We start from the raw sequence: 72,089 nt of genomic DNA, 5'->3' as shown, positions 1-72,089 counted from the left end.
TTTTGTTACTTATAAAAAATAGTTCCTCTCACATAAAAGTCACAATGAAATACAGGAAAAAGGATCTCAGTAATAATCACTCTATATCTGAAAAAAATTTGTGTTATATGCATAAGTATTGCCACACTGGGACAGACCGAAGGTCCATCAAGCCCAGCATCCTATTTCCAACAGCGGTCAATCCAGGTCACCAATACCTGGCAAGATCCCCAAAAAGTACTGAACATTTTATGCTGCTTATCCCAGAAATAAGCAGTGGATTTTCTCCAAGTCCATTTTAATAATGGTCTATGGACTTTTCCTTTAGGAGGCCGTCCAGACCCTTTTTAAAGCCCGCTAAGCTAACCACCTTTATCACATTCGCTGGCAATGAATTCCAGAGTTTAATTACACATTGAGTGAATCAATAGAAATCAAACAAAATAAAACATGGAAAAGAAAATAAGATGATACCTTTTTTTATTGGACATAACTTAATACATTTCTTGATTAGCTTTCGAAGGTTGCCCTTCTTCCTCAGATCGGAAATAAGCAAATGTGCTAGCTGACAGTGTATATAAGTGAAAACATTCAAGCATTACTATGACAGTCTGACAGGGTGGGAGGAGGGGGGTGGGTAGGAAGTATGCATGGGGACAGGTTACTTCCTGTTCCGGGGCAGAGGGAGGGAGCTGCAGCGAACGAGAGAATTTAGCGAGCGTAGCGAACTGGGAGCAGACAGGCCCCGCTGCAGCCCCCCCCCCAGCGGTGTGCAGCCGGGAGGGGGGTGTCATTTCGCGGGGGGGGGGGGCGCATCGGCGATCCGCCCCGGGTGCCGTCGAGGCTAGGAACGCCACTGCCACTAGCCCTCTGCTACTGTGCTGTTTTAACAAGGGGTATTCTGCCCTTGTTCCCACAGACCACCATAGCACGTTAGGCCCCTCTCTCTTTTGTCACACCATTTAGGAGAGTGCACATAATGAACCATCCAGGGACCTACTCTAATTCATGGAGCTCCCCTGGGTTAAACTGGACTCCTCCTCCCTGTTAGGCCGTGAACCCTCCTGTCCCAAATACTGGACTGGTTTCTAGCCTCAGGGAATCCTGCTTCCTAGTCCCAGTCACTGAGGGGCAGATGCTCAAAATTCCAGTGCTGTACTAAACAGGGTCAGAAAAATATCACCACAACAGCGCGGTGAAGGAACCGCCTGATGGTCAATGCTAATGACGTGCAAATTTAGGTGCGTTCTTAGCATTGAGCATTAGGGAGGAAAGCAGGAGGATTGTGCCTGGTGCATCAAGCATAGCTCTTGAGCACATGCCCAGTCAAACAGGGAGAAGGAGCCAGTGTGGAGGTGTGGTGGATGGCAGGGAGGAGAGCGTTCCATATTGTTGAAGTGGTAGAAAAAACGTTAGCTGCTGTAAGGAACTGCTTTCTCTTATAGAGTGCCTAATTCCGTGTTGCCCCTGCAGTTGCTGCTAGCACTGCCTGAACGGATTTCTGCCCTAACCCCTTTTCTCATTTTTCTTGCTATTTGCTCGTCTCTCTTCCTTCAGCTGAAACATTTTCTTTTATTCTGTGGGTAGCTGGAAGGCAAGGTACATTCTCCATCAAGTCATCGGCCCAGACACCCTAATGCCAGTTCTGAGCTTGCATATTGCAACAGGAGGAACACCCTTCTTTGGCGCACTGCCCGCTGAACATTGGGAAAGAATAGTGAATGAGCTCATTGAGCTATTCCGTCCATGCTTGTTTGTTCCCGCACTCCAGGCCTCTGAACTTCCTGTGCTATTAAACGCGGATGCTAGTCTGGCACTAATGGCCTTTAGTGCCCGCATGTACTCTTGAGCATCGGGGCTTGAACGTTCCATTCAGTAACCTACTGGAGCACTGCCCGCTCCTTGCCTATCTCAAAGCTATGGCGCCTTGCCTCAGAGAACTCTCTACCCCTTACTGTTGAGAACCTTTCTTCCCCAACTCCAGGCATGGCCAGGAGCTGACAGTTAAGCCTTGCCCTACTCTCTAACCTTAAAGAGCTCGGTAGGAGTAGCCTAGTGGTTAGTGCAGTGGACTTTGATCCTGGAGAACTGAGTTCAGTTCCCATTACAATTCATTGTGACTCTGAGCAAGTCACTTAACCCTCCATTGCCCCTGGTACAAAATAAGTACCTGAATATATGTAAACCACTTTGAATGTAGGTGCAAAAACCTCAGCAAGGCAGTATGTCAAGTCCCATTTCCCTTAAAATTTCTCTGTAATTTCCCTTTTGTGTATGTAACTTCTTCTCCACAAAACTAAATTCCTCTCTCTCTCATTCCAGGAATGCTAATTAGCCCAGCTGGAAGCCTAATGAGTCATCAGCTTCTCCACTCTCCTGAGCACAGCCCTCCTGGTTTCAGAGCAGATAGCCTTCTGGGAATTGTAGTCAAACCCCATTTTAAAGGGACAAGGCTTAAATGTGCCTGAACTTTGCTATCCTATCAAAATTGTTCAACCCCCACTATCCTCCTTTTTATGTCCTGTCTTCCCTCCCTTTTCTTTTCATTATAATTTTAGACTGTAAACTGCCTAGATGATTTTATGCCATGGGTGGGATAGCAAATCCCCACTAAACCTGTTTATCTTTTTCACTTTACTGGCTGCTTGCCATAATGAGTATTGAAAAAGCTTTGTGTAGAAACCTTATCTTAAAGTACATTAGTCAACTTGTTCTTTTGGTGTACTGATAGCAAGAATGTTAAAGCAATACCGATAATGGCGCAGTATCCTCCCCCTCCCGGTGCATCACCTCCAAGCCCCCCCCCCCCCCCCAGTGCATTCTTCCTACCTGCTGGGAGCAGCCATGTGGCTGTCGGCTCTGCTGGTTCCCTGCTCCCTCTGCCCCGGAACAGGAAGTAACAGCAGAGGGAGCAGGGAACCAGCGGAACCGACACCTGCGCGCCTGCTCCCTGCACCCCTCCTGTTGCGTGCACCTGGGGCAGACTGCACCCACCGCGCTGCCCTTGGTACACCACTGAAAATCTGCAGGCTTTTATATAATTTGGAAGCAGAAGGAAGCCTGTGCAAGCCACTAAGCCCTGGTAGTGAGAGACAAATCTGTGCAAGTTAGATGAAACCCAAAAGTGAAAGAACACATTGGCGTGTGTTCCCTGCATTTAAATAAAAAATTGAAATGCTTATATTTAAAGGCACAGGAAATAGATGCCAATGTGCTTCACGTTCATGTTTGCCAGGTGCACGCGCACAGGAGCTGAGCTTACTGCAAAACTCTTCTGCATGTATGCCATACACGTTCCCCCTTGCTTTCGTTTTTACAGCATGCGTATAAGTTGAATATCATTTCCTTTGAGCACTGGCAAGCTTATGGTGCTGCGCTGTTCCAGCAGTATAGGTTCTGGGCTGTTGGCTTACCTTGGGAGTTCTGTGCATCGGCCCATTACTGTGCTTAAAAAGTCTCCATAAAAATGGTGATGACGTATAGAGGATGTCAATATTGATCACATGACCATTAGGCAATTAAGGGGGGGGGGGGGGAGGTAATTAAGGTACTGTAAAAGTTGAGCTTTTACCACACCTTAATTTCCCACGAGAGTGACCACTCACCCTGAAGACTGCCATATCTGATTCCTCGCTGCCCACCTTTCTCCAAGAGCCCCCACCCTCCCAAGACCTCCCAGTTCAAGCCTCTGTCAATTCAAGATCCCCTCCCAAAGCGTGGAACTGCAGCAGCTTTCAGGCATGCACTGATGGCTGCTGCGGTTCTGCGCTTCATTTTTTTTTCTTTTGCTGCGGCTGCTCACAGAGAAGTCCCAGAAGATAGCAGCCACTTGGGTGCCTGGGGAGCTAGGGTAAGGGGAAACAAAAAATGCTGGGGTGGAGAATAGAAAAAAAAGATATTTTTTGGAACAGGAGGAGGAAGAAAGTGTGTGTCAGTGTGTATGTTGCATGGAGGGGGGAGAGAGATCAAAAGATGTTGGATTCATCTCAAGCTATTCTTGATCCACTTCAATCTGGCTTTTGCCCCCTTCATTCAACTGAAACAGTGCTTGATAAAGTCTCCAATGATCTGTTCCTGGCCAGATCCAAAGGTCTCTATTCTATCCTCATCCTTCTCGATCTATCTGCTGCTTTTGACACTGTTGATCACAGCCTACTCCTTGATACGCTGTCCTCACTTGGATTTCAGGGCTCTGTTCTTTCCTGGTTTTCTTATTATTATCTCTCCCAGCATACCTTTAATGTATACTCTAGTAGATCCTCCTTTACTTCTATCCCACTGTCAGTTGGTGTACCTCAGGGATCCGTCCTGGGACCTCTTCTTGTCTCCATCTATACTTCTTCCCTTGGTACTCTGATCTCATCCCATGGTTTTCAGTATCATCTTTACGCTGATGACTCCCAGATCTACCTCTCCACACCAGAAATCTCAGCCGAAATCCAGGCCAAAGTATCAGCCTGCCTGTCTGACATTGCTGCCTGATGTCTCAGCGCCATCTGAAACTAAACATGACCAAGACTGAGCTTCTCATCATTCCCCCTAAACCAACTTCTCCTCCTCCCCCATTCTCTATTTCTGTGGATAACACTCTTATCCTTCCTGTCTCATCAGCTCGTAACCTTGGGGTCATCTTCGACTCCTCCCTCTCCTTCTCTGCACATATTCAGCAGACTGCTAAAACCTGACATTTCTTTCTCTATAATATCAGCAAAATTCGCCCTTTCCTTTCTGAGCACACTACCAGAACCCTCATCCACACTCTTCCATCACCTCTCACTTAGACTATTGCAACTTGCTTCTCACAGGTCTCCCACTTAGCCATCTCTCTCCTCTTCAATCTGTTCAAAATTCTGCTGCACGACTAATATTCCGCCAGTGTCGTTATGCTCATATTAGCCCTCTCCTGAAGTCACTTCACTGGCTTCCTATCCGTTTCCGCATACAGTTCAAACTCCTCTTATTGACCTATAAGTGCATTCACTCTGCAGCTCCTCAGTACCTCTCCACTCTCATCTCTCCCTACATTCCTCCCTGGGAACTCATTCACTGGGTAAATCTCTCTTATCTGCACCCTTCTCCTCCACTGCTAACTCCAGACTCCGTTCCTTTTATCTTGCTGAAACCTATGCCTGGAATAGACTTCCTGAGCTGGTACGTCAAGCTCCAGCTGTGGCAGGTCTTCAAATCTAAGCTAAAAGCCCACCTTTTTGATGCAGCTTTTAACTCTTAACCCTTATTCACTTGTTCAGAACCCTTATTTTATCATCCTCAATTTAATATGCCCTTCTCTTGTTTGTCCTGTTTGTCTGTCCTAATTAGATTGTAAGCTCTGTCGAGCAGGGACTGTCTCTTCATGTTCAAGTGTACAGCGCTGCGTACCTCTAGTAGCGCTTTAGAAATGATAAGTAGTAGTAGGATGGGGTCAGAGAAAGGGAAGACACTAGATGAAAGGAGGAGGAGAGAGGAGATGGATGAAAGGAGGGAGACACTGGACAGAAGGGGGACAGCGAGGGGAGATGTTGGATGGAAGGGAGAGCAAGGGGACATGCTGGATGGAGCGGAGAGGGGAGAAGCTGGATGGAAAGAAAGAGTGGAGATGCTGGATAGAAGAGGGGTACAGAGAGAGAGATGAATGGAAAGATGGGGGAGAAGGAGGGGACATGGAAAAGGGCAGAGGAGAGACAAGCTGTCGGGGCAAACAAAGAGGAGAAAGGGGGAGGCCCTGGCTGGTCAGATGAAGAAAGAAAGTGGAGAAATGCTGGATGAAAGGAGGGAGAGAGAGGAAAAATGCTAGAAGTAGGGGACAGAAAGAGGGAAGGTGCTGGATGGAAGGATAGGGAGAGAAAGAGAAGACGCTGGATGGAAGGATGCAGAGAGAAAGAGGGGGGGCACTGGAAGGATGGGGAGAGAAAGAAGGGAGATGCTGGATGGAAAGGGGGAGAGGATAGAGTTAGTGAAAGACTGGAGAATAAGTGGAAGGGGCACGGGAAAAACAAAAGTGAAGAAAAATATGAAAAGCCATAGGTAAATGAAGTAAAAAGAGGGAAATTAAAGAATGGATAGTAAGAATGAATTAAATCTGGACAGAGATAGGCAGAAAAATAAATTGCAGAAAACAAAGAAAAAAAGAGAGAAAAATGAGAAATGGACAGGAAACCCTGGTAAGAGAGTTAAGAGAAGACAAAGGAAAGCAGAATCAAGAGACTGGGACCAGCACAATTAGAAAAAGTAAATAGCCAGAAAACAAAGGTACAGAAAATAATAACAGTCTTTTGGAATGATATTTGTAATTTGGATGAACTTGCAGAACTATTTTTAGTAATATGTAATTTGTACCGGAAGATTGGAGGGTGGTCAATGTAATGCCGATTAAAAAAAAAAAAAGTTTCAGTGGTGATCCGGGAAATTATAGACCGGTGAGCTTGATGTCAGTGCCAGGCAAAATGGTAGAGACTATTATAAAGAACAAAATAACAGAGCATATTCAAAAGCATGGATTTATTGAAGGCAAATCTTGCCTCACCAATCTACTACATTTCTTTGAAGGGGTGAACAAACATGTGGATAAAGGTGAGCTGGTTGATATTGTGTATCTGGATTTTCAAAAGGCATTTGACAAAGACTCCAGAGGAAATTGGAGAGTCATGGGATAGGAGGTAGTTTCCTATTGTGGATTAAGAACTGGTTAAAAGATAGAAAACAAAGGATAGGGTTAAATGGTCAGTATTATCAATGGAAAAGGGTAGATTGTGGGGTTCCCCAGGGGTCTGTGCTGGGAATGCTGCTTTGTAACATATTTATAGATGATCAAGACATGGGAGTAACTAGTGAGGTAATTAAATTTGCTGATGACACAAAGTTATTCAAAGTTGTTAAATCGTAAGAGGATTGTGAAATATTACAAGAGGACCTTACGAGACTGCGCATCCAAATGGTAGATGACGTGAGCAAGTGCAAAGTAATGCATGTGGGAAAGAGTAACCCAAAGTATAGCTACAGTGGTGGAAATAAGTATTTGATCCCTTGCTGATTTTGTAAGTTTGCCCACTGACAAAGACATGAGCAGCCCATAATTGAAGGGTAGGTTATTGGTAACAGTGAGAGATAGCACATCACAAATTAAATCCGGAAAATCACATTGTGGAAAGTATATGAATTTATTTGCATTCTGCAGAGGGAAATAAGTATTTGATCCCCCACCAACCAGTAAGAGATCTGGCCCCTACAGACCAGGTAGATGCTCCAAATCAACTCGTTACCTGCATGACAGACAGCTGTCGGCAATGGTCACCTGTATGAAAGACACCTGTCCACAGACTCAGTGAATCAGTCAGACTCTAACCTCTACAAAATGGCCAAGAGCAAGGAGCTGTCTAAGGATGTCAGGGACAAGATCATACACCTGCACAAGGCTGGAATGGGCTACAAAACCATCAGTAAGACGCTGGGCGAGAAGGAGACAACTGTTGGTGCCATAGTAAGAAAATGGAAGAAGTACAAAATGACTGTCAATCGACAAAGATCTGGGGCTCCACGCAAAATCTCACCTTGTGGGGTATCCTTGATCATGAGGAAGGTTAGAAATCAGCCTACAACTACAAGGGGGGAACTTGTCAATGATCTCAAGGCAGCTGGGACCACTGTCACCACGAAAACCATTGGTAACACATTACGACATAACGGATTGCAATCCTGCAGTGCCCGCAAGGTCCCCCTGCTCCGGAAGGCACATGTGACGGCCCGTCTGAAGTTTGCCAGTGAACACCTGGATGATGCCGAGAGTGATTGGGAGAAGGTGCTGTGGTCAGATGAGACAAAAATTGAGCTCTTTGGCATGAACTCAACTCGCCGTGTTTGGAGGAAGAGAAATGCTGCCTATGACCCAAAGAACACCGTCCCCACTGTCAAGCATGGAGGTGGAAATGTTATGTTTTGGGGGTGTTTCTCTGCTAAGGGCACAGGACTACTTCACCGCATCAATGGGAGAATGGATGGGGCCATGTACCGTACAATTCTGAGTGACAACCTCCTTCCCTCCGCCAGGGCCTTAAAAATGGGTCGTGGCTGGGTCTTCCAGCACGACAATGACCCAAAACATACAGCCAAGGCAACAAAGGAGTGGCTCAGGAAGAAGCACATTAGGGTCATGGAGTGGCCTAGCCAGTCACCAGACCTTAATCCCATTGAAAACTTATGGAGAGAGCTGAAGCTGCGAGTTGCCAAGCGACAGCCCAGAACTCTTAATGATTTAGAGATGATCTGCAAAGAGGAGTGGACCAAAATTCCTCCTGACATGTGTGCAAACCTCATCATCAACTACAGAAGACGTCTGACCGCTGTGCTTGCCAACAAGGGTTTTGCCACCAAGTATTATGTCTTGTTTGCCAGAGGGATTAAATACTTATTTCCCTCTGCAGAATGCAAATAAATTCATATACTTTCCACAATGTGATTTTCCGGATTTAATTTGTGATGTGCTATCTCTCACTGTTACCAATAACCTACCCTTCAATTATGGGCTGCTCATGTCTTTGTCAGTGGGCAAACTTACAAAATCAGCAAGGGATCAAATACTTATTTCCACCACTGTACGTGATGCAAGGTTCCACATTAGGAGTCACCAACCAGGAAAGGGATCTAGGTATCATTGTTGATGATACACTGCAACCCTCTGTTCAGTGTGTGGTGTTTCCCCGAAAGTAAGACATCCCCCGAAAATAAGACCTAGTAGAGGTTTTCCTGAATTGGTAGCTATAAGGCCTCCCCCGAAAGTAAGACCTAGCAAATTTTTGTTTGAAAGCAGGGCCGCTGAGAGCCGGACAAGGCCACCCCGGGCCGCCCCCCCCCCACCCGAGGTCGCTCCCTGAACTAACCTTAAACGCCTCCTTTCACCTTCGCAGCAAGCAGCAGCAGGGCAGACCTCTCCTTCCTTCCGTTCCCCGCCCTCGCGGACGTTACATCAGGCGAGGGCAGGACACGGAAGGAAGGAGTGGCCTGCCCTGCTGCTGCTTGCTGCGAAGGTGAAAGGAGGCGTTTAAGGTTAGTTCCGGGAGCGACGGAGGGCCAACCCCGATGTTTCCCCGAAAAATAAGACAGCCCCTGAAAATAAGACCTAGCGCATTTTGGGGGGCAAAAATATAAGACAGTGTCTTATTTTCGGGGAAACACGGTAAGAAAGCAAATAGAATGTTAGGTATTGTTAGGAAATAAATGGAAAACAAAAATGAGGACATTATAATGCCTTTGCATCACTCCACGGTGTGACCGCACATTGAATACTGTGTGCAATTCTGGTCACCGCATCTCAAAAAAGATATAGTGGAATTAGAAAAGGTACAGAGAAGGGCAACAAAAATGGAATGGGATGACTTCCTTATGAGGAAAGGCTAAAGTGGCTAGGGCTCTTCAGCTTGGTGAAAAGACAGCTGAGGGGAGATATGACAGAGGTCTATAAAATAATGAGTGGAACGGGTAGACATGAATTGCTTATTGACTCTTTCCAAAAATACTAGGACTAGGGGGCATGCAATGAAGCTACAAATTAGTACATTTAAAACAAATTGGAGAAAATATTCGTTCACTGAATGTGTAATTAAAATAGTAACATAGTAGATGACGGCAGAAAAAGACCTGCACGGTCCATCCAGTCTGCCCAACAAGATAACTCATATGTGCTACTTTTTGTGTATACCCTACTTCGATTTGTATCTCTGAAATTCGTTATCAGAGACTGCAGTAAAAGCAGTTAGCTTTATTAGGGTTTAAAAAAGGTTTAGATAGCTTCCTAAAAAAAAGTCCATAAACTGTTATTAAAATGGACTTGGGGAAAATCCACTGCTTATTTCTAGGATAAGCAGCATAGTACTGTTTTGGGATCTAGCCAGGTAATTGTAACGTGGATTGGCCACTGTTGGAAACAGGATGATGGGCTTGATGGACCTTCAGTCTGTCCCAGTATGACAACACTTCTGTTCTTATATCTTCAGTAGTTTACGAAATACAGCATAATTATCTTGGGCTCTAATCTCCATAGGCAATTCATTTAAATTACTAGCCACATGATACGCAAAAATATTTGAAAACAATCTCTTATATACTACCTTCTTTCAATCTATGTAATGAAGAATTAAAAAGCCCCTGGTCTCTGGCAATGCAATCTGGGGCAGCACCATGCACAATTAAGAAAACCACAGCAGACTTCTACTACCCCAAGGCATCCTAATCCACCCTGTTAAAATTTCTGGGGGGTACAAAACACAACCCAGTCTGTATGCCCTATGATGCATTGTTATGATTTTTAAAATCTGTGGATGAATAAGAAGTAATCAACAATCTCAAGATTCAGTTTAGCTCTCCTGTTTTCCACAGTCCATCTTACAATAGAAGATGTCTTCTTAGAAGATGTGCTGGTAGCAGGATGTACAGTATCCCCCCATGCAATTTTTGCTAGTTGTGGCCAGCATGTTTGCTTATGTTTCCAAAAATCAAAATATTGTTGTCTGCATCACTCAAACATTAATAATGGTCCAGTTCATTAACAGGCTTCAAAGTAGAAAATGACATGGGGGACAAAGTTTGTCCTTGTCCCTGTGGGAACTGTCTCCACGGGCTCTGTCTCCTTCCCCATTCCCACGTCATTCTCTACTCTGATGTTAATGTGTCCAGAACCGTCTCGGTACTGGAGCTCCTCCTGAAATTCGATTGGGAATCATGCAAAATATCATGGTGTGACGTTTGTCTCTGCGGGCTCTGTTTCCTTCCCCATCTCCGTCTCATTCTCTATTCCGATGTTAATGTGGCCAGAACCATCTCGGTACTGTAGCCCCTCCTGAAATCCGATTAGGAATCATGTAAAATATCATGGTGTGACAAATGGCCAAATGCTCATCTATCACACCCTTCATTACCTTGACCAATAAGGGTATGGAGGCTACAGGCTACACTATCCTTATTATTTATTTACAGATACTTGATTTACTGCAGGAGGGCCATAACATGTTTCAGCTGTAGGGAAGCTTTTTTTGGGAGGGGACAAGTACAATAGAACACTTCTCCTCTGGAAATTTCCCCTTAATGAGCATGTTTACTACACCCTGATATAGGAACAGCAGAAATTGAGGTGGAGCTGTTAAATTTGCAGGACAAATATCTAATAAAAGTGAGATCTAGAATATCTTCGCAAACACTGTTAAACTAAAGCAATTGTAGTAGACGCAACATTAATCCAGTGTATCTGCATTAATAATATTTTAAACAATTTCAAGGTCCTGAATACAGTCTAATGGAACTTGTTTCTGAATTGGTATTTCATTTCTAACCTTTTTCTATCTTGGTTCAAAAACAAAGCTAGTTCCTCTGCTGATGATACCAAATCATCAACAACAATTAGATCCTTAGGGCTAGTTGGATTATTCATCAGTGAATAAAGTTTCTTAATATCCATATGAACTACTCCTATATAATTAGAAAAATAATCTAGTTTTGCCTAATAGAAGATTTATAGATTATGAATTGCTTTGCACCATTCTTCTCTGTGCTGTCTTCACCACAACCTTTCAAACCTTCTACAGTGTGAGATATTTGGCATGCTGGCTGTGTTACTGGCACAGGCCCATGCTAACAGTTCACGCTCACCAAATCCAAAGCAAACTGCTTAGTGTGCTTTAGTAAACATGCTTAAGGCGATGGTCCATTTTCATTTTATTATATTTACATTTTCATTTTGACAATCAAAATCCATCTTGTACATTTCATGGTGTGAAAAAGCAGCCAATAAAAGGACTACATATTTGTATTAAACGGCATCACTTTAAAATACTGACTATAGATTTGAGTTTTAAAGTCTGTATTAATATGTACAAAAAGGATTACTACATGTATTGAATATATGTCTATTATACATGCAACTTTGCATGATATTAGAATGAATTATAAGTTGGTACATCAATTTTCACTGCAGCTCCTCGTGGCAAGTCCTTAGCCCTCCGTTGCCCCTGGTGCAAAGATTGTGAGCCCTCTAGAGACAGAGAAAATACCTGCATAGACCCTGGGATTCTATATATGGCACCTCAATTTCTGTTGGAAATAAAGGCATATTCTATAACAATGCACATAACTTAATTGGTTAATTAGCTAGCTAATCAGTCCTGTTAACTGGATGTTAACAAGCAATTATCAGCATTTATTGGCATTGAGATTTACACGCACAACTCACTAAGCGTATTCTATAACGTGGTGCACCTAAATTCTAAGTCGCATAGTTGAAAATGGAGCATGGGCGTTTCTAACATCTATGTGTATTATAAAATACAATCTAATTTAGGCATCTGGATTTAGACCAAGTAAAACGTGGCCTAAATGGATGCAACCAAATTTGGTCGCGTGGAAAGCGCTTCAGCATATTCTATATACCGTATGGAAATTTAAGCCTATTCTATAAAATCTAGGTGTACTTTAGAGAATACGCCTAGCCGTATTTTTTTTCCACGGATTTTTCAGGTGCCACATATAGTATCTAGCCCATAATGTATATAATACTGACTAAGTCTAGTAGTGCTATAGAAATTATTAGTAGTAGTAATGTGTGACTAATGCAGCTTAAAAGGGCATACCGTGGGATACACACTCAGGAATCCTACAGTAACTGACAAATGTACATGCTAACAAATATTTTTTTTGAAGGGGCCATACCAAGAAGCCGTCAGTGGCTGTTCCTGCGCTAATCAGTTAGTTGGTTAGCACACGGAGAGCACGTGAGCCCTTACCACCTACAAAATGGTACATGGACATTAATACAAAAAAGCCATTTTATGGCTGCGGTATAAATGGCCTTGGTGCACAGGAAAGACCTGTGTAAGGGAGCGCTAAGACCACTTTTTACTGCAGCATAGTAAAAGAACCCCTTAGTGAGTAAAATGGAGGTATGCATGCAGCCCCATCCTATATAATAATTTGCACCGCCAATGTTCGTCTGGCCAAAGTTCTACGTCTAGATGCCTGGGTTCGCAACATCCATAAGCACTCACTGCCCCGCCCTCGCGTCAAAACATGATGTCAGAGGGCGGAACAGTGAGAGGGAAGAGAAGCCAGCACCAGCCAGCCAGAGAACGTTCAGGTACAAATCGAGGGGAGGAAAGAATCGCGAAGGGAGGGAGGGGAGGGCAGAGGAGAATGGATGGGGTGGGAGGACAGTAGAGAATCGCGGGACACGGATGGCGGGGCAGGGAAGAGGAGAATTGCTGGACATGGAGGCATAGGCACTGACTCCATGGGTGCTCCAGCACCCCCAATATCTGACCCGCCCGAAGTCCCGGAACGGAAGTTCCCAGCCAGCCCGACCTCTTCTCCCAGTCCTTTGCCTGCTCCTCTCCTTCCTGCGGGCCACACAGAATTGAAAAGTTCTTACCTCGGGGTCCGGCGGCAGCAGTGAAAGGCGAGCAGGCTGCCTTCCCTTCTCTCTCAGCTCTGCCTCTGGTCCCGCCCTCACTTCCTGTTTCCGCAAGGGTGGGACCCGAGGCAGGGCTGAGAGAGAAGGGAAGGCAGGCTGAAGCGCCGAGCCTGCTCGCCTTTCACTGCTGCCGCCGGATCCCGAGGTAAGAACTTTTAAATTCTGGGTGGCACGCAGGAAGGCGTAGAACTGGGAGAAGAGGGCGGGAAGTGCAGGTTGGGCTGCCACTTAGAGGAGAGGGAGAGAGAGAGAGCGAGGGACCTGGAACTCAGAGGAGAGGGGGCCTGGAACTCGGAGGGAAAGAGAGGGGGGCCTAAAACTCAGAGAGGGAGGGAGGGAGGGAGGAGGGCATGGAACTCGGAGCCCATACGGCGTACGCGTTAATGAGCACCGTGTCAAACTCAGAATGGCCGCGAGGCAGGAACTCGCACCACAACTGGCCGTTGATATCCAGACTCCTGCGCCGTTCAAACTCCATCATAACCAGCAGGGTGGCGGGAAGCGGGCGAGCGTGGAACTCAGACCACAACTCGCCTCCTAACAGTTCCCTTAAAAACATAATCGCCATTACATGATAACCTTGTTAGCGCCCGTTTCATTTGTGTGAGAAACGGGCCTTTTTTTTTTACTAGTTTTAGATAAATGTAGAAATTAGAATTAAGATGTCCAGAGTGGGATACCAACATAGAGCCTTTTCTGAAGCACATGCATGAATGAACGTTTATATACCAGCAGTTGTCAATGTGTACAGAGGCAACATACAAGTCTGTCAGCACTTATCCCTGAGATTCTATATATCCTGCTGAGATTTCCACAAGGAAATCAAAGCGTATTCCATAACAATGTGCATAACTTCATTATTAAACAAACTAATCAGCACTGATAATTGGATGTTCCTTGTTATCAGCAGATGAATCCATTAACTGATGGGTTGTATCTGCCTACCAGCAGGTGGAGATAGAGAACACTGAAAAACCATAGTGCCTCTTGGACGGCTATCTCCATCTGCCTTCAGTATTTCTCTATCTCCCAGCAGGTGTGGACGTAGCTTGATCAGCTCCTGGAAAAATTCTGCCTAGGGTGGCTCCTGTGCTTTGCCAGTTGAAGCTGGGGTGTTGTGGCTGGTGGTGCCCACTTTGAAGGCATATAGGTTTATTTATTTATTTAGTTTATTTAGTTTTGTTACATTTGTACCCCGCGCTTTCCCACTCATGGCAGGCTCAATGCGGCTTACATGGGGCAATGGAGGGTTAAGTGACTTGCCCAGAGTCACAATGAGCTGCCTGTGCCTAAAGTGGGAATCGAACTCAGTTCCCCAGGACCAAAGTCCACCACCCTCTTTCCCTGCCTTACCCATCCCCCTGCCTACCGGAGTACCTCTGTTGCTGCCCCATCCCCCTGCTTACCGGAGTACCTCTGTTGCTGCCTGTCTCCAACTTTCCTCACAGCGTTAAAAAAAAAAAAAAAAAAGGACTACGCATTGATTCTGTGTAATTATTCTGAGGCTATTTTCAGCATGCAGCTTGACCGGAGCTCGTTTGACTCGGTCTTTTAAGGTGAGAGTGGTGCCCAGCTCCTCCGGGAAGGTCCCGCGGACGCCGTTCCAAACAGGGTAAGTTTTGCCATTTTACTTATATAATTCTGTCCAGTTGGGCGATGGCTGCTGAGGGAGTTAAACGCTGCTTCCGCTGTGGTAAATGCAGATCAGCAGCGGGGCTCTGTAAGACATACTCTTTAGACGCTAGAGCTAGTACGAGTGATGATTCTTCCCGCTCAATGGAGCTGGCAGCGGGCCCCATTTTGGAAGCACCGCATGTCTCGACCCTCGCTATTGCGGAGGAGTCTGAGTGCAGGGGGACGCCTCGTTCAGAGGCTACCAGAGGAGCTCCTATTCCCGTTACTCCTAATTCGGAGGCGGAGGGTCAGGGTGAGTTTTTCTCCCCTGAGTTTGTGCTTTTAATGCATAAAGCCTTCATGCTGAAAAGAGATCTGCCGCAGGTGTCTGACACTGCGCTGCTACCTGGTTTTCCACCCCCCCCCCCCCCCCCGGGTGTTGATGGCCCGGGGCTGGCTACAGAAGTTATTTCTTCCCCCGAGCGTTGGAAGGACGCTAAACATAGACGGGTAAATTCCCTGTCGGAGAGTGGCGCACTTCCCTTCCCCCCCCCCCCCCCCCCCCCCCGTGGTCGGGCTGTGTGGATTCTGAGGGTACTGGCAGGGCCTCATGGTCTGATGAGCCAGAGGAAAGTGCCGGTTTGCCACCGGATCTGGATGATCCCAATGCGGTTCAGATTTTCCACCGCGACGAGCTACCAGCGCTTATTTCTGACGCCTTGCAGGCCCTCTCGATTGATGATCCTGTCAAGGGTGATGCCTCCTCTGGTAATCCTAGGATGGTGAGTACTAAAAAGCCTGCTCGAACCTTTCCTGTGCATGACTCCATCCAAGAGCTTATTTCAACTCAATGGTCTGAACCCGATGGGCCTTTGAAAGTGGCCAGGGCTATGGGTCAGCTTTACCCTCTGAGTGAGGAGCACTTGGCCCCTTTGGGGATGCCTAAAGTGGACGCCTTGGTCACGGCGGTGACTAAAAAGACCACCCTCCCCGTAGAGGGAGGGGTGGCCCTGAAAGACATGCAGGACCGGCAGCTTGAATCCGCTCTGAAACGGTCCTTTGAAATATCGGGCCTCGCCTTAAGGGCGTCTATTTGCAGCTCCTATGCTGCCCGGGCCTGCCTCTCCTGGTTACAACAGGCAGTGGAGCAGCCCGCAGATGGTGCGGAGTCCCTCGCTGAGGTGGCACCACGGCTGGAGTCGGCCCTGTCATTTTTGGCTGACGCCCTTTATGATCTGGTCAGAGCTTCGGCTAAACAGATGTCTGTGGCAGTTGCTGCCCGCCGCCTTCTATGGCTACAGCATTGGGCGGCTGACATGGCCTCTAAGCACAGGCTGGTGAAGTTACCCTTTCAGGGCCTCCTGTTATTTGGAGAGGAGCTGGAGAAAATTGATAAAAGACCTGGGGGACCCTAAGACCCAGTGGTTACCTGAGGATAGGCCGAGGCCTTTTTCCAAGGGTTCTGTGTTTCCCTCCTCTCCCAGACCTCACTTCCGTGAAGCTTGCAGGTATCGCCCGGGGCGCTCTGCTGGGTTTTCTCAACGTGCCCGTTTTCAGCAGAGGAACTCCTTTCGCTCGGACAAGCGTTCCGCAGAAGCCGGATCAAGGCCTAGAGTTCAGGGACGGCCCCCTCAATGATTGGGCGCTGGTCCATTCCTCGATTCCTGCAGTAGGAGGATGCCTTTCCCTCTTTCTCGAGGAATGGACCAAGATTACCTCAGATCAGTGGGGCCTGGACCTGATCAGAGAAGGTTACTGATTGGAATTCAGCGCCCCGGTGAGAGACGTGTTTTTGGAGTCCCGATGCTGTACTGCCGTTAAACGGGCGGCGGTAGAAGAGACTTTACAAGTCTCGTCGCACCTCAGAGCGGTTATCCCTGTGCCTCCCGCTGAGCGCGGCTGCGGTCACTACTCCATTTACTTTGTGGTGCCTCGAAAAGGCGGGTCTTTCCGACCGATCCTCAACTAAAGGTCAGTCAACGAGGCACTAAGAGTGCGGCATTTCCGCATGGAAACCCTGCGCTCTGTCATTGCGGTGGTACAGCCAGGAGAGTTTCTCACGTCTCTGGACCTAAAAGAAGCTTACTTGCGCATTCCTATTTGGCCCCCGCATCAACAGTTTCTCCGGTTTGCTGTGTTGGGAAAACATTTCCATTTTCAGGCCTTGCCTTTTGGCCTCGCCACAGCTCTCCGCACCTTTTCCAAGGTAATGGTGGTAGTAGCTGCCTTTCTCCGGCGAGAAGGTATCCGGGTTCACCCGTACTTCAACAACTGGCTCATCAGAGCGGATTCGGCAGTCGAAAGTTGTCTGGCCACAGCCAGAGTGGTCTCTGTACTGAAATCTCTAGGCTGGGTCGTCAATATACCCAAAAGTCACCTGACCCCGTCAGTCTCTCGAATATTTGGGGGTCCGGTTCGACACAGCCTCGGGGTTTGTCTTTCTACCCGACCAAAGGCGGTGCAAGCTTCAGAATCAGGTCCGTCTGCTTCTGCCTCGCCCGCGAGTGGCAGCATTGGCATGCTTTTGAGGGAAGGTCTCTGGCTTTTCCCTGGCCGCTCATCTGGACGTTGCCCGATTTCTAAGAGAGGCACTCCGACTCCGCCCGTCAGTGCGGCTGCCGTGTCCGGCTTGGAACCTGGGGCTGGTGTTGAAGGCTCTCCAGTGTTCGCCTTTCGAGCCGCTGAGGCGAGCTTCGGAGAAGGATGTGACTCTAAAGACAGTTGTGTGCTAATTCAAGCAAGATCTGCAATAATAACGTTTCGCTGATAAATATGTAAATGAATTTCTTACTGATGATTTATATTTCACATTTTTAACAGCGGGGAATCCCAAAACCAAATAATTATACTTACGACTTTATATAAATAAACCCAATAAATTATTCAGAGAGACCAACCGTTTGGGACAATGGCCTTCTAAGGTTTTGAAAATCAAGACACCAACTTAAATGAATTCAAGCCAGTGCAGTTCTCTAAATGGTGGAGAGACATGGTCAAACTTAGACTTACAACAGATCAACCTTTTTGTAAACTGAATTAAAATTACTGTCAACGATTGGCCTCACTTTGCACTTATCCACATTAAATCTCATCTGCCGTTTTGATACCTATTTTTCCAAACTGGCAAGGTCCTCCTGCAATTCCTCACACTTTGCTTGCGTTTTACCTAATTTGAATATTTTCATATCATCTGTAAATTTGACTAATTCACTCATAGCTCCCTTTATCAGATCACTAAGGAATATATAAGGGGAAGGAATGGCTAACAGGAAAAGCAGGCAATAATGCCTCTGTATAAGTCTCTGGTGAGACTAGAATATTGTGTACAATTCTGGAGACCATACCTTCAGAAAGATATAAACAGGATGGAATCAGTCCAGACGGCAGCTACTAAAACAGTCAGTGGTCTTCGTCATAAAGCATATGGTGTATACTTTGGAAGAAAGGCAGGAGAGGGGAGATTTGATTGAGATATTTAAATACCTCTATGGCATAAATGCACATGAGAAGAGTCTCTTTCAACTGAAAAGAATCTCTGGAATGAAGAGGCATAGGAGGAAGGTGAAAGGGGACAGATTCAGGAGTAACCTGAGGACATACGTCTTCATGGAAAGGACGGTGAATTTGCAGAATGGTAGAGATGAAAACTGTATCTGAATTCAAGGAAGCCTGGGACAAGTATATAAGATCTCTAAGGGAGTGAAAGGGAGAGTAGATATCATGGATGGATAACTATACTGTCCCTTGGCTAACAGAAAATGTTATAATATTGCACAGTAATCTCTTCCACCCCCATCCAGCTACTCCTTTATGCTACCCAGCTGGCAAAAAAACTTCTGGGGGAGTACACTCTTATTACCTCATGTCAGAAAAAAAATTGTGACGTTTCATTTTTCTACAATGCAAAATATACTAAACATTCAAAAATTAGTACTACAGCCCAAAACAGAGAATGTGGTGGAATGGCTGTGCGGCGACAGGACTACAGAGCTGAACAAGAATGGGGGTCACGGAAATTCAGGACTATGGGGCACACAATGAAGCTACAAAGTAATACATTTAAAACAAATCAGAGAAAATATTTCTTCACTCGTGTAATTAAAGTTTGGAATTCTTTGCCAGAGAATGTGGTAAAAGCAGTTAGCTTAGCAGGGTTTAAAAGAAGGTTTGGGTAGCTTCCTAAAAGAAAAGTCCATAAGCCATTATTAAGATGGAGTTGGGGAAAATCCACTGCTTATTTCTAGGATAGACTCATGCCCTCCCTCCTACCTTTTCACTCTGCTAACAGCACTACTGGTTTTACTTTGTATCTATTTTCTTATTTGTATATTTTTTTATATTATTTCCACATGCTGTTAGCCATTATATTATTTTAGCAAACTTCTAGCTTATAACTTATCTGCATGCCGTAGAGAAGCACACCCCAACAGGAGCCTGTTTCACCCTCCTGGCTTTCTCAAGGGGAACTTAACGTGCAGTCTCGGCTGTCAGATGTTTGTTTGGTTTGTTGGAGGGTGGTTGGCAAACAAACATCTGACAGCCGAGAAGCTAGAAGTTTGCTAAAATAATATAATGGCTAACAGCATGTGGAAATAATATAAAAAATATAAAAATAAGAAAATAAAGAGATAAAAAGTAAAAAACTAGCAGTGCTGTTAGCGGAGTGAAAAGGTAGGAGGGAGGGCATGAGTCTATAATTAGAACGTTAGCAGCAAATCAATTTAAGATCAGCTGCGACTAAATATGAGACTATGCCTGATAACTCCACCTCAGTAATTCTCCCATAACACTCTACTTTTTTGCACCTATTAGAGTTTAGCTGCGTTGTTTGGCAGTATTTCTAGGATAAGCAGCATAAAATGTATTGTACTATTTTGGAATCTTGCCAGGTACTTGTGACCTGGATTGGCCACTGTTGGAAACTGGATACTGGGCTTGATGGACCTTCGGTCTGTCCCAGTACTGCAACAGTTATGTATGTACTTATGAGGCTAGGGATGAAGAAGTTAATGCTGGTTTCCCGTGGGAATATAGTCAAAATCTCTGGCAATGTCAGAGTGAGGGTTGGAACACACTGAAACAGCCTACTGGAGTGCCAGAATGAGGTTTGGAAGGTCCTTTCCCTTCAATCTTTAAGACACTATCTTTTTTGTGAAGATTTATTTTATAGTTTCTTTTTGTTTTCAATAAAAACTACAGTAGGAGTGTAACGGACGATTAGAAGCGGACAGTCCTTATAAAAGCTTTAATAAAACTCACAGCAAGGTTTGGTTTGTTTCCTTTTGCAGGTACCCAAGATAGAATGATTCCAAGACATAAAAATTAAAAAGTTAGGAAAAGAGCCATCCCATAATGGCAATTCAGTGGAAGATCTGACAAAATATTTGATTTGGAAGAGTTGGTCTTTTCCTTTATAATGCAGCTGAACTGGAACCATGATCCTTTATTTATAAACACCCAGAGCTTTCCCCTCTACCCCCGCACCCAGTCTGGTCACTGCAGTAATAGTCCTACAATGCCAAGGATCACGCTGCAGGTCTCCTGGGACTTAACAATCAGAAGCCCTGAATCCAAACCACCACAGTTATCCTTAAGCATCTGCCATAACTCTTTCCCTTCCCCTAGATGCTGGGAACTGTACATCCATGGCATCCCAGCTGACCAGGGGCAACAAAGAGCTCAATGCAGGGATTGAATCACAAACCATATCGCCAAAGCCAAGGGACCACTCACTCCCTGTCTCATTTCCAGTTTAACGGACCTTTGTTAGTCTGAAAAGGCATTATCTTCACTAAACCAATTTGATAATTCAACTCATTTGAATACTGGAGGACTAAAAATGAATAAGACAAGTTAATACTGACTGAAAGCCAAACCATACATTTCAATGCAATAGAAAAAGAAATACTGGAAAAACAAATGTACAGGAACATAAGAGAGGTTTCTCAGGTCTGCAGTAGGCAGCAATAGAAAACACAGCAGACCAAAATGTCTGAGGATTTCTTTATCAAACAAGACCCAATGTAGCCACATTTCACCAAATTGGCTGCATCATGGGTAAAATACTAACTAGGGGTTTGAAAGCAGTGCTTCCCCTAGCTGACAGTTGTATATCTAAGACTTCCTAAAATAATGTCAGGGGTTGACAGCATGGCAACAGCACCTCCCCTCTTTTCACACTGGACTAAAAATGAATAAGACAAGTTAATACTGACTGAAAGCCAAAGCATACATTTCAGTACAACAGAAAAAAAAAATACTGGAAAAAAGAAAAGAAAAATGTAGTCATTATTGCCACTCAAAAATAAGTAAATATTCGGAAGTGCAAACTGTACTGTGTTTCTCTGACTGTATATGTCCTTTCCTGTTATTTTCCTGCTATGTGCTCTTCTCTTTGACACTGCCATCCTTTCCTGAGAGATTGTTCTTTACGTTGGATTGAAGATTCCAGTCCACTGGATTCAGGAGCTGCTGAGTCTTCTTGTAGGTCCAGTACGGGTTCATGATGAGGGTAAGAAGGCTCAGTGCAAAGAAGAAGAATGTTAAATATGGAAGGGGAAAAGAATTTATCAGATGATCCCAGTTCCACGCACACACCCACCACAAGTGGTACGTAATGACCATGCGGCAGTGGAACATATGGATCATTATCCATTGGTTTGCTTTCCAAAAAAAGCTATGACTCCAGCCAGCCTACAGGAAGAGAGAAACATGTATCAGACCACACCGTGTCAAAAAAACATTTGAAAATGAGCAATTTCCTTCTTGGAACATAAGAACAACATTGCATTAAAGTTTCTCAAAGGGATGGCACAAACAAGAGTTTCACTTAATATCCACACCACATTGCATCTGTGAGGCTAGAGCAGTGGCTTCTCAACCCTCTCCTGGAGGCACACCTAGCAAATTGAGGTTTTCAGGATCCCCACAATGAATACGCTTACAATAGATTTGCCCGCACTACTTCTAATGTATGCAGATCTCTCATGCATATTCCATGTGGTAATCCAGAAAACCCAACAGCCAAGGAAGGGTTTGAGAGACACAGGACTGCATTTGGGGGTGGAGGTGGGGAGAGAGAGATACTGGGCTAATACACATCCAGAATCGAGTGTCTCTCTATGCCACTGGTATACCCACAGTATGAACAGATTTGAAGGGGCATGTTCTGGATGGACCACTAAAGCAGAAATGTATTTTCTATTTTACAACGGAAGAACACATCTATTTCAACAAATATAAACACTGGCATTTGCACCTGCTCCCAGGCATTCATTAACCCCCGGATTCTATAAAGCATGACTTACGTTGTGCGCGCAAATAGTCATATTCTGTATTTGTGTGCGCAACCTAATTAGTTAAGTCAGCACTGATAAGTGCCAATTAACAAGCAATTAACACTGGCATTAATTAGAATTTATGCACAGAACTGTCTAAGCATATTCTATAACGTGCTGCGCATAAATTCTAAGTCACACAGTTGAAAAGTGGGCGTGGCCACAGGCAGGTCATGGTCTTTTCTAAAATCTATGCACTTTCTTATAAAATATACCTGGTAACATACATAGTAACATAGTAGATGACGGCAGAAAAAGACCTGCACGGTCCATCCAGTCTGCCCAACAAGATAACTCATATGTGCTACTTTTTGTGTATACCCTACTTCGATTTGTACCTGTGCTCTTCAGGGCACAGACCGTATAAGTCTGCCCAGCACTATCCCCGCCTCCCAACCACCGGCTCTGGCACAGATCGTATAAGTCTGCCCAGCACTATCTCCGCCTCCCAACCACCAGACCCGGCACAGACCGTATAAGTCTGCCCAGCACTATCCCCGCCTCCCAACCACCAGCCCCGCCTCCCACCACCGGTTCTGCCACCCGATCTCAACTAAGCTCCTAAGGATCCATTCCTTCTGCACAGGATTTCTTTATGCTTATCCCACGCATGTTTGAATTCCGTTACTGTTTTAATTTCCACCATCTATAACTGCCCATGACTGAATTTAGTTGCATGGACCAGCGCTCAGCATATTCTACATACTGCATATAAATTTAGGCTTATTCTATAAAGTATGACTAAATTAAAGTGAACATTTCGGCACTGATTTTTTTAGGCATGATATATAGAATCAAGAAATTATGTCTTACCTGATAATTTTCTTTCCTGTAGTTGCAGCAGATGAATCCAGAGACCATGGGCATAATTTGACTGTTTCATTTGGGGGGGGGGGGGAGGATGGGGCGGAGCATATTAGCATATATATATATATGCAAATGAATATGCTAATATGGAGGAAGGGAGGGAAAAAGAGCTGGCTTTTTTGGGGAATAACCATAATGAATATGGGAAAATTAAGTTCTTACCTTGGTAATTTTCTTTCCTTTAGTCATAGCAGATGAAGCCATTACGTATGGGTTGTGTCCATCAACCAGCAGGGGGAGATAGAGAGCACTCAACTTTTCACAGTGCCTCATGGCCAGCTAGCTCCACTGCCTCTTCAGTATTTGAAGCTTCCAAAGCAGTATGGCAAACCGTAATGGACTCATCCTCCTATAAGTGAACATGAATCCTGAAGACTGTTTTCCAACTTTCTCCCAAGGAAGGAACTTCAGGAAACAAGAACAGAACCTGAAACAGATTCACAGCATACAGACAATCATACAGGGAGGGCTCATGGCTTCATCTGCTATGACTAAAGGAAAGAAAATTATCAAGGTAAGAACCTAATTTTCCCTTCCTTGTCATCAAGCAGATGAAGCCATTATGTATGGGATGTAACAAAGCAATCCCTATATAGGGTGGGAACAGGTCACACCACGCGCTAGCACTTGTGCTCCAAAACGTGCATCCCTCCTAGCAGCCACATCCAGCCTGTAATGTCGTGCAAAAGAGAGCTTAGAAGCCCATGGTGCTGCACTGCATATCTCCTGACGAGAGAGTGCTCCAGTTTCAGCCCAAGAGGAAGAAATCGCTCTGGTAGAATGCGCCTTAAAGGCTACAGGCGGAGACCGGCCGGCAAGCAGATAAGCTGAAAAGATAGTTTCTTTGAGCCAGCGGGCAATAGTGGCTTTAGACGCTGGAGACCCTCTGCAAGGACCTGAGAGCAAAACAAACAGATGATCATAGATCCTGAAAGAGATAGTAACTCGCAGATACTGCAGCAGAGTCCTGCGCACATCCAACAGGTGCAACTGCCCAAAGGATTCTGGAAACTCCTCCTTATCAAAGGAGGGCAAGAAAATAGGCTGGTTTAGGTGAAACGCTGAAACCACCTTAGGCATGAAGGAAGGCACGGTCCGAACCGTAACCCCGGACTCTGAGAATTGCAGAAATAGGTCTCTATAGGACAGCGCCTGGAGCTCTGACACCCGTCTCGCCGAAGTAATGGCCACAAGAAAAACGGCCTTTAGTGTCAAATCTTTCTCCGATGCTCGCCGAAGCGGCTCAAAAGGAGAAGCCTGCAGGGCCTTCAAAACTAGCCCCAGGTTCCAAGCTGGACAGGGTGCTCGCACGGGAGGCCGGAGCCGAAGCACCCCACTAAGAAACCATGCCACATCTGGATGAGCAGCTAAAGACACGCCTTCAACCTTACCACGAAGGGAGGCCAACGCTGCCACTTGCACCAAGCCTTTTTGTACACCATCCTGCAAAAAGTCCAGAATCGGTCAGATAGGAGCCCGTATGGGTGTGATCGCTTTTGAAGCACACCAAGACTCAAACAGGCGCCAAATCCTGGCATAAGCCACGGAAGTGGAACGCTTGCCGGCCTGCAGGAGAGTGGAAATGACTGAATAGCCTTTGTCCCTCAATTGCGCCCTCTCAATTGCCATGCCATAAGACCAAAGCGGCAGGCGTCCTCCATGGCTACCGGGCCCTGTGACAACAGGTTCGGTACCAGAGGTAAAGGAAGGGGAGCCTCCACTAGCATCTGTCGGAGATCCGCATACCAAGGCCTCCTGGGCCAATCTGGGGCGATGAGGACCACTTCTCCTGGGTGCAGCCGAATCCGCAGGAGCACGAGCCCTATCAAGGGCCACGGAGGGAACACATATAGTAGGCCCGGAGGCCAGGGCTGAGTCAAGGCATCCAACCCTGCCGAGCGAGGATCTCTCCGTCTGCTGAAGAAGCACGGGACTTTGGCATTTGAACTTGTCGCCATAAGATCCATCACGGGCTTGCCCCATTTGGCACATATCTGCAGGAATACTTCGTCTGCTAGTTCCCATTCTGCTAGATCGATCTGATGCCTGCTTAGATAATCGGCTTGCACGTTGCTCTGACCTGCAATGTGAGCTGCCGACAGAAACTGAAGATGCAGCTCGGCCCAGTGGCAAATCTGTTCGGCCTGCGTGGCCAGTGCTCTGCACTGAGTGCTGCCTTGTCGATTTATATAGGCCACCCGACATCACTCTGACAGCCAATCCTTCCAGGGTCACTTGAAAGGCCAGAAGCGCCTGAAACACCGCTTTCAGCTCCAGGCGGTTGATGGACCACTCCGACTCCCCGGGTGTCCATAGACCCTGGGCATGCTTCCCCTTGCAATCTGCGCCCCAGCCCTTCAGGCTGGCATCTGTCACTACTAGACACCAATCGGGGAGCGCCAGCTGCATTCCTCGCCACAGCATGCTGTCTGAGAGCCACCACTCCATGCTGAGTCGGGCCGCAGGGACCCAAGAAAGTCTGCACTGATAATCCTGAGAAATTGGAGACCATCTTTGAAGTAGGGAATACTGTGGAAGTCTCAGGTGTGCTCTCACCCAGGGTACCACTTCCAATGTGGCTGTCATCGATCCCAGCAGCTGGACAATGTCCCAAGCTCGCGGGCGGGGCATCCTCAGGAGCAGACGGACCTGATTCTGAAGCTTGCACCGCCTTAGGTCGGGTAGGTATACATAGCCCGAGTCTGTGTCGAACCTGGCCCCCAAATATTCTAGAGATTGCGAGGGGGTCAGGTGACTTTTGGCCATATTGACGACCCAGCCTAGAGATTGAAGTACTGAGACCACTCTGGCTGTAGCTTGATAGCTCTCTGTTACAGAGTCTGCTCTGATGAGCCAGTCGTCTAGGTATGGGTGAACCCTGATACCTTCTCGCCTGAGCAAAGCAGTTACTACCACCATTACCTTCGAAAAGGTTCGGGGAGCTGTGGCAAGGCCAGGAACTGGAAATGTTTTCCCAACACCGCAAACCTCAGAAACTTCTGGTGCGGGGGCCAAATTGGTATGTGCAAGTAAGCTTCTTTCAGGTCTAGAGACGTAAGAAACTCTCCTGGCTGTACCGTAGCAATGACGGAGCGCAGGGTTTCCATGTGGAAATGCCGCACTCTCAGGGACTTGTTTTTAAATAGGGCGAAAAGACCCACCTTTTCGCTGCATCACAAAGTAGATGGAGTATCGGCCGTAGCCGTGTTCGGCGGGAGGTACTGGGGACATGGCCCCTAACTGAATCAGACCTTGCAAAGTCTCCTCTACCGCCGCCCGTTTGGCGGCAGAACCGCATTGGGACTCCACAAACACGTCTCTTACTGGGGCATTGAATTCTATTCTGTAGCCATCTCTGATCAGTTCCAGAACCCACTGATCTGAGGAAATATTGGCCCACTCCTCGGCAAAGAGGGAAATACGTCCTCTGATGACAGGAAGCGAGGAAGGGGCCGGCGCACCATCATTGAGAGGGTCGCCCCTGAACTCCAGGCCTAGAGCCGATGGCTGCGGAACGCTTGTCCGAGCGAAAGGAGTTCCTCTGCTGAAAACGGGCACGAAAAGTGAACCCAGCAGAACGCCCCGGGCGGTACCTTCTAGCTTCACGAGGTCTATAAGAGGAGTGGACCGCCTGGCCCTTGGAGGAAGGCCTCGGCCTATCTTCGGGCAAGTGCTGGGGTTTAGGATCTCCCAGGCCTTTAACAATTTTTTCCAACTCCTCACCAAATAGGAGAAGGCCTTGAAAGGGCAACTTCACCAACCTTTGCTTAGAGGCCATGTCTGCTGCCCAATGTCGTAGCCAAATAAGACAGCGAGCCGCCACTGCTACTGCCATTTGTTTAGCCGAAGCTCTGACAATATCATAAAGGGCATCAGCCAGAACGGACAAGGCCGACTCCATCCGCGGAGCCACATCCGAGAAGGGCTCCGCTCCATCTCCGGGCTGTTCCACTGCCTGTTGCAACCACGCCAGGCAGGCTCAAGCAGCATAACAACTGCATGCAGACGCCCGAACAGTAAGACCTGCAATTTCAAAGGACCGTTTAAGTGCTGCTTCCAGCCTACGGTCTAGTATATCCTTCAGGGCAACTCCTCCTCCCCCCACAGGGAGGGTAGTTCTCTTTGTCACTGCAGTGACTAGGGCATCTACTTTAGGCATTGCAAAGCGAGCCAAGTGCTCCTCACGCAGAGGGTATAATTGCCCCATAGCCCTGGAAACTTTCAAAGGTCCCTCGGGGTCAGCCCACTGAGCAGAAATAAGCTCTTGGATGGAGTCATACAAAGGAAAGGCTCGAGCAGGCTTTTTGGTACTAGCCATCCTAGGATTCACAGAGGAGGCCATGCCACTGTCAGGCTTTTCAATAGAAAGGACCTGTAGGGCATCTGAAATAAGCACTGGCAGCTCATCACGGTGGAAAATTCTCACCGCGGAGGGATCATCCAGATCCTGTGGTAATTCTGCACCTGACTCTGGCTCCTCAGACCACGAAGGCCTGCCAGAACACTCCGAATCCTCACAGCCCGACCACGGGGGGGGGGGGGGGGGGAGGAGGTGCACCACAATCTGAATGGGAATTAGCCCTTCTTCGCTTTTCTTTATGCCAATTATCAGGGAAAATAGCCTCAGCAGGCAGTCCCAGGCCAGAATCCACCGGGAGGGGGGGGGGGTCAATAGAAGGGGCCTCAGACGACCCTTGAGGAAGAGCTCTTTTCAGCATGTATGCTTTATGCAATAATAACACAAAATCAGGGGAGAAAAACTCGCCCTGGGCACCCAGATCCCGTCTGGGGCTAGCCGCTCCCTGAACAGCCTCAATTCGAGGTGTCCCCCCCCCCCCCCCGGGCTCAGGGCTCTCCTTCTCTATGGAGGCTGCGCCATGCGGAGAATTCAAAATGGCGTCCGCTGCCAGCTCTGAGCTGCAGAATCATCGCTCGCCATGCTCGGGCCAGCTCTTACACCTGAACAGCACGATTTACAGAGCCCCGCTGCTGATTTGCGCTTGCCACACCGGGAACAGCGCTTTACATTCTCTGCAGCCATCGCCGAAAACAGCGGGAAAATTCAAAATGGCGGTTTTGCGCCAAAAACGCCCCGATCGCGGGCCCACCCCGGAGGAGTTAGAAAACACTCTTAACCTCACCGGTCCGAGTATCACAGCTCCTGTCCCATAGAAGAATCAAAGGAAAACCTCTGTTCCAACGTCGCTGCGCCAAAGCGCGACACGACTTTTTATTTTTTAATGCTGTGAGGAAAGCAGAGGTAATAAGAACTCCGGAGGCTCAGATGAGTGGGAAAGGCAGGGAAAGGCGAACCAATGTGCCTGCATCCACTGAGTGGGAAAGGACAGGGAAAAGCAAGCTAATATGTCCACATCCACGGGGGCATGGGTAAGGCAGGGAAAGGGCTAACCTATGTGCCTTCAAAGTGAAGCTGCTATAGCATCTAACACCCCGGCTAACAACTGGCAAGCCAGGAGCCATCCCCAGGCAGATTTTTGATGGAGCTCGAAGAAGCTGCTGCCACCCTGCTTGGGGAGATAGAGAATACTGAAGAGGCAGTGGAGCTAGCTGGCCATGAGGCACTGTGAAAAGTTGAGTGCTCTCTATCTCCCCCTGCTGGTTGATGGACACAACCCATACGTAATGGCTTCATCTGCTTGATGACAAGGAAAGCAAACTTGATTCCCTTCTTATATAATGCTGTGCACGTGGGCGCCATAACCTTGCAGAGCGCTGCTACTCTCACCGAATTGTCATTAAATAGTAGCACCTGATGCCCATCATATTCCAGCGGGGCCTTAGCACGGTAAGCTTTGAGTATTAGTTCCTTCGTGCGCCAATTAGTATAATGAGCTATCGCCGTTTTCCACTTAGAGCTCTGCTCACTTCTTGCGCCGATCCTGTGGGCACGATAACAACACACTCTATTCTTGCCCCCTTCAATATTCAGATGCTCAGGTAACCAAGAGTCAAAAAAAGAATACAAGTTCTTATCTGCCACAGCCTCCGGTAATCCAACAACTCGGAGGCTGTTTCTTCTTGCCCTATTTTCTTGCTCTTCCAGCCTGTCTCGCAGATCTCCCATTTCTTTCTGCAGCAATGCCACCTGTGCCGCCATCTTCCTCGTCTCCTCCTCTCCTGCTGCAACACGTTCGACTTCCATTATTCGGTTGGCATGCAGATCAAACTTGCCATTTATTTCATTCACCGCGAAGGTCACGTGACGCTATGGTGGAGAGAGGACGTGAGTGATCTTCTCTCCGCTGCCTGCCTGCTCTGTTTAGCGTCTGCAAAAGAATCAATCTCCCCAAAACCGCAGAAAAAATAAAGAAGAAAGCAACGTGAGAATACCCGGTGAACTGGACTGGCAGAAACCCCGATCATGGCAGCGAAATCGGCCCAGAGAGAACGACAACGGGGAAAGACGCCGGAATACAAGATGGCGGCGTCCCCTCCCGAAACTGCTTCCTCGGTATCGTCGGCTTGGGTAGCGGAGATTACATCCGAACTGACAGTGGTAATGGAAGATCTGTTAGACCGACGCCTTGCTCCGCTGGATCAAAAGCTCGATCAAAAGCTGGAACAGTTAAACGTTAAATTGGAAGATTTAACTAAAGAATGTGTGGCGTTCCAGAATAAAACTAGCGAGGTGGAAGAAAGAATCGCGGAGGTAGAAAACAGTCATCAGGACTTACAGAAAAAAGTGTCTGACCTGGAATCCAAACTGGAGGATTTGGAGAATCGCTCCAGACGGAATAATATCCGTCTGGTGGGCCTGCCTGAAGCCCTGGGGGGAAAGCAGTTGGAGAAAGTCCTTGAAAAATGGCTGACAGACAACATTGAGTTCCCTGTAACACTTGGCCCTCTAAGAATAGAGCGTGCCCATCGACTGGGAGTCAGACAGATGGAAACTGCTAAACCCCGGGTGATAATATGCCGGGTGTTAAACTTCATGCACAAGCAGTATATTCTGCAAGCAGCTCGGTCCACTAATTCCTTGACTTATGAGAATAAAAAAGTTCTCTGTTTTCAAGATTATTCTGCGGGAATAGCAGCGAAACGGAGGGCATTTTCACCAGTATGTTCAAAACTTTTTGATCTGAAAGTTCGTTTTACTCTACAATACCCTGCTACCTTGAGAATAACGCATCAGGGCAAAATGAGATCCTTTACGTCCGAAAAGGAAGCAAAAAACTTTGTGGACGGACTGGAACAACTAGAGCCCTCCACACCAGTGGATACAGTGCCTGCATGAACCAGCAAGGACTTAAAAAAGATCTGATAAAATTCATCTTAATATTCCTTAATGGGATTACAATTCAGGCAGCACAACGTGTGGATGGGGGAAGAACAAGTTAAAGATAACTTGAACAGTTATAAGATCGAGGAAGAAATCGTTAAAGTTACTGATGGACGTTCACCTATGTTATAGACACTGTTAAGAATTCTGTTTTGGGAGCACTGTGGGTGAGTTATTGAGGGAGATTCCAGACATATAAAGTAAAATATGTTAAAGTGGAGATCCTGTTTAATGAGCAGAGATAAGGAACCTGAAGTGTTCAGAGGGGGGATAAAGGGAATTAGGAGAATGAAGAACTATATGATAGCAGAGTAGAAGGCTACAGAGGACATTGTGGACCCTGACACCGCGAGGGGGGTTGACTCAGCTCCGTCAACGGTGGGAGGCAGATATAGGAGAAGACTTATCTAACTGGGATGTTGAAGCCTACATAAAAAGTATTCCCCGGCTGGTAAGTGGAGCTAATTATAGAGAATGTGCATTCAGGGTGTTACACAGAGCCTATATCACACAAGCTCAATTGTCCCGAATGGGAGGAATCCTTACACCAAAATGCTTGAAATGTAATCTTGTGGAGAACACTTTTTACCACGCATTTTGGGAATGTTTAAAGATCCAGAGCTATTGGCGGAAGATAGTACATTTTATGATTTCACTGATATCGCGTAGAATAGTAGGTACTCCTCAGCAGTTGCTATTGGATTGCCCAGGTGCATTCCGGGGTTTAACAGCAGATGAGACACTTCTATGTCGAAAGTTATGTCTGGTAGCAAAAAAATGCATATTACAATCTTGGACTTCAGATAAACCTCCAGACTATTGGCATTGGCGAAACCAGACACATCAACTGATGACATGGGAAGCAAGGGAGGCTAAAGGTTCATGCCGCCGCAAGGCACGGTTTCTAAAGCTTTGGGGGCCATTGTTAGATATATTAACTCAAAAAGGACGGAGTCTTATACTTAATACATTATAACTGAGAAGCAGTCGAGAATTCTTATGTATGACCTTATTTTTAGAAGCACACATTCGAGGAGAATCTATGAGGGAGGGGATAAAGGGGGGGGGATAAAGGGATAGGGGGGGGGTAAGAGCATTGCAAGGAGTGTTAGTTTGCTAATTTGTTAATAAAGTTCCTTTGAGTATTGGTCTAATTGGATGATGAGAACATTAAGCTGCGCGCAGCATATCACGTTCATTAAGGTTGACAATCATTGCTGTCATAATCAATAAGGCTAAAGGTTGATGCATACTCAAATTGAATGTAATTTGACGGCATACAGGTAGAAACAGCACAACGCATAGACTGAAGAATAACTGGCTATTAGACCTCCTGTTTGTTTAATCATAGAGTCGCAATAAACTTACTAAATGAAAGTTTAAAGATTATATAAAATACAATTTCGTAGGTATCAGGATATATTGATTATATACTATCCATCTAATAGTGAGCAGATAAAGATCATTGCCACACAATTGTTGATTGTATGGAGCCTCTTGTATTGATTGTACGAAAACTTCAAATATTTGCCTGAGGTTCAAATCCATCATCTGTATGAGAATTCTATATTCAGTTAACACTAAAGCACAGTGTACACAACATGGGGACATCCTTCCTATCAAGAAGGGGAAGGGGGATAAAATGAGATAAATGTTTGGCACTCTGTATTAACTTAACAAAAAAGTTTCTTTATGAACATCTGTACCAGTGAAGTTGTATGCATATGGTCAAGTTTGTACTTTATTGAAGTGTCATTAATAAAAAATGTTGGAAAATTATTTCATTCACCGCCGACTGCAGCTTTACCAGCCTGTCTTCCAGGGCTTCTGAAACGGAGCGGGAGATCTCCATTGCCCAGTCATTAGCTCCTCCCAGTGTCACACTCCGCGCTGAAGGAGGCTGTGGCTCTGCCATTTTTTTAGGTCCCGCTCTCTGCAACTTCTTCACTCCTCGCTGCGATTTTGTGGGCATTCCACAACGACCTCCTCCGATGCACCACCCAATTCGGGAGCCCAACAGCCACCCCGATCTTACCACTCACTCGGGAGCGCTATTAGACTGGTAAATCTCGATTTTAAGCAGATACCAGTAGGTCCTTCGAGGAGCTACTCTCTCATACTGCTTTCTAGGTAGCAGGCATCACGTGACCCCCTGCTATTCTATATAAGGTACGTATCTCTTACAGAATAGTGCTTAGTGCTGACTTTTTTTGGCACCCAACTTTCTGCAGCATTTATAGAATATTCCCTCCTATGTTTCATTACACAGAGGACTAATGATGTTTCTAGGCTGATTTTAGCCTCTGTCAATTTTTAGTTTCACTTCATCCATGGCATAAGGGTTGAAAAAGCAACTATAATTTGTAATGGCTGCTATTTGAACTACATAACTGAGAGACTCCTGCTTATATTTTTTAAATGTTTATACACTTATATGGTGTCCGGAAAAAACAGGACCGCCAACATTTTTCCAAATAACTCCAAAACAAATGTACTCTTAAAAAATTATTACTATTATTGATAGGTGTTACTGTAAGATGCTGTAAAAACTGGATGAACCCCTGTTTTCAAAATGTTGTCATTCAGGAAGTGACCATTAAGATCCATTTTAGCAAAATGGCATTTAGTGAAGATAAGTTGCGAATAAATTTTTGTGACAAAATAAAGCACATGGTGCAAAGGATTTGCTAAAGGAGTTTCGGTTTGACTATGGAGAAATTAGGTCTTACCTGGATAACTATCCCACAGATACTGCAATAGTAATGGAAAGAAAATTGTGTTCATCAATCAGCAGGTGGCGATAGAGAACAGACAACTGAGCTAACACATCTCTCTCTTGGCATCCAGTTCATCTCCTCAGTGTTTACACATACAAGCATTAAGGAGAAATTCAGAATAGACACAACAACCTTAAACAACTCATTAATCTGACTTGTCTGGTTTTCAAAATATTTGATGGCTATAGTCCTATCTCGTGGCGATCTCATTCTTTTTATTCTAGATCGGGAATGTCTCGCGTTCTTTACTATCCATTGTTAGCGTAAGGTACAAGTTGTCATTAGAATTTTCTTTTCCTTACTAGGCAGAAAAGATGCTCGTTGCCTGTCCCTCTCAGAACTTGACCATCATACTTAAGTTTTCATAAAAACTTGAAGACTTACTTTTTTCAAAAATTTTATGTTAATTTATTTTCTTTTCATATTTTGTTTTGTTTTAAATTTTGTAATCCACTTGACCATTAGTTGGCGGGCTATAAGAATCATGTCACATCAAAACACATGTGTAGGCCTCTCTTATCTCTAAACAATTTGTAGAGAACAACAGATATGCAGGAAGCACCATGCAAGGTGATCTTGAGGCTCATTTTCAAAGCACTTAGCCTCCCAAAGTTACATAGAAACCTATGGAACTTAGCCTCCCAAAGTGCTTTGAAAATATGCCTCATAGTCATTCGACCCATTATTCACACTGACTAAACATCTCAGAAACCTTAGACAGGCCTCTGGAATTGTGGAAAGGACTAATGGAAAGAATGATCATAAGACCTAATTTCTCCTTCCATTATGTAGCTTCCCACTATTCCAGAACCTGTAGTATGTTCAAAAACAATCTGGCGCCTCCACCACTCTGAGGACCAAAGCCCCAAAACTGGCTTCAGAGTGCACTGCCACATGCACCCTGTAGTGCTTGGCAAAAGTATGCAGTGTCAATCTTGTCGCCACCATGCATATATCTACCAGAGACGGTAAGGTAGTCTCCACCCAGGATGTCACTGTAATTCTCACAGAATGAGCCTGCAAGGCCTGAGGAGCCTGCTTCCCTGCAAGCAAATAGTCTCCTTCAGCCATCTAGCATTTGTGGGCTTGGAAGCCATGAGGCCAAGCCTCTGTTTACCAAGGAACAGTCTGTCCAATTTGCGAAATTCGTTTGTGACTTGCAGATACCTAATGAGGATTCTACGCACATTAAGAAACTTCAAGAAAGAATACTGAGCCTCTTTGTCCTCTGTGAAAGGATAGAAGTTCCATAGACTGGTTGAGATGAAATGCTATCACTTTCGGAAGAAAGGAAGCAACCATGTGCAGGGAGACCTGCCTCCAAAAACTGAAGAATGCTGTGCTGGAAAAGGAGAGCTGTGAAGGGAGGGAAGAAGTACATTTGCAGGGCACCATAGACAGGGATCTGAAGACCTCCAGGTAAGACTCTGCACACTCAAGCCACCCACAAAGCTCAACAGGGAACCAGCTGACCAACTGGACCAGGAGCAAAGTATTCAGAACAAGAGGCTGAAAAGTGTGTCCATCCACTTGCTGGAGGTAGAAAAGATGGAGGAGATGGAATGGATGTTAAGACAGCTATGTCTCAGCTCAGTTTTCAGTTCTCTATCTCCATCTGCTGGTTGATGCACACAACTATCCCACAGGTTCTGGAATACTGGGAAGCTACATTAATCTGCAAACAAACCTTTTCCAGAGACGGGAAGGCAGTAGAAATAGAGGACATAAATTGAGGCTGAAGGGGGGGCAGATTCAGGAGTAATGCCAGGAAGTATTTTTTCACAGAGAGGGTGGTGGATATGTGGAATGCACTCTCACAGAAGGTGGTGGAGATGAAAACAGTAATGGAACTCAAACATGCGTGGGATAAACACAAAGGAATCCTGTTTAGAAGGAATGGATCCACGGAATCTTAGCAGAGATTGGGTGGCAACACTGGTAATTGGGAAGCAAAACCGGTGCTGGCCAGATTTCTATGGTCTACGCCCTGATCATGACTGAATAGTTATGGATGGGCTTGAGTGTAAATTTTAAGGGGCTTTGAGGTTAGCTTCAGAATTTTTTGTACAAGAAGAGTGCTGGGCAGACTTCTACAGCCCTGAGAATGGCAAGGACAAATCAAACTCGGGTATACATATAAAGTATCACATACCAAGTAAAAGAAGTTTACCTTGTTGGGCAGACTGGATGGACCGTACGGGTCTTTATCTGCCATCATTTACTATGTTACATAATGGAATGTATTTTCAAAGGTCATACAAGCTTAAACAAACCGCAAAGTATTCTTGAAACTATGTATGGGGTCCTGTTTTTTTTTTCCCAGACACCATGTATATGCATATTTATACATGTGTACTTTCAACATTATAGCATTTCAGATTGACTTTCAAAGGTCCTATTGATATGTAAGGTGTTTTTTTTTCTTGGTCAACATAGGTTTACCACAATCTAAAGCATTGAGTACCAGAGCTTAATTATTGGACAAGAACTCCTTCTGGTAAGCAATACAGCCTCAGCTCCAGTAATACACTGGATTCAAGATATTCCACTATACTTTCCTTCTAGAGTGACTCAATGTTTATACTGGCAAATAGTGGAGAAGTAGCCCAGTGCTAAAAATAGCATAGCATAGAATACATTAGGCTGTCAAGTGTCAACCAAGGAAGCCAGGACTCAAAAGGCTGCTTTTGTCATGGACACTCCTTTTGACCTTGGGCAAGTCACTTCACCCACCACTGACTCAGGTACAACTTAAGACTACAAACCTTCTTGGGCAAGGAAATACCAACAACTTTACCTGTAGATCTAACTCCCCTTGGGCTTGGATTTGGAAGAGAGAAGTAAGCAAATGGAAGACCACAGGTGCAGGTTTGTTGTTATAGCCGTGAAGAATATCAAAAATTTTAATAAACCGTTTTAATGTATTTTGTATGTTTACTGTTTGTATATCTATATAAATAATTCTCACCTTGAACATTCTGAAGCTCACTCTGTGGCAGGGACACACTGAAGCCCTACAGTGTTAGTAGGCTAGGCTGTCAGCACCACTCACTCTCAGTCAGAGACCCACCCACAGCCACGCCCCTTCCGGACATAATTCGCAACCTCAACATTCTAAATGAAGCTGCAACTTCCTCTTGCATGGTGGTGTAGATCGTTTGTATTTTTCACCCAGGACTGTCTGCCCCGCCCTCGCGTCACGACGTTGTGACGTGGAGGGCGGAGCTATAACAATCGACGAATCGCAGCTCCGCCCTCGCGTCTAGACATTATGACGTCGAGGGCGGGTCATGAAAAAACAAACCACAACATGACTACTGCACTCTGCAATGCCTGCCCCACGCTGTCCCTTCATGCTCCAGCCTGCCACCCACGGAACGACAACACAGAGACACAAAGGAAGCGACGCCCCTTCCAGGCTCCGAAAACACTCTGCACGCGCCCCCCCCCCCCCAGCAACATCAACCCCTTCGCCACCCTTCCCTCGCTGTCCGGCCGCTGCTGCTGCAAAAAAACCAAAAAATAGACACAACCTAAAGGTGAGAGGGAGGGAGGCAAGCAGGCAGGCAGCCTGAACGTCTGAGGGAGGGAGGGAGCGAAGCAACCAAACAACCAGCCAGCCTGAATGTGGGTGGAACAGAGGGAGGGAGCCAGCTTGATCATGGCAGTGCCAGGGATGAAAACCTTGCTAGCGCCCGTTTCATTAGTCTCAGAAACGGGCCTTTCTTACTAGTTTAGTAATAATAATAATAAGGTGGAAGTCCAGTTGAGTACAGGGGTTAAGGATGAACTGCACCAATGAGAATATAAAAGAGTTGCCTACATCTACCCAGACTGATCATGTGAAAAGTGTCCCTGCTGTCATCTGTCCAGAGACCATGTATGTATGTCTAAATTAAACTGTTACCTGCAAAGCTGCAATCTCCCCAGGAGCTAACACTGTAGGCAGCAAACCGAGCAGAACTGTTTGACCCTAACAATAAGGGACAGCGTTTTTACTACAATACATGTGCGAAGGAGCAAGTCTTGCTACTGCACATATTTGACACTATAACTCCTGCGACCCCTGACGCAGATGCTGTGCGCCAAAACACGGATTGTGTCGGGTTCTTTCTTTTGAAGATTGTTGTCTAAGCTGTGTGATTAAAGGAACTTTTGTCCCATATTTGGAGGCCCTTGGTGCTTTCTTTTGATACTTGGACCTTCTTCTGTACTTTGAACCCTCTCTGTCTTGTGCTGTAAATTAATTGTTACCTGCAAAGCTGCAATCTTCCCAGGAGCTAACATAGCAGAACAGTCTTGGCAGGTCTTAAAGAAATCACCCTAATTTTTAATTCATTTTACTATGCAGTAGCAGAATAAAGAACACCGATTTTCAATCTGTAAAGCAAGCAGATTAAAACTGTAACTCACATAACGGTGCCTCAGAATGCATGTTAATGTCTAGAGAAGAGTCTTTTAAAAATAAGAGTAAGTCATTTTAGCTTTTTCATAAAAAGGGGGATGGGGGGACTTGCACATTCCACCAGTTCCTTGGATTTCTACTTCAATAAAAACTAGGGCTTGGAATTCAAGTCAAGTTCTTTTTAAAATTTTTGTAAGTGATATTGCGGAAGGGCAGCCTGGTAAGGTTTGCTTCTTTGCGGATGATACTACATCTGCAATAGGGTAGACATCTCTAATGGTGTGGATAACGAACAGGGACCTAGCAATGACTGAAGAACGGTTGAGAATTTAGCAGCTAAGATTTAATGCAGATTCATGCATTTGGGGTACAAAAACCCAAAGGAGTGATACAGATTAGGGAAGTGGTCTTCATTAATTTCAAGCTAGGGCCACTTTGGATTCTAATAAGCTGAAGAGCCACCGAATGTGTATAATTCTGGAGACTGCACCTTCAAAAAGATATAAACAGGATGGAGTCAGTCCAAAGGGTGGCTACTAAAATAGTCAGTGGTCATCATTATAAAGCATATGGGGACAAACTTAAAGGTATCAATATGTATACTTTGGAAGAAAGGCGGGAGAGGAGAGATGCGAGAGACATTTAAATATCTATGCAACATAAATGCATAGGAGAGTCTCTCAATCAAAAGGAAGCTCTGGAATGAGGGGGCATAGGATAAAGGTAAAGTAACTTCACAGAAAGGGTGATTAATTTGTGGAATGGCCTCCCAGTGGAGGAGGTGGAACTACTACTTAAAAAGTGTGAGCAAAATCTAAATAAATAAAAACCATCTAAATTCAAGAAAGCTTGGGACAAGTACATAGGATTTCTAAGGGACAGGAAGGGATAGTAGGTGGTATGGACAGGCAGACTGGATAGACTATATGGTCTTTATTTGCCTTCATTTTTCTCTGTTTAAGCATTCATCTGTAACTGCCTGGGGTTCCCTCTTCCCTCCCAACTCAAATTACTTGGCCAGAGGCATCACCTGGGCTTCCTCCAGAAATCTGCAGTCATGGGACTTAAAACCACCTTGTAGGCAGCACACTCGTGATGAAGAGCAGGGCTTTCTCTCATCCTTGTTCCAGGGTGCAGCACATATAATCCAGGAATTGAGTCCACAGGAAGGATACTGACTCATTGGGACTGGCCCTTTTTAAATGTTTTTAGGCCTCACCCCTGTATTCTGGAGAAGAGCCATTATATGGAAGAGCAAAACAAATTACAGCAGATGAGAAGTCACCCAACTGTTCTGCCAAAATGTTCCACCCTATTAGTCCTAGGAAGGGAGGAACTGTGCTCTGAGCAGTAAAAAGGGGGAAAGCCCTGTCTATTCACTCACAAGAGGAAAAGCTTGCTACTAGGATTTCATCCTCTGGGGTTTCAACCTCCCGTCAGCTGTCTTCACCATGGCAGGAACACAGAGTTACATGTGTGCACTCAGCTGTCAATGGGTTGCTTGAAAACTGTACATTTTTGCTCTTCACTTTTGCTCTTCACTTCATTTTAATATTATTTTACACTATTCATTGTATACCACAGTGGTTCCCAAAACCTGGTTCTGGAGGCACCCCAGCCAGTCTGGTTTTCAAAATATCCACAATGAATATTCATAATCACATAAACAGGCTGTCTGAATTTGTATTAGTCAACCATAAGCATAATATTATAACATGACTCAGGGGAAGATGCACTAAAAATTCGTTAGAGCCCTTTCCTTACCGATTCCCTTAACAAATCGGTAAGGGAAGGGCATGCATCAAGGAATAGGAATGCAAATGAGATGCTCGTTGTAGCTCACTTGCATTCTCTATTCCTTCGGTAAACAGTCGGTAGTTAAAAAAACAAACAAACAAACCCCAAAAAGGTGCCTATGGACGTCCTTTATGGACGGCCTTCGCCCCCCCCCCCCAAGGTCGCCACCACTCCCCCCTCCCTCCCTGCATTTAAATCAGAGCCTTCCGCAGCCCCAGCCCCCCTCCCTTCCTCCCCCTTTCCTTTCCTTCCTTCCTTGAAATGACAGCTTCCCCGCCGTCCTGCCCCCGCCACCCCCCTGAGGTCGTCGCCACCTCTGCCTCTCCCCTGCCCCCCTCCGTCTGCCACCGGGCCCTCACAGCGCCTCTTACCTCCGTGTGAAGGAGCTGCACCAGCAACAGCTGATTGCCTCTTCAGACTTCCCTGCTTTCCTCCTGGCCCGCCCTCGTCTGGCGTAAGTAACTTACGGAGGATGGCGGGGAAGCTGTCATTTCAAAGAAGGAAGGAAGGGAGGGGGGGGGGCCGTGGCTGCGGAAAGCTCTGATTTAAATGCAGGGGGGAGGGGCGGCGGTGTCGGGAAAAAAGAAAGCATTGCTCGTCAGGGACGTCCTTGAAGGCACTTTAGAAGGACGTCAATGCTAGGCACTTTAGAAGGACGTCCCTGACAGCACTTGGGACACGCAGTTTTTGTTTTTTATTTTAGATCGCTTTCCCACAGCAACCCCAGCCTAACGAGAGGTCAGACCTCACGTTAGGGTTTCCACCGTAAGGGGAATCGGAAAACGTTAGTGCATCTCATTATAATAGCCTTGCAACGGTAGTGCAGCTCATTATAATGATTTGCATTCCATTTTCGTTAGCTGCTACCGTCGTCGGAAAACAGTGTTTAGGGTTTACTACTTGCTCGTTAATGGCTCATTAAAGACTCGTTTAGTTTAGTGCATCTGGCCCTAAATCACAATATCATACAATTAAAAAAAAAAACCTCTGTGTGGCATATGAGCACTAGTTTCAATGACTATTCATGAAAGATTTGAATACACTGCCTCCACTGCATGCAAATCTCTCTCATGAATTCATTGTGGATATCTTGAAGACCTGACTGGTTGGGGTGCCTCCAGGACCAGGTTTGGGAACCACTGGTGTAGCAGCTCTTGGCATTAGAGTGGATTATGCAATGCAGGTTCTCTCATTTGCAATGCCATAGTTAATTGGGTCTCCTGTATTTGTAGAACAAGAAAAGTGCAGAAAAGCAGCTCTGAGAAATTTTTAATCAAGATAAATGGAATATTATAAGAGGAAAGCTATTTGTAAACAGAAGGGTTTCTCTACCCAGTCCAAGGGACACACTCAGGCAGGTTTTTAGGATATCTACAATGAATATGGATAAGACAAATTTATATACAAAGGAGCCAGTGCATGCAGTTTTTTTCATGTATTTTCACTGTGGATAATTCTGAAAATCTGACTGGCTGGGTGTATCCCAAGGACTGAGTTTAGAATCCCTGGCAAACAGGGTAATGTTATAAGGGAGCACCTAATTTAAGAGGACATGTAGGTACTGCTTTGGTCTTTAATACAGACACATGGGCATCTATGTGCCTTTATTAAAAAAAAACTAGCAAGGTGCTTCCCGAGCTGGACCAGATATAGCAGATCTCTGACGTTCTCTCTATCTCCACCTGCTGGAAAGGGGACATAGCCCACAAGTCTCTGGATTGATCTTTTGGGACTAATAGAAAGAAAATTAACAGGTAAAGATTAATTTTACCTTACCCTGGATCTATAAATGCAAAGGACGAAGGAGTCAGAATTGAGAGAAGAGAGGATGAAATTTTCATAAAGTCAGATTCATGTTATAAAATTCTAGCTGGTTGATGACTGATGACACATTCTTTGCTGGTAAGCATATACAGGGGCAGGTATACACAGATTATAAAATACACAAATTGACACCCAACTTTAATTTAGGTGTGGATGTTTACACCTGATGTCAAGCAAATGTCCACACCTATAACTTAGGCATGGTTTCTGCTGCTTATACTAGTATAGTGCTTCCCAAACCTGGTCCTGGGCCCCAGCCAGTCAGGGTTTCATGATATCCACAATGATTATTTATGAGCAGATTTGCATGCAAAGGTGCAAATATGTCTCATGCATATTCATTGTTGATATCCTGATTTTACCTTCCACAGAGTCCCACAGATCAATCCAGAGACTTGTGGGATGTACCAAAGCAGTCCTGAACCCTGAATGCCGCATCCTCACGATCCAAGACATCCAGCCAGAAATGTTTTGAGAATGTGTGAGCCGAAGACTAAAAGTGTCCGACCGACAAATCTCATCAAGAGATACCAATTGGGACTCCACAAAGGAATGCGCTTGCACATGTAATGGTGGCAACTTCCCAGCGACCACGTAGACCAAAGCAATCGTCTCCTTTAGCCAATGGGCCACAGTGGCTTTAAGAGGCCTAGTCCCCCCTTCTTGTGACTGGCAAACAGAACAAAAAGATGATCCAAACAATGGAAGTCACTGGTAACCTCCAAATACCATAGAAGAATACACCGCACATCCAGGCACCACAGGGCCCAGAATTTGGTTGGATAACCCTCCTTGTGGAAGGTCGGGATGAAGAGCGGCTGATTCAAGTGAAAATGAGACACAATCATCAGGAGGAAGGATGGGACTGTCCATATACACACCCTGGCCTCCATAAATTGCCTAGCAGAGGTGATAGCCACCAGAAAGACTGTCTTCAAGGTGAGATCTTTCAAAGAGAGGCAATCCAGAGCCTCAAACGGCGGTCTCTGCAATGCTCGCAGAACCAAGTTAAGATTCCACGAAAGAACCGCCTGGTGAGGATGCAAGTGATTAACACCCCAAAGAAAGCGGATGATGTCTGGGTGAGCCGCCAATAAGGACCCCTGTAAGCCACCAGAGCCGAAACGTGGACCTTCAAAGAACTCAGGAACACGCCCCTATCCAGGCCGTCCTGCAAAAAAGCCAGAATGGATGCCTCAGAGACCAAAGCCGCATACAGGCCTGCCGCCAAGCACCAGGACTCAAGGTCTGCCAGACCCGGGCATAAGTCATCGAAGTGGACTGCTTCCGTGCCTGGTGGTAAAATCACCTTGTCCAGGTAACCTTTCTTCCTCAAGTTGTAAGACCAAAGGGGGAGGGATCCTCCACGAGGATGGGACCCTGCAATGCTCTGCCAGGGTGACAACCCAAATGGGCTGCTGACCTGCAGCCTGACCAAGTTCGCATACCATGGGCGTCTGGGCCAGTCAGGAGCCACCAGGATCACCGGGCCACTGGTGCCTTGCAATGCGTCCCACGACTTTCCCCACCATGGGCCATGGAGTAAGACAGAGAAGCTGATAGAAAGGCCATTCAAGAAGAAGGGCATCAATCCCCTTCAATCTGCAATCCCTACACCTGCTGAAGAACGAAGGAACATTCACGTTGCACTTCCAAGCCATGAGATCAGTACAGTGACCTCCCAATGCTCTGTGATCCAAGAGAATGCTTTCCCGGTGAGTTCCCACTCTCCAAGATCCAGCAAGATGCAACCTAGAAAGTCCACCTGGACATTCAGAGCCCCTGCAATGTGCGTTGCAGAGAGCACAGACAGATATTCCACCACCCATAAGCAGAGGAGGGAAGCTTCCCTTGACAGAGGATTGCTCTTTGTACCCCATGCCTGTTGACATATGCCACCCCCATCATGTTGTCGGAGAGCACACATACCGCCTGACCCCAAGGGATGGACAATAACTCCCGAAGGGCTAGCCAAATCGCTCTCAGCTCCAACTGGTTGATCAACCAGGATGCTTTCACTGGAGAACAGATCCCCTGAGCAGTTCTTCCCCAGCAATGAGCAACCCCATCCCTATAGGCTGGCGTCAGCATACCCCTCTCCAGATGCTCCGGGCGCAGCCACCAGCACATAACAAACCAGGCCTGAGCCAAACATGGTGGCCAGACAAGAAAGTCATCCGAGAGAGGGGACCAATGACTGAGGGCCAACTGGAGGGGCCACATAAGCTCTTGGCCCAAGGCAGCATATCCAAGGTGGTCGCAGGCAAAGCAGGTTTATTTAGTTATTCAATCATTTCTATACTGCACAATCCAGAAGTTCTCAGCAGTTTACAAGATTTACATACATAAAATTTAAATTAAATACATAAAACTACACTAAAAACTTCAACACTCTAATCCTTTCTGCCAGTGCGATCTTTAACCATTCTCAAATCCATATGCTTGTACAAAGAGATAGGTAATGATAAATTATTCTACAAAGTAGAACCTACTACATAAAATATAGATGCTCAATACTCATTTAGTCTTATATGCGAAGGCACAACCAAATACAATTGTTGTGCAGATCTCAAAGACCTTAATGGCTGATAAATACTCAGTTTCACTGCCATCACTTCTGATAACTGACCTGTTAGGATCGCCACTTGATCCTGCAGCCGTTGCCTCCTCGCCCTGAGGGAGAGACACTGTCCCTTCCTGAGTATTGACCACCACCCCCAGGTACTACAGACACTGCGAGGGAGACAAGTGGTTCTTGGGCACACTGATCACCCAACCGAGGAAGCTTAGAGGCCAACCACCTGGTCCATCACCCGCAGGCTTTCTTCATAAGACAACGCTCTAATCAGCCAGTTGTCCAGGTATGGATGAACCTGGACTCCTTCCTGCCTCAGGAAGCTGCAAACACCACCATGACCTTTGAGAAGGTCTGAGGCGCTGTTGCAAGACCAAAAGGCATCACCTAGAATTGAAAGTGCTGAGCCAGCCCCCCAAACTGGAGAAACTGCTGATGAGGAGGCCAAATAGGGGTGTGTAAACAGGCCTCCTTGAGATTTACAGAGGTCACGAATTCACCTGGCTGCACGGCTACAACAATGGACCAAAGATGCCATCCGAAAAAGCGGCACCTGAAGTGCCCTGCTTACAGTCTTGAGGTCGAGGATAGGATGAAGGGACCCACCCTTCTTGGGCACCACGAAGTAAATGATATAATGACCAAGGCCACATTCCAATGGCAGAATGGGAAGTACCACCCCCAAGCGAACCAAGGTTTCAAAGAGTGTCTTTAACAGCCGACACCTTTGCAGAAGCCTTGCAAGCAGATTCCATGAAAATGTTTGACACAGTCCGAGCAAACTCCAGCTTGTACCAGTCTTCCATCACCTCCAAGACACATTTGTCTGATGTAAACCTGGTCTATTCCCACAGAAAGAGTGACAGCCGTCTTCCTATGACCGACGGGGGATAGACCAGGGACCCATCATTGGGACACATGGACAACTAGTGCAGTTTGAGAGGAAGAGGCGCCTGGGTGCCTGTCCCCCAAAAGAGCTGCTGCTTCTACTGAACATGTGTTTTCTGAAAGGCCCTGGAACAGCCTGGATGGTAATGCCTAGCCTTCCGGAAACGGGAATGTGACTGCCCAGCTCAGAAAGCAGCCTTAGGTTTGTCCTCGGGGAGATGCTGCCCCTTGGATTCTCCCAGGTCTTTAACAATCTTGTCCAATTCCACACCATAAAGCAGCTTGACCAGGAATGGCAACCAAGTCAAACGAGACTTTGAGGCCATACCCACAGCCAGAGCCAGTGATGAGTGGTCACCACTAACGAAACCTCCTTAGCCGAGGTCCTGAAGAGGTCATAAAGAAGACTGGCCAAGTAAGCCAAACCAGCCTCTAAAGCAAGGCAGCGAACGAACGAGCTCCTCCAAAGAGGCCGCATCCTACATACAGGAAAGGCACACCTGGGCCACGTTAAGAAACACAAACAAAGGCCTAAAGACACAAAGCAGGAACCTCGAAGGCCATCTTGAGAAAGAACTCCAACTTCCGATCCTACGTATCCTTAAGGGCCTTGCCACCTTCCACAGGCAAAGCTGTCTTCTTTGTGACCACTGTGATTCAAGGAGTCCATCTTAGGAAGTCATAAGGACTCCAGTTCTCCTGCTGGCAGCAGGTAGAGCCGTGCCATGGCCCACGCCACTCGCGACCCAGCATCTGGAGTATTCCACTGCGCAGATATGAGAACCCTCATGGCCTCACGAACATGAAAGTTTATAGAAGGCTGCTTTGTCCAGAACCGGAAGGCTTAGTAGGCCAGGAGTCCGGTGAAGAAATGTCTAAGACCGAATTATAGCTACGTTATGCAAGGTCCTACGTTACGAGTTATGGACCAAGAAAGGGATCTGGCTGTTGTCGTTGATAATACACTGAAACCTTCTGCTCAGTGTGCTGCTGTGGCTAGTAAAGCGAATAGAATGTTGGGTATTATTAGGAAAGTTATGGAAAACAGGTGTGAGGATGTTATAATGCCGTTGTATCGCTCCATGGTGCGACCGCATCTTGAGTATTGTGTTCAATTCTGGTCGCCGCATCTCAAGAAGGATATAATAGAACTAGAAAAGGTGCAGCGAAGGGCGACTAAAATGATAGCGGGGATGGGACGACTTCCCTATGAAGAAAGACTAAGGAGGCTAGGGCTTTTCAGCTTGGAGAAGAGACGGCTGAGGGGAGATCTGTTGGGCTGCGACGTGAGCGTCGCATCGTTCTTTTGCTAAAGCTTAGCTGAAATTGGGTGGCGGAGCAGTTGGGGGGGAAGAGGGGGTGGTGGTTGGGAGGCGAGGATAGGGGAGGGCAGACTTATACGGTCTGTACCAGAGCCGGTGATGGGAGGCGGGAAATACTGCTGGGCAGACTTATATGGTCTGTGCCCTGAAAAGGACAGGTACAAATTCAAGGTAAGGTATACACATATGAGTTTGTCTTGGGCAGACTGGATGGACCATGCAGGTCTTTTTCTGCCGTCATCTACTATGTTACTATGTATTATCGTTTGGATGTGGTGGCTAGGGAGTACACGCGCTTTGCGGTAGCGGTTCTCTCTCGGGGAGCTGCAACTTCCCGCCCAGTTTAGGGAGTGCTTGGGTACATCCCACCAATTCCTGGATTCATCTGCTGCTGAGGCTAAGGAAGGAAAAATTAAGACATACCTGATAATTTTCTTTCCTTTAGTCGCAGCAGATGAATCCAGGATCCCTCCCTGTTGCAGTCTGTGTTCATTTTCAGCAGAATCTGAGTTAGCCAATGCTGTTACTTGCTCAGTTTGAGTATTGTTCACTCCGGTTGAGTGTGTTTTCTTTTATTGTGAATTACGTGATGTTTTTTACTCTTTTCTCTGCTTTGGAATTTGTGCTATACTAAAGGGAGAAGGATCAGTACACAGAGGGTCACTGCCTGTTTCTTTAGTGTTCTCTATCTCCACCTGCTGGTAGACTGATACAACCCGCCAGTTCCTGGATTCATCTGCTGTGACTAAGGGAAAGAAAATTATCAGGTGTGTCTTAATTTTTCCATATCATTTTTGAGATACGGCGACCAGAATTGAACGCAATACTCGTGAGGTCGCATTGTAGATGTTCCCAAATTTGATCCATGTCAATGACTGCTGGTCTTGCATCCACCAGCATCTCTCCAGGAGGGCTCTCCGATGTTATAGGGACCTCCAGGGACACATCAATCTGTTCCCAGGCAATTCCCCCTTCTCCTCTCAATGGGGTAGACTTTGCTGATGGAATCCCCTCAGTACATGTTATAATTCCTGGACTCTCCAGCCCTTGCAGCACCACACTTTCAACTAACGAGTCCCTTCTGGGTCATAGGGGCATAGGTCTAAGTTTAGGGCTAAAGAAAGCCCCCTCCAAACTTTGCTCAAGTGTTGTTCCAGAGCCATCCATAATCCCTGCTGTTAATCTTCGCGGTGAAGCCCGCAATATTCCAGTTTAGCCTGCAACTGATGGGAAGTGGAATCGAAAACCGAGGGATAGATTTGCATCTTCCCTTTCCTCTTTCCCATCTTTGCAAATGAGCAGCGACTAGCAGAGTTCTTGCACGTTTGTCTCTTCAAGACGCCATTTGTCTCAAGTGACAAAGTAAGGACAGCTTAAATACATAGGCCCATCAACAATACCACAAGACTTCATCCTACACCAAACAACTATACTTTTTTTGAGTAGATGAATACCAATTCCATAGAGTTCCACAGATCAATCCAGCAGATGGCAGTAGAGAGAACGTCGGAGGTCTGCTACATCTGGTCCTGTGTAGCAGTATTAACCTCAGTATTCTCTATTAGTTCAAGGGTCATAACCAAAGGTCCATCAAGCCCAGCATCCTGTCCACGACAGCGGCCAATCCAGGTCAAGGGCACCTGGCAAGCTTCCCAAACGTACAAACATTCTATACGTTATTCCTGGAATTGTGGATTTTTCCCAAGTCCATTTAGTAGCAGTTTATGGACTTGTCCTTTAGGAAACCATCTAATCCCTTTTTAAACTCTGCCAAGCTAACCGCCTTCACCACGTTCTCCGGCAACGCATTCCAGAGTTTAATTACGTGTTGGGTGAAGAAAACTTTTCTCCGATTTGTTTTAAATTTACTACACTGTAATTTCATCGCATGCCCCCTAGTCCTAGTATTTTTGGAAAGCGTGAACAGACGCTTCACATCCACCTGTTCCACTCCACTCATTATTTTATATACCTCTATCATGTCTTCCCACCAGCCATCTCTTCTCCAAGCTGAAAAGCCATAGCCTTCTTAGTCTTTCTTCATAGGGAAGTCGTCCCATCCCCGCTATCATTTTAGTCGCCCTTCGCTGCACCTTTTCCAATTCCACTATATCTTTCTTGAGATGCGGCGACCAGAATTGAACACAATACTCATGGAGCGATATAACGGCATTATAACATCCTCAAACCTGTTTTCCATACCTTTCCTAATAATACCCAACATTCCATTCGCTTTCCGAGCCACAGCAGCACACTGAGCAGAAGGTTTCAGTGTATTATCGACGACGACACCCGGATCCCTTTCTTGGTCCGTAGTTCCTAACGGTGGAGACTCAACTTTGGACATGGCTCAGATTAAAGAAAAAACCTTAATGTAAAGAAGAATTAAGTATTTGGAGAATCAAACAAGAAGAAATGCTATATGAGAGAGATATTGGGATTATCATCCGATAATTTGTCATCCATAAATAGGGCTGTCTGACAACAACTTTTGCTGGAAAGGCTGCTGGAAGAAATGGTAGCCAGGTCTGAACCTGACCGAGTTCTTAGAAAGCTCTTTGGATTTCATATCTGGGAAAACAACTCTCCTGGTTTCCTTTATACTCGAACCTAAACGCAAATTGTATTTAAACATTACTTTAGACATATGAATGAGAAATTCTTTGGCTCTGTTATGTTACTTCCTGATCTTTCTCGATTGACCCAGGCCAGGAGGAGAGCATTTTTGGCATTAAAATAGAGTGTTCTTGCCCTGGAAGGGACTTTTATATTGAAATTTTCTTGTCGATGCATGGTGGGCATAGTTTATTATTTTGTGAGCCGAGTCAACTTGTAGAATTTTTGAATGCTAGGGAGAATCCTGTAATTACTGGTGGAACAGTACCTTAATTAACCTTAATCAGCTAGCCTTAAGCTATTACTAGTTTCTTCAATAATTTTTTTTTTGTATTTCCTTGTTATATGGACCTTGTCTCCATTATTGTGGGTGAAAGTTTTAAATTTATATTTTCAATTTTGATGTATTTGTAATTTACCTGGGCCTTGTTTACTACGGTCCGCTAGCGTTTTTAGCTGAGCCAAATTTAGCGCGCACTAAATGTTAGAGTCGCCAATATGTTCCTATGTGTGACTTAGAGGGACATAATCGAACGGCAACGGCCATCTCCATGGCCGGCCATCTCTGAGGACGGCAACGCGAAGGGGCGGGACCAACCGTATAATTGAAAAAGATGGGCGTCCATCTTTTGTTTCGATTATACGGTTGGGGCCGGCCAAATGCATAGGATTTGGTCGGATTTGAGATGGTCAGCATCAGTTTTCAGCGATAATGGAAATTGAAGCCGGCCATCTCAAAAACGAACAACGCCAAGGCATTTGGTCGTGGGAGGGGCCAGGTCCCCCTCACATTCCAGGACACCAACTGGGCACCCTAGGGGGCACTTTTAAAAATTAAAAATTTTTTTTTAATACCTCCCAGGTGCATAGTTACCTTACCTTGGGTGCTGAGCCCCCCAAATCCCCCCCAAAACCCACTCCCCACAACTCTACACCATTACCATAACACTTATGGGTGAAAGGGGGCACCTACATGTGGGTGCAGTGGGTTTTGGGGGGAGGGGGTTGGAGGGCTCACATTTACCACCACAAGCGTAACAGGTAAGGGAGGATGGGCCTGGGTCCACCTGCCTGAAGTGCGCTGCACCCACTAAAAACTGCTCCAAGGACCTGCATACTGCTGTCATGGAGCTGGGTATGTCATTTGAGGCTGGCATACAGGTTGGCAAAAAAAAACGTTTTTAAAGTTCTTTTTTTTTTTTTGGTGGGAGGGGGTTAGTGACCACTGGGGGAGTCAGGGGAGGTCATCCCTGATTCCCTCCGGTGGTCATCTGGGCAGTTCGGGCACTTTTTTGGGACTTGGACCTAAAAAAAAGGCAGATTAAGTTCTCGCTGCAACCGCCCTTCTTTTTTAAATTATGGCCTGAAGCCGGCCATCTGTTAACCACTCCCATGCCCGCCCCTGTCCCTCCTTCGCTACTGTGACAAACATGCCCCCTTTGACTTTCGCCGGCTCCGCAACGGAAAGCAGTTGAAAGCGGCCAAAAGCGGCTTTCGATTATACCGATTTGGCCGGATTTAGGAGATGGGCGGCCATCTCCCGATTTGTGTCGGAAGATGGCCGCCCTTCTCTTTCGAAAATGAGCTGGTTAGCGTTTAGCACGTGCTAAAAATGTTAGTGTGCCCTTAGCGCAGATTAGTAAGCAGGGCCCTTAGTTTTGTATTTTTTTTCCATTCAGATTATTTGATGAATGTAAAATTTAAAAGTGATTATAAATAATATAAGTTAAAAACAAAGCTGAAAGGACAAGACATCCAGCCAATTTTAGCTGATTAATTTTTAGAAAATGTTCATCTGAACCTAGCTAGTGTTTAACTGAAATTTCACCTAAATCTGTAAGGTGAAAATTTGGCCCGCTACATTTATTGTAGCGGGGGGGGGGGGGGGGGGGGGGGGGGGTGTATATATGTCTTCAGGCCAATGTTACCTGGTTAGAGCTGCCAAAGTCAGACACAAAGACCCCTTAAAAAAAAAAAAAAAAAAGTGTGGTGGTGGGGGGGGCGGGACTTTATGATTCATTCCCACTCCTTAAATTAAAAATACTCCTCTCACCAGCAATAGGACTCCATTCCTCCACCCCACAAACTATTTAAAATTTAAAAAGATCCTCTACGAGTAGGAACGCTCCCAGAAAAGCATATCAATATTCTTATCCCTCTCAGCCTCCCTCTTTCCTCTTCCTGACTGTACTTTAAAAAAAAAAAAAAAAAAAAAAGCCCTGCCATAAATGGGAGTCAACTTCTCTGCTGTCATCAGAAGAACACCCCAGCGGTTGCCCACATTCCTCTTACTAGCTCCTGTTGCCCAAATAAACAAATATGCAGGCTAGGGATAGCCCTCTGCCTGCGGTCCAAAAGATATCATAATGGATGGGAAGGGAGCAGCACCAGCCAGTAATGCTTTTCTTTTGGATACTTACGACCTAGGTAAAGCAATGGAAGCTGCCTCCAGAGTATTAAATGACAAGGAAAGAGAGGAGAGGGGAAATGAAGGTCACTAACAACTAAGCTTTTTGATAAAATTATAGAAGTGGTATCAGCAATTTTTTTAAGGGGGTGGGTGGGTGTAAAATTAGCAGCCGAGTGAAGGAAGGACCATCTGAAGATATTAACTTTTTTTGGGTTGCAGTAAGCAAGAAAGAGGGCACTAGCAGGCTTCTCCTAAAAAAATATATATATATATTTGGCAGCTTAGGGAGAGGGGGAAGAGTCAACAGCAGGCTTTTTAAAATATGTGGAGGCCAAGAGATAGGGAGAATGAGGAAAGTTGGTAATTGGGCTATTTTATTTTAAGAGTTGGGAAGCAAGGGGCATTGCTTAGGTTTATAGAGTTGGGAATAAAATGGCCAGACAAAATTATGTCTGCTGTTGGGGAACCTTTGTCCAGTGCCAATAAACGGGACAAAAATTCAATATGTAAGGATTAATAATTCATAACAGCAAAAAAAAAAAAATTCCAGCAAGCTAATTGTTTTGACTTGTCACCACTCAAAATATTATACATTTACCCCCTAGATAGGATTCTAGATACTGCTGGGGAGGAGTCCGCTGTCTTGGTACATGTGGGTACCAATGACATAGGAAAATGTGGGAGAGAGGTTCTGGAAGCCAAATTTAGGCTCTTAGGTAGAAAGCTCAAATCCAGATCCTCTAGGGTAGCATTTTCTGAAATGCTACCTGTTCCACGCGCAGGGCCCAAGAGACAGGCAGAGCTCCGGAGTCTCAATGCGTGGATGAGACGATGGTGCAGGGAGGAGAGCTTTAGATTTGTTAGGAACTGGGCAACATTCTGGGGAAGGGGGAGCTTTTAAACTAGAAATGGGGGGAAGGCTGACAGTCGCTCAAAAGCGCATGGTTCGGAATAAGGTATCTTGCAAAGATACCTCACAAACAGGGAAGATAGGGTTTCTGGAAAGTGAGGTTGCACAACAGACCGTGGTAGGCCAGGTGCCCTTAAATACAACTAAAGATCAGACAAAAGATGGCAAATCAGTAGTGTCCAGTACTAAGCATCATGCAAATAGGAACAACAAACATACTCTGACATGTCTATATGTAAATGCTAGGAGTCTAAGAAATAAGATGGGAGAGTTAGAATATATTGCACTAAATGAAAAATTGGATATAATAGGCATTACTGAGACCTGGTGGAAGGAGGATAACCAGTGGGACACTGTCATACCGGGGTACAAAGTATATCGTAGTGATAGATTGGACCGGACTGGTGGAGGGGTAGCATTGTATATTAACAAGAGCCTTGACTCAGATAGATTACATATTCAGCAGGACACAAATCACACCCTTGAATCATTGTGGGTTGCAATTCCATGTATAAAAGGGAAAAGGACCGTCCACCTCGCCAGGATGAGCAGGTAGACGCATAAATGATAAAAGAAATCAGAGACGCAAACAAAATGGGCAATGTGATAATAATGGGTGACTTCAATTATCCAAATATAGACTGGGTAAATGTAACATCGGGACACGATAGAGAGGTACAATTCCTTGATGAAATCAAGGACAGCTTTATGGAGCAGCTGGTGCAGGAGCAGACGAGAGAAGGAAAAATTCTAGACTTGGTCCTTAGTGCAGCGCATGATCTGGTGAGGGATGTTATGGTACTGGGGCCGCTTGATAACAGTGATCATAATATGATCAGTTTTGATATCAACCTTGGGAGTAACTATACACAGGAAGTCAAATACGTTAGCGTTTAACTTTAAAAAAGGAGACTATGATAAAATGAGAAGAACGATGAAAAAAAAACTTAGGGGGACAACTGAGAGGGTAAAAACTGCCTGGTTGAAAAGTGAGGTGAAGGAAGCTATTAGGGTTAAAAGAAATGCCTTCAAAATATGGAAGAAAGATCCGTCTGAAAATAACAAGCAGCAGCATAAGGAGTGTCAAAGCAAATGCAAGGAGCAGATAAAGAAGGCCAAGAGGGCTTACGAAAAAAAGATAGCATTAGAGGCAAAAAAACATAGTAAAAAATTTTTTCGGTATATTAAAAGCAGGAAGCTGGCAAAAGAATCGGTTGGGCCGCTGGATGACCGAGGGGTAAAAGGGGCGATCAAGGAAGACACAGACGCAGCGGAGAGATTGAATGAATTCTTTGCTTCGGTCTTCACCAAGGAAGATTTGGGTGGGATACCGGTGTCGGAAATGATATTTCAAGCGGACGAGTCGGAGAAACTTACTGACTTCACGGTAAACCTGGAGGACGTAATGGGGCAATTCAGCAAACTGAAGAGTAGCAAATCTCCTGGACCGGATGGTATTCATCCTAGAGTACTAATAGAACTGAAAAATGAGTTTGCGGAGCTACTGTTAGTGATATGCAATTTATCCTTAAAATCGAGCGTGGTACTGGAAGATTGGAGGGTGGCCAATGTAACGCCGATTTTTAAAAAAGGTTCCAGGGGAGATCCGGGAAACTATAGACCGGTGAGTCTGACGTCGGTGCTGGGGAAAATGGTAGAGGCTATTATTAAAAACAAAATTACAGAGCACATCTGAGGACATGGATTACTGAGACCAAGCCAGCACGGCTTTTGTGTGGGGAAATCTTGCCTGACCAATTTACTTCAATTCTTTGAAAGAGTAAACAAACATGTGGACAAACGGGAGCCGGTTGATATTGTGTATCTGGATTTTCAAAAGGCGTTTGACAAGGTACCTCATTAAAGGCTACAGAGGAAATTGGAGGGTCATGGGATAGGAGGAAAAGTCCTATTGTGGATTAAAAACTGGTTGAAGGATAGGAAACAGAGAGTGGGGTTAAATGGGCAGTATTCACAATGGAGAAGGGTAGTTAGTGGGGTTCCTCAGGGATCTGTGCTAGGACCGCTGCTTTTTAATATATTTATAAATGATTAAGAGCTGGGAGTAACTAGCGAGGTAATTAAATTTGCTGATGACCCAAAGTTATTCAAAGTTGTTAACTCGCGACAGGATTGTGGAAAATTAAAGAAGGACCTTACGAGACTGGGCGGCTAAATGGCAGATGACATTTAATGTGAGCAAGTGCAAGGTGATGCATGTGGAAAAAAAGAACCCGAATTATAGCTACGTCATGCAAGGTTCCACGTTAGGAGTTACAGACCAAGAAAGTGATCTGGGTGTCGTCCTCGATAATACACTGAAACCTTCTGCTCAGTGTGCTGCTGCGGCTCGGAAAGCGAATAGAATGTTGGGTATTATTAGGAAAGGTATGGAAAACAGGTGTGAGGATGTTATAATGCTGTTATATCGCTTCATGGTGCGACCGCACCTTGAGTATTGTGTCAATTCTGGTCGCCGCATCTCAAGAAAGATATAGTGGAATTGGAAAAGGTGCAGCGAAGGGCGACTAAAATGATAGCGGGGATGGGACGACTTCCTTATGAAGAAAGACTAAGGAGGCTATGGCTTTTCAGCTTGGAGAAGAGACGGCTGAGGGGAGACATGATAGAGGTATATAAAATAATGAGTGGAGTGGAACAGGTGGATGTGAAGCGTCTGTTCACGCTTTCCAAAAACACTAGGACTAGGGGCATGCGATGAAACTACAGTGTAGAAAAATTTAAAACAAATCAGAGAAAATGTTTCTTCACCCAACGCGTAATTAAACTTTGGAATATGTTGCCGGAGAACGTGGTGAAGGCGGTTAGCTTGGCAGAGTTTAAAAAGGGGTTAGACGGTTTCCTAAAGGACAAGTCCATAAACCGCTACTAAATGGATTTGGGAAAAATCCACAATTCCAGGAATAACATGTATAGAATGTTTGTATGTTTGGGAAGCTTGCCAGGTGCCCTTGGCCTGGATTGGCCGCTGTCGTGGACAGGATGCTGGGCTCAATGGACCCTTGGTCTTTTCCCAGTGTGGCATTACTTATGTACTTATGTACCTCCGTTTACAAAGCCACACGGCAACGCCAACACAGCCCATTGGGCCGCATCAGCATTAGCACACCGGCAGCCGCTATCGCGGCTTTGTAAACAGGGAGGTTAATATTTAAATGTTTTTACATATCTATACACATATAATTTTGTTTTAAAACAGATCTTCAGATGCCTTGGCATCTAAGGTAAAATTATGTATAATCATACCTGATAATTTTCTTTCCATTAATCATAGCTGATCAATCCATAGACTGGTGGGTTGTGTCCATCTACCAGCAGGTGGAGATAGAGAGCAAACTTTTGCCTCCCTATATGTGGTCATGTGCTGCCGGAAACTCCTCAGTATGTCGATATCAAAGCTCCATCCGCAGGACTCAGCACTTAGAGAATTACACCCACGAAGGGACACTCTGCCCAGCTCACCACCGCCGAAACGGGGGAGGGGAATTAACCCAGCTCATCCCCACACAAGTGGGGGAGGGGAATCCGTCCAGCTCATCCCCGCGGAGCGGGGGAGGGACACCACACCCGCCGATGCGGGGGGATCTGGCTTATCCTGCAACCGCAACCGCGGGAGGAGCTGACTGACCCTAACACCGCCGAAGCGGGAGGGGTACAAAGCTGCCCTACAGCCGCACGAAGCGGGAGGGAGTGCCGGCAGAATTTATGTCTCAATCCAGCCCCGTAAAACGGAGGGGAGAGGAATGCAGCAGCTCACTGTAACACAAAGTCGTCTCAACTCTTGAAGAATCCAAGTGAAAGAAGAACTTGAACACGAAGTCCTCCTGAAGTAACTGAAGGCTAAACTTGAACCTAAAATTCAACCAGAATATAAACAGTACAGATATCTGGGAGGGGCTATGGATTGATCAGCTATGATTAATGGAAAGAAAATTATCAGGTATGATTATACATAATTTTACCTTCCATATCATCAAGCTGATCAATCCATAGACTGGTGGGATGTACCGAAGCAGTACTCACCCAGGGCGGGACATAGAAATCCCTGACCTCAACACTGAAGCTCCAAACCGGGCCTCCGCCCGTGCAGCCACAGTCAAACGGTAATGCTTGGAGAATGTATGAGCCGAAGCCCACGTTGCCGCCTTGCATATCTCTTCCAAGGAGACGGATCCGGCCTCTGCCATCGAGGCCGCCTGAGCTCTCGTGGAAGGAGCCTTCAGCTGGATAGGCGGCACCTTCCCCGCGGCCACATAAGCCGCTGCAATGGCTTCCTGGACCCATCTTGCCACTGTAGGCTTAGCAGCCTGCAGACCCTTACGAGGACCTGCAAACAGGACAAACAGATGATCCGATTTCCGGAAATCATTGGTCACTTCCAAGTATCTGATGATGACTCGTCTCACATCCAGATATTCAAGAGCGGAGTACTCCTCTGGGTAGTCCTCCCTACGAAAGGAAGGGAGACAGAGCTGCTGATTCACATGGAAGCGAGAACCAATCTTGGGCAGGAAGGAAGGCACTGTGCGAATAGTCACTCCTGCCTCAGTGCACTGCAGAAAAGGCTCTCGACATGAGAGCGCCTGGAGCTCGGAAACTCTTCTGTCTGAAGTGATAGCCACCAAAAAGACTGCTTTCAACGTCAGGTCTTTCAGAGATGCCCTCGACAAGGGTTCCAAAGGCGGCTTCTGCAATGCTCTTAGCACCAGGTTGAGATTCCACGCAGGCACCACTGAGTGCAGAGGAGGGCGCAGGTGATTAACTCCCTTGAGAAAGCGCACCACATCTGGCTGCGAAGCCAGGGAAGCACCCTTCAGGCGGCCCCTGAAGCAAGCCAGAGCCGCTACCTGGACTTTAAGGGAACTGAGCGACAGGCCTTTCTCCAGACCTTCTTGCAGGAACGCCAACACTGAAGAAATTGGAGCAGTGAAGGGAGAAAGTGAGCCTGCTTCACACCATGCTGCAAAGATACGCCAAACCCTGGCGTAAGCAGTAGAAGTAGAGCGCTTCCTCACTCTCAGCATAGTGGCGATGACCTTGTCTGAGAAGCCCTTCTTCCTCAGACGCTGCCGCTCAATAGCCAGGCCGTAAGACCAAAGGGAGAGGGATCCTCCATCACCACGGGACCCTGATGTAACAGGCCCTGCTCCACTGACAGCCGCAGAGGATCGTCGACTGAGAGCCTGAACAAGTCCGCATACCAGGGACGTCTGGGCCAATCCGGACCCACCAGGATTACCCTGCCGGGATGCTTTGCCACCCGGTCTAGCACCCTGCCCAGCATGGGCCAGGGCGGGAACACATAGAGGAGCTCTTGTGTCGGCCACTGTTGGAGAAGAGCATCTACTCCCAGGGATCGAGGGTCCCGTCCTCTGCTGAAAAAGCGCGGCACTTGGCCATTGGCCGATGATGCCATCAGATCTAGGCTCGGCTGGCCCCAGCGCTTCGTGATGTCCAAGAACGCCTGAGCAGATAGTTGCCACTCTCCGGGCTCCAAGGTATGGCGACTGAGGAAGTCCGCCTTGACATTCATGACTCCGGCAATGTGGGCCGCTGAAAGCTGCTCCAGGTTCGCTTCCGCCCACTGGCAAAGACTCATAGCCTCCTTGGCTAGAGGGGCGCTCTGGTACCTCCCTGGCGGTTGATATAGGCCACAGCCGTGGCATTGTCCGACAGGACCCGTACAGGCTTCAACACGAGTACCGGGATGAACTCCAATAACACCAAGCGAATGGCTCTGAGTTCCAGGAGGTTGATAGACCACTTGCCTCTGCAGGAGACTAGAGCCCCTGCGCTGTCCTTCCCAAGCAGTGGGCTCCCCAGCCCATCAAAGAGGCGTCTGTCGTGACGACAATCCACTCCGGGGTCACCAGAGGCAATCCTGCAGACAACTTGTCTGTCTGCGTCCACCAGCTCAGCGCCTTGCGCACTGCTGGGTCCACGGGAAGGCGCACAGCATAATCCTCCGACATCGGAGTCCAGCGCAGCAGCAGAGATAGCTGTAGTGGTCTCATATGAGCCCTGGCCCAGGGCACTACTTCCATCGTGGCCGTCATAGAGCCCAACAGCTGCACGTAGTCCCAAGCCCGAATAGGAGAGGCTACTAGGAACTAGTCCACCTGAGCCTGAAGCTTGACAATCCGATTGTCTGGCAGGAACACTCTGCCCACTTGGGTGTCGAATCGAACTCCCAGATACACCAGGGACTGAGTCGGGCGCAGCTGGCTCTTCTTCCAGTTGATGATCCATCCCAGGGAGCTCAAAAGAGCAACTACCCGGTCCATAGCTTTGCCGCACTCTGCATAAGAGGGGGCTCGGATCAACCAGTCGTCCAGATAAGGATGGACTTGTACTCCTTCCTTAGCAGGAAGGCCGCTATGACCCCCATTACTTTGGAAAAGGTCCGCGGAGCAGTAGCCAACCCGAAAGGGAGGGCTCTGAACTGGAAGTGTCGTCTCAGGACTGTAAAACGCAGAAAGCGTTGGAGAGGAGGCCAGATGGGAATATGCAGGTACGCTTCCTTGATGTCCAAGGAAGCCAAGAACTCTCCTGCCTTCACTGCCGCTATAACAGAGCGGAGAGTCTCCATGCGAAAGTGCCTCACTTTCCAGGCCCGATTGACCCCTTTGAGGTCGAGGATAGGCCGGACAGAACCTCCTTTCTTTGGAACCACAAAGTAAATGGAGTAACGTCCCTTGCCCATCTGATTTTTTGGCACCGGAACGACCGCACCCAGGCGGATCAGGTTGTCCAAGGTCTGCTGCACTACCACAGCTTGACCGGAGACATGCAGGGAGAGAGTACAAACCCGTCTCTTAAGGGTTGGCAGAACTCTAGCTTGTAGCCGTCTCTGATGACTTCCAGCACCCACGCGTCTGAAGTTATAGTGGTCCACTCGCCCAGAAACGAGGACAGCCGTCCTCCAATCTGCACTGGGGCGTGGACCAAGGCCCCGTCATTGGGTACTAGACCCTGGGGGAGGACCGGAGGGAGCACCTCCGGGACGGCGGTCTCTGCGAAAGGAATGCTGCTTGGGGGAGAAAGTCCTCTTGAAGGAAGAGGGGGCAGAGGAACCAGACTTGCCCGGGCGATATGGAGGTATCGGGACGAGTACTAACCCGAGCCCTGACCTCTGGTAATTTCTTGCCCTTAGACGTGCCGAGATCGGTCACGATTTTGTCCAGCTCGACCCCAAAGAGCAGCTTGTCTTTAAAAGGCAATCTAGCCAGGCGGGATTTAGAGGCGTGGTCAGCAGACCAATGTTTCAGCCAAAGCCACCGCCGCGCAGAGACTGTCTGAGCCATGCCTTTAGCTGAGGCTCTCCAGACATCATACAGCAAGTCTGCCAAATAGGCTAAGCCCGATTCCAGGGCCGGCCAATCAGCCCTCAAGGAATGATCCGAGGGGGAAGCCCGCTGCACCATAGTCCGGCACGCCCTGGCCACATAGGAGCCGCAAACTGAGGCCTGCAAACTTAAAGCAGCTGCCTCCAAGGACGACCTTAAGGCCGCCTCCAATCTTCTGTCTTGGGCGTCCTTTAGGGCCGTGCCACCTTCCACCGGCAACGCCGTTTTCTTAGTCACCGCAGTGATTAAAGAATCCACGGTAGGCCACAGATAGGCCTCACGTTCACTCACAGCCAAAGGATAGAGGCGGGACATAGCCCTAGCCACTTTAAGGCTCGTTTCCGGGACATCCCATTGAGCCGCAATTAAGGTGTGCATGGCATCATGCACGTGGAAGGTTCTAGGCGGGCGCTTCGTCCCCAGCATAATGGCAGAGCCAACAGGGGCTGAGGGAGAGACGTCCTCCGGAGAGGAAATCTTCAAAGTGTCCATGGCCTGTAACAACAGGTTGGGCAAATCCTCTGGGCTAAAAAGCCGCGCTGCAGAGGGGTCATCCGCTCCATCCGAGCGGGGATCTATCTCCTCCAAGGAATCCGCAAAGGATCGTTGGGAGACCTCAGACACGCTGCCCTCATCTACAACGGAGGAGACAAAAGTCCTCCAAGGCCTGGAAATCAACCCGAGGGCGTTTACCTCTGGGAACCTCAACCTCTTTATCAGAAGAGGGAGCAGGGGCAGCGTTTGCATGAGGAAAGCCTGATGCAGCAGCAAAACAAACTCGGGGGAGAAACCCCCCAGACTGTGCACTTCCGCAGCCTGGGCAACAGCCCTAGACGCACTCTCAACCGGCGCTCGCAATAGCGGGGGAGAGACATGCTGCGCATCCAAAATGGCGTCCGGCGCGAAACTCCGTGAAGGAGCCGCGCGGGAAGAACGGCGCTTAACTTTAGCCGCTTTTGTGCCGTCGCCCAAATTAAGGGCGTTCATGGCATTAATGTCTCCAACCTCAAGGGCGGCCCCGAAGAAGCCGTCCGAGCCGCGTGGCCGGCCAAGATGGCGGAGGCGAGGAGCGGGGGATGGGCGTTTATGGCGGGAAAAAACCGCCACGCCGGAGGAACGACCGGGACATTCATCGGTCACTAAACTATCACCCATCAAGGGCGAATCAGGTTGTAAAACCCCCGCATCCCCTCTAGAAGCGCTCCAGCGATCCGGGGAGCGACCCTTTGCGCCCTCGCCCTCCGACGCCATTGCCACGAGGAGAAGAATCGGGGAACCCCCTGCCCGCTATAAAAAGGTAAAATTACCTGCTTGCCGCTCCGAGCTGTAACGAACTGGTGTCCCAGTGAGTAGCTGCAATGAACGTTTAAAGAAACGTCGAATTAAACGCCTTTAAAGACGTTTAAAAATTTTTTTTTTTTTTTTTTTAAACGGAGCCAGCGGGAGGGGGGAGAAAAGGAGGGACCTGGCACCACCAGGTTTGCACTTGCTCAAAAGAGCCCTCAACCCCAGGCCTCAACAAAACCTAAGGATTAGGCTTGGAGGCCTAGCCAGAGCTGCTGCTGTGTGTGACCACCACCTGCTGAGATAGAGAACATACTGAGGAGTTTCCGGCAGCACATGACCACATATAAGGAGGCAAAAGTTTGCTCTCTATCTCCACCTGCTGGTAGATGGACACAACCCACCAGTCTATGGATTGATCAGCTTGATGATATGGAAGATCCATTTTAAAACATAAGAAAAAAAGAAAACATTTTTTTTTAATATTTAAAAAAAAAAAAAAAAAAGTTTAAACACTAACTCCCCTGTTTACAAAGCTGCACTAGCAGCTGCTGGTACGCTAATGCCGACACAGCCCATTCACTTTGAATGGGTTGTGTCAGCATTGGTACACGCCTTTGTAAACGGGGGGGGGGGGGGGGGGGGGGGGTTAGCCTGCTGGGATTTTTTTGCTGTTGTGAAAATCAGTGCTAACCATCTAACATTTTCCCCCCTCCAGACCCAGCTCTGCCCCAAAGCCCACTCAGAATATGAACAGTTCATATCTGCTGCCTAGTGAAATTTGGAAGGCTGTATGGTTTTATTTTCAAAGATTTAATCTTACTCAGATGACCTCATATTATACTTTGCAGTCAATGCACTGGCTACAAATGGCCCAGTTCTATTAAGACTCCAAGCAGAATTCTGAGCTCTTCTTTGGAGTCCAAAGTCAAAGATTATACCTCCCTCACTGCTGCATAAACACAGCCAAAGAGGGAGTTTTTGTTAAATGTCAGATTCTTACCTTCAAGAGCATCCACGAGATACAGGTGAAAGGAGTACTAAGCTCTAGCAGCAAAGCTATTATCGGCATATAATGACCAATCACGCTGTAAACCAATGCTCCACAAAAGCCGATGAAGGCAAAAAAATGATGAGTAGCTAAGACGAGGTCGCAAGTCCAGAAGATCACGTTGGACATATGCAGAGCTACGTTTTCAAACAGGAAGAAGCCACATGCTATCAGAATGTTAAACCAAGACCAGTCCTGTTGGCCAAGGACCTTGTCAGCATTGAGGACGGGGTCCATTAAGGCCCACAAGCCGGCCACTGTGCTCTGAATTCCAAAAATTGCACGAGTACTAGCTAAGCACCAAAATACTTTTTCCTTAGCTGACAAAGAACGATAGGTAGCAAAAAGACAGGACATCCAGTGAGATGCCACAAATAATCCCAGATAAAAGACAAAGCCAGCAGTTATGAGCTTCAAACGGACTTCCCAAGAGAAGTAATCCATAGCAAACATACTTCCTTCAGATGCACAGTCACCAACAGATAATTTTCTTCTATGAAGTATGGTACGGTGCTTTGTTACTTTCAAGCACTAATGCCTCAGGATTTACTGTTTCTGTGTTACTGCAAGGAAGGGACGACATGATGCTTTCTCCATCTGAAAAACAGAAGAGTACAAATTACTATTACACAATATATCTCAATACTGAAAGCAGCAAAAAGTTTGGTTCCACAAAGCAGAAATGAAACAGATTCTTGCTATAAGGTTAATTCAAGAGCACACGAAAAAGAGTGAACTGAACAGCAGTATGAAAAACCTGCCACAGAGCCATTCACGGCCCTAGAACGGAGAAGCTGCTCTGTGGATAAGGGAAGCCCTTTGGTTCTGTTTTCTGGTGTAACATTTGCTGGGAAAATGATGAACTGCCTTTGATAAGGTGGGGACAGGGTGGAAACATAAAACTACTCTTTAGAGGCAGAGGGGTCTCAAATTCCCTCCACTCTAGAGGCCAACTGACACCAGGATTTTTGGTTTCTGCCGAACCTGAAGACGAAAACAAAACTGCCGCCTGTACCCAGAGATAGCTCCCCACACCTGAGCCACCCCCCACTGGCAGCTCCCCCTGCTCCTACCTTTTTGCTGGCGGAGTGGTAGCCAGGTAGAGGGCGCAGGAGCAGAAATCTCACTTCCAGCAGCAGTCTCGCAAAACTGTAAACGGTGAGTGAGTGAGGATCGCTCTGGATATGGCTACCGGGACTTCCCGCACAAGTTTTGCAAGCCGCCTGCCACGGGACGTCCCGGAAGCCATTTTCTGAGCTGTGCATGCACACGAGTGAGTAAGGATGCTCCCGTGTCTGCTACTCATCAACAAAAAGGTAGGCTCAGGAGGGAGTGCTTTGGGGGGGGGGGGGGGGTCTGCTGCCAGCAGACCCATCTTCTGCTTCGGAGGGGGGTGATCATGAGAAGGGGGAAGAGTTTTTCTGTTTCATCTGAAAATGCAAACCTGAATTTCAGACCAGTTTCGGAGCACAACTCAAAATTCAGTCGGCTTCTACTCCGTTCATCCACCCCGTAGGCTGTTTTCCAACGCAGAAGACTGAAAGGAGTCTCGCTCCATGCAGCTTCTCAGCTAAGACTGCCTTTTTTCCCCGCCCCCTCTGCCCTGCCCCCTTCCGCATCATCATCAGTTACTTACCTTGTTTGCTGGCGGGGTCCCCGATCCCCGCCAGCCGAAGAAAAGTCTTCTTCAGCGCCGGTCGACTCGGGCGCCTTCCTTGTGTGATCATCTGTTTCTGACGCCTTACGTTCTGCACCCTGCATTTAGCCCCGTGCAGGACGTATGGCGTCAGAAACAGATGATCACACAACGAAGGAAGCGGTGGTAGAGTCGACCCGGACTCATTGGCTGGCGGAGGAGGGGGGGATTGGGGATCCCCGCCAGCAAACAAGATATGTGCATCTGATAATGCGGCGGCGAGGGCGGGGTGGGGGTCAAATGTAGAGTGGCCCCTCGTAGCTGCTACGCTCTTCTTTACTAGACTGTAAGCTCCACAAAGTAGGAACTCTCCACTGTTTATGTGTACAGCACTGCATACTTCTGGTACACTATATGAATGATAATGATACAGTGCTGGTTTTCATGTCATCCAGGAGGGGAAGAAAAGGTGCAGAGGGCCAAAAAGTGATAAGAACATCACAGGAGCCACACTTTGGGAACCGGTTTACTGATGTGACCAGACATGTTTCAGCATGGGCCTGTGTCAGGAGTACTTAATGCACTGTGTCCAGAACTATATAATCTATCACCATGCTGATGAATGTTCACAAAGATATATAGTCTGAAGAGTAGCTGTAACATCTTTCCCATCCACCATGACTGAATAATGAATTTTGCATGAATCAAAGAATCACACCTGCCAATGATTCTTTCATGCAAAGTTTATTATTCTATTGGGTGTAGCCAGAGCCCAAAGTGAGGGGGGGGGGGGGACATTTTGGTCCGCTGACCGGCTCTCCGCCCACTCCCACAGCTGTACATATCTTGGCTGGCGGGGGGGGGGGGGGGGTCCCCAACCCCAACCCCAACCCCAACCCCAACCCCGCCAGCTGAAGCACCACCGCTGCAAATACCTTAGCTGGCAGGGATCCCAAGAAAGCTTGCCAAAAGGGTGGTATGGAACCAGTAGATTACCCAAATAGGTCAGGCCTATACATCTTTCAGATCTATTCCTTTTGGGTTTGTTATGCCTCCTGTTTCTGCACAAGGATTTAGGTGTGCATATTTTGATTGTGTTCCTAGTCCTCCAAACAATTTAAGTACTTTGATGATCTGAAATCCCTCTAAACCCTCAAGAAGCTTCTATGGAAAGAAACCCCTAAAATATGTCTTTTAAAAAATGAGTTTAGTATGAAGGATGTTGGGGAGCTTTGCAGATTAACAAAAATATATTTTAAGAGTATTGTATTTTTATAAAGAAAAAACAAACTCACAAAAAAATATTTGACTATTGCTACTACTCCTCTCTCACTCTCCTCTCTCACTCTCCCACACCCTTGTAGTCTCTTTCAAGCCTCCATGTTCCCTGGACTCTCATCTGCCCCTCAACTTCTTTTTCTGCTCCCCTTTCCTCTTCCATCTACCTCTGACCCATTAGGCAGCAGCAAAAACTCTTGAAGTTGACAATAACCCCCCCCCCCCCACACACACACACACACAGCAAGCAGTGGTGACACAGAATCAGCTGCCAATGGAAACGAGAGAAAAGGGGGGGGGGTCCACTCCTTCCACAAGAATGCAAGCAAAACAAACCAAGGGTGGAAGTAGACCAAGGGCCAGATGCACTAAAGTCGTCGGAAGAGACGTTCCCTAGTGAATCCCATAGCGAATCGGTCGGGAATGGCTATGCATCAAGGAAAGGGAATGCTACTCGTAGCTCACTTGCATTCTCTATTCCATCGTTAAACAGTCGGCCAATCGGCCAGTCGAGCATGCGCAGAGCAGCAAAGCGTTATGCTGGCTACTCTGCGCATGCCAAATACACCTCCCCGTGCCGCCCGAAGACGCCGCGCCGCTCAACCCCTCCGATGCGGCTCGAAAACGACAGTGCAGTTGAGGCCATCCATCTAAAAAAGCCATCCGTTTTGGCCGTCATTCACCTCCGTAATAATAAAAACGTCCTTTTTGGCTGTGCTTCACTCAGCTGAGAGACCTGGAAGTCTCTGAGCCAATCACAGTGTGTTTAGCTCAACTAAACGCATTGTGATTGGCTCAGAGACTTCCAGGTCTCTCAGCTGAGTGAAGCACAGCCAAAAGGGATATTTTTTATTATTGTGGAGGTGAATGACGGCCAAAACTGGATGGCTTTTTTCGATGGACGGCCTCAATTGCCAACTGCACTGTCGTTGGGTGTGGGGGGGGGGGGGGGGGGGGGAATGGACGTCTTTTTTGAAGTGGAATGCTATTTTTTTGTGTGTGTGTTTTTGAGTTAAGGACGTCCATAAAGGACGTCCCTGACGAGCACTTGACTTTTTTTCCCCTGATTTTTATTTTTAACTTTTATAGCAGTTTTTCAATCCTGCACAGCCCCAACGAGAGGTACAGAGCTCTCGTTAGAGTTTCCAGCGTTAAGGCAATCGGAAAAGGTTAGTGCATCTCATTACAATAAGGTTTCTACACAATTTGCTCATCTGCATTCCATTTTCGTTAGCTGCTACCGTCGTCAGAAAATGGCTTTTAGTGCATGCCAGGGTTTACTACTTGCTCGTTAATGGCTCGTTATGTTTAGTGCATCTCGCCCCAAGTCCAAATGACCAGCCAAAACAAAGAAGTAAGAGCTTCAGACAGTTTATTGGGACCCTACACGGTCCGTGTTTTGACAGAATCAGCTGCAGCAGGCAGTGCCCTCTCCTTCCTGGCAGCACAAGACAGCCTTGAAAACAGGAGGACATCTTCACCCTGATTCTATAAGTCACCAAAAATTGCACACACAAATCTGGGTGTGTGCATGCAATTTAATTGAACAAGCTAATTAGCGCCAATAATTGGCTTTTCAACAAGCAATTATGTGGCAACATCCTTGAATGGAATTTTGACAAGTAATACAGTATACACAATTATATGTCCCTGTCAGAAAGTATATATTGGTAGATCGAGCCGATCAGCATGGGCCCGTTTGAATGAGCATAAATCCAGGATTTAGAATCAGGTCATAACAGCACCCTCAGTACAACACTGGATGGAACATCAACCATCGCTTTCTGATATTAAATGGAGAATTTTGGATCGTATACAGTTGGGATAGGAGGGTGGAAATGTGCATCAACGTTTGAATTTTAAAGAACAACGTTGGATTTTCCTATTACAGACTTTGCATCCAGTAGGGCTGAATTCGGAGCTCGACTGGTGGTTTCTTGTGTGATTGGATGAGAGATGTATTATTTGATCCAATCAGAATGCATGTTTTGCGATCAGCTGTGTACTATTTAAATCAATGATTTGGGGCCGACAAACCACGGCCATGTTTTCAAACTTATGCAGGAGCAAGACTGTTCTGTAGCTGTCAGTACAATTATTTAAAAGGGGAAAGATATGTTTATTATGTTTAAAGAGGCAGCAGATTGGACTTGATGAAATATACAATCATGATTCTGTTTTTTCAGGGAACCTCTTCCCTGAGGAAGATTTTGAAACGTGGCCATGTTGGCGGAGGTTCTCCTGATGTAAGAATGGTGCCGATGTGAAAGATAAGTGTAAACATGAATTTTCAACCCTTAAGAAAAATGTTTGAAAATATCCATTGAAAAATAAGTAATAAGAATGTATATATATAAGAAAAAAACGATGTGGGTTGATCCTATGAGGATTTGCGCCTCAACCATTTTTTTCCTGGATGGATAAGTGAACATTGAACTTTGTGTTCCTATGGTGAGAGAAGCATTATTATCTGATGATCCCCTGAAAAAATGTTAAAAGATGGTGCTTAAAAATCTATTGCTACAGATGACTACAATATTGTAGTATATATACAATAAGAAAAAGAAAATAAGATTATAGAAAACGGTATGGTTGTTTGGGACAAGGTTTAACAGTGTATAGTTTGGCAAGTCCCCACACATAAATTTGTGGTCTTTTCTATTGAATTATTCTAGAAATAAGCAGTGGATTTTCCCCAAGTCCATTTTAATAATGGTCCATGGACTTTAGGAAGCCATTCAGACCATTTTTAAACCCCACTAAGCTAACTGTTTTTACTACATTCTCTGGCAACGAATTCCAGAGTTTAATTACACGTTGAGTGAAGAAATAATTTTCTGAGATCCATTTTAAATGTACTACTTTCATTGCTTGCCCCCTAGTCCTAGTAATTTTGGAAAGAGTAAACAAACGATTCACATCTACCCGTTCCACTCATTATTTTATAGACCTCTATCAAATCTCCCTTCAGCGTCTTTTCTTCAAGCTGAAGAGCCCTAGCCACTTTAGCCTTTCTGAAACAGGTGGGAAATCAGGAGACGAAAGGCAAATTTTGGTTCCAAACAAGGCAACTTTATTGCTAGCAAGTGAACAGCACCGAGTAGCCTCGGGACACTGTGTGTCATAAATCATCTGACACTTACATTTATACTTCCCTTCTGGGCCTGCGCATTTGGCCCCTTACACGTCACAACTATCATGCGCAGTAAACATTTGTAGTTCTTACAGTACAAAATTGTAGTCCCAGTACGTACACACGTCATAACACTGAAATGATACTGGCAAGAAAAACGAAACTTAGCAGCTTATTCTGTACACACAATACTCCTTTCTAGCACAGGAGATAAGGTGCGGCTCAGGAATGCAGGGGGGGTGTCAGCACCCTCCAAGGTCGCCTATTCAGATGGCGTTGCTACGTGCAAGCTGGTCTTGTATAGGCCTTGCAAACTACTGTTACAAGATATATATCTAATAGCCCTGCATTCTGTCTGCACATTAGTAAACAGCAAACTTGTCTTGTTAGTAAACAGTAAAACTGGATAAGGCACAAATGTCCAGTGCAGTAATAAGGTGTGGCCAAACAGCCAAAAGCAGAGGTAGAGTGCATAAGTAAAAGTCCATCAGTAGGCACAAAACATGAGGTTGTCCTGTTGCTCAGTAGTATTCAGGTAGTACCGGCGTTCCACTCCTTCATTCCCCCCTTTTGATACTTGAACATCCATTCTGGTGGAGAGTATCACCTCCATGAACCCTGAAACGGAAAGAAAGGACAAGGATAGTTAGCGAGGGAGGCAACAAGCGAGCCCTAAGCCCTTGCGCAGCCGTTGGTTGCTTCGCCGGGGTTGAGACGGAGGGCCCCTAGTGGAATCCCCCCCCCTTTGTAGCCGGTCTTTTGCTGGCACAAGGGTGATGGCCCATTGAGTGACTCAAGGGGTTCAAAGTACACGTCAGCCACAAGGTGCTTCATCGTCAGCTTCATCAGACTGGGGAATGGGGGAGTACATCTGGAGAGCCATAAGTTGGGCAGCAGCACGGCGGTCAGCGATGCTTTCCATGGTGGAGCGGAGGCACCTGAAAACTAAGGGAAGAGACAAGGGGATTAATAGGCAGGACAGCAAAAACAGGCCACCCATGACGAGGAGGCCTCGCAGGCTCCCGGAGGTTGGGAGCCAGCTGGTGAGGGAGGAAGTCCAATCCCACGCACTGTTCCAGGTCTGGACGGGGACGTGGGCCAGTTTGACCATCCGGTCAGTTATCTCCCTGATGACATGGCTCTGGTCATCAATCTGTAAGCAGCAATTACTGAGGTTAAACTTGCCACACACCCCGCCCTCCTGGGCTAAGAGGTAGTCAAGGGCCAAGCGATTTTGGTAGACGGCGGTAATGAGCTTAGTGTTTTGTCGAGCTAGGATATTGAGGGCCAGGGCAGAATCGTTAGTGAGGATTTCGAGTACGGCCTGTAGGCGAATAATGCGATTTAGCATGTAGATAGGGGTGCGGTACCCCCATGTACCATCTTCAGCCCACGTGGCCGGTCCATAGTAATGAATGATGCGTTCAGGCGGCCACTCATTGTCTTTCCAGTCTCCAATTTGGACCTTGGGCTTGACGGGTGGGAAAGACCGTCGTCGTCGGGTAGGATTATCAGGCCCCTTTTCCACGTAAAGGGGGATACCCAAAGTTTCGCCGACTTGTATGGGCAGAAGGAAAAAACTAGGTCGGACCGTGCCCAAGAGGCAGGTACCGTACCAGCGGGTCGGGAGCTGTTCATAGGCCCTGCGTCCGCAGATATAGTAGTAGCCCGCCGGGGCTACCCACTTGAGGGAAGCGTTCCCTCCGTAGGTCCATGTCATGTTCAAGGTGGGTTCTGTCCAGATAGGCTCCGGGGCGGGCAGGTTGTCCGTTTGCCACCAGGTCGTCCGGCTGCCATTGTAGTGAAGAACCCCCGTACAAGCAGAGTCTCCCACTGGTACAGAGTAACGCTTCGATGGCGCTCGACTAGCGCAGAGGGTACCTATGATATTTGTTCTCAGGGCCCATTCGTACGGCTTCGGCCGTTGGGGAAAGGTAATGTTAGTGGTGTTGAGTGCATCCCATGTGTGTTGTCGGATCTCTCTCGCTTCCCAGGGCCATTGTTCACCCATGTCGGTGCCTCCACAGACGAAACAGTTGGCAATTCCGAGGGAGAGGGCGATGTTTTCAGCCAAATTGAGGAACATATTTCGGGCTTCTGGGGAAATGGGGAATTTAGTCTCGGTCTGCTCAGCACGAGCAATTTCATCAAATACGTCTTGGTAGCCGACAACAGTAGTCTGGTAGTGCGTAGGAGGCTTCGTTTCGAGACTCTGATATATGGTAATATATGTCAACGGATCCATTCCTCCGCCGTCAATGCCGAGGCCCCACGTTCCTCTCCAGGGCATGTCGTGTCCTCGGATGGGCCAGTCTAGGGACACATAGTTACCAGAACCTCGACGAAATTCACCCAGGCCGGCGCATCCGGCATATCCTCCTCCCGTATAAGCACATACTCGGTCCCAGCCGGAGGCTCGAGTGTCGCCGGCGCATGGGAGCCACACCCACGGGGAGCAGCATCTCATGTCCGGACTGAAGGGGCAGACATACTTGTGGTCCTTAACGTATGCCTCTCGCCAACTCTGGCTACCACACTTGCGAGACCAAGGGTGCTTGTCCATGGCGGCACAGACGTCGAAGGTGAGGGTTGCCACAGTTTGGATGCCACCGACAAGGATACGAGTGGAATTAATGTAATACAGGATGCCATCTCCCTCGACTCCCGGAGGTCCGGCCACATACGCAGGGAGTCCTACGCTGAGGGTGACATTGTAGTATCTTGGTTTGGTAGGGCTGTGGCAGATAGTGAGATTTCCTTGGAGGCATCTGTGGAACTGTTGGAGGCCATTCGGAGTGATGAGGGCACAAGTCGGGAGAAACTGGCAATCGCCTTCCGGGGGCTGCGTCTGGTGAATGAGGGTAGTGACTAGGTGATATCCTTTCTCTATACGGTGGCGCACGAGGCGCAAACATTCAGTACAGTTCTGGCTCAAGGGGTAAGAGCTCGGGACTGAGCAAAGGAGGAGTAGTAGGCTAAGCATCATATATGCGGTGGAAGGTATCCGAGCCTTTGCAGCAAGAAGATGATAAGGCCCACGATTATGGCTGCGATAAAGAGAGAGCCAAAAACGCAGTGGGTCCAGAAACTGAGTTCCTGTTGCTGGGCAGGCATGAATCTGGTGGTTCACGTCTTTCTTAGAGTCAGCCGTAATGGAGCGTCAGGATGTTGGTGCGCAGTCCAACGCTTCAGGGAGCTGCTAGTGGGAGCAGCAGGCTTCAATCGGGTCCAATGTATCCACACTGGGCTTCCTGCAATTTTAACAGCGGTGGAGGTCGTTAGGAGAACAAGGGAGGGCCCCTTCCATTTTGGCTTTAGGCAGTCAGATTCATCCCACTCTTTTACCCATACCTCGTCTCCCACCCTGAACCGGTGCGTCGGATTGGTGAGGACCAAGGGAGCTACTCTTTCAGTGTACTGCTGGATGTCTTGCACTACCTGGTGTAAGGCTCTCATCTGTTTTACTAAGGAACTCTCACCCTGTATCTGCAAGGAGTCGGGAAAGGAGGGCAGTGGTGGTGGCCTAGCGTACATCATCTCGTAAGGAGTAAGGCCTGTAGCCTTGGGGGTACACCTAAGATGCAGCAAGGCCAGTGGAAGCAGGTCGGGCCACTTGGCTTTTGCTTCTTGGCATAGCTTGGCAAGCTGGTTCTTCAGGAATCGGTTAGCCCTCTCTACTACTCCACTGCTTTGGGGTCTCCAGGCACAATGCAACTTCCAATCGAGGCCCAGTCTGGTACTGAGCTGTTGTGTTACTTCACTGGCGAAGGCGGGGCCGTTGTCAGAATTTATTTGCTTGGGGAGGCCGTATCTGGGTAGGATTTGATGAAGCAGTAGGGAGGTAACTTCTTTAGCCATTTCCGTTCTAGTGGGCTGGGCTTCAATCCATCCGGTGTAGGTACACACGGCGACGATGATAGCTTTGTAACCGCGCGCCGGGGGCATGTGTGTGAAGTCAATCTGGCACACGTGGAAAGGGCTGGTGCCTCGGAGAACATGTCCTGGCATAGGGCCGGGCCCCGTTCGAGGGTTGTTCCGGGCACAAGTCGCGCATCGGCTGGAAGCGTTTTTGGTCCACAGGGATAGTTTGTTGATGTAGTAGGTCTTCTCAAGTAAGCGCCCCAGGGCGTCCCTTCCCAGGTGGGTGCGGTCGTGAGCCTCCTTGGCCACCGTCCAGGCCAAGGCTTCGGGTATCCATATGCGCCCATCCTGTAGTATCCACCAGCCATTGCGTGACTGTAGACCCTCTTGTTGGGCCCATTCCGTTTCTTG

At 46.9% G+C, this 72,089-nt stretch overlaps 1 protein-coding gene across 1 annotated transcript; it reads right to left on the bottom strand.

Moving 5' to 3' along the window:
- Positions 1 to 20,042: 20,042 nt before the first annotated feature.
- Positions 20,043 to 63,444, bottom strand: CLN8 (CLN8 transmembrane ER and ERGIC protein). Its single transcript, XM_030195607.1, has 3 exons — positions 63,407 to 63,444; positions 61,723 to 62,367; positions 20,043 to 21,733 (listed from the first exon to the last, which is right to left on the bottom strand). Exons 2-3 carry the CDS (start codon positions 62,221 to 62,223, stop codon positions 21,419 to 21,421), a joined length of 816 nt encoding a protein of 271 aa, XP_030051467.1. The 5' UTR covers positions 62,224 to 62,367; positions 63,407 to 63,444; the 3' UTR covers positions 20,043 to 21,418.
- Between the last annotated feature and the right edge of the window lie 8,645 nt (positions 63,445 to 72,089).

This window comes from Microcaecilia unicolor, chromosome 3, assembly GCF_901765095.1.
Source record: "Microcaecilia unicolor chromosome 3, aMicUni1.1, whole genome shotgun sequence".
NCBI lineage: Eukaryota > Metazoa > Chordata > Amphibia > Gymnophiona > Siphonopidae > Microcaecilia > Microcaecilia unicolor.
Note: the sequence above shows the minus strand (reverse complement) of the source record. Positions and strands in the feature narration are given on the sequence as shown.

Coding starts and splice junctions, on each gene's coding strand:
- CLN8 (XM_030195607.1), bottom strand. CDS start 62,223: ATGTTTGCTATGGATTACTTCTCTTGGGAAGTCCGTTTGAAGCTCATA. Junction 21,734..61,722: donor TCTCGTGGATGCTCTTGAAG/GTAAGAATCTGA, acceptor CTCTTCCTGTAG/GCTGGCTGGAGTCATAGCTT.